The 72089-nt window shown below is 35.2% G+C and overlaps 2 protein-coding genes across 2 annotated transcripts; one reads left to right on the forward strand and one right to left on the reverse strand.

The window, feature by feature from the left end:
* The first annotated feature begins 8712 nt into the window (after positions 1 to 8712).
* LOC111899682 (protein SYM1) lies at positions 8713 to 11128 on the forward strand. The gene is made up of 7 exons (XM_023895539.3): positions 8713 to 9140; positions 9621 to 9761; positions 9926 to 10039; positions 10186 to 10359; positions 10449 to 10564; positions 10668 to 10758; positions 10894 to 11128. Exons 1-7 carry the CDS (start codon positions 8772 to 8774, stop codon positions 10897 to 10899), a joined length of 1011 nt encoding a protein of 336 aa, XP_023751307.1. The 5' UTR covers positions 8713 to 8771; the 3' UTR covers positions 10900 to 11128.
* A 6961-nt stretch (positions 11129 to 18089) lies between these two features.
* On the reverse strand, positions 18090 to 18854 carry LOC111899681 (putative cell wall protein). The gene has a single exon (XM_023895538.3). The coding sequence runs from the start codon at positions 18803 to 18805 to the stop codon at positions 18389 to 18391; it is 417 nt and encodes a 138-aa protein (XP_023751306.2). The 5' UTR covers positions 18806 to 18854; the 3' UTR covers positions 18090 to 18388.
* Positions 18855 to 72089: the final 53235 nt, after the last annotated feature.

Consider the following 72089-nt stretch of genomic DNA (forward strand, 5'->3'; position numbering starts at 1 on the left):
TTTTAATTTTAATTTAAGTATTATAATTTTTAGAGTAAATTACATTCTTGTAATGTTTTTGTACTTGTTCAGAGTGAAATGGCTATACTTTTGGTCCCCATATTGTTGTTACTTCAAATGGTGAATATTTGATTACTATTTTTTCAGATAAAGATATTTGGGTACTAAACGTGGCTACAAATGTTGAAAGAGTTATCACTGAAGAACACCCGGTTACATCTCTTTCATTATCTGGTGACAGCAAGTATTTGATTGTTAATCTTAATAGCCAAGTGATTCATATGTGGGATGTTGAAGGGTTATGGGAAAAGCTTTTGAGATATAAGGGCCATAGGCAACATAAATATGTCATTCATTCTTGCTTTGGTGGGGTCAATAGCACCTTTATTGCCAGTGGCAGCGAAAATTCACAGGTATATATAAATACCTGTGAATTTACCTAACTATCCCTAAATTTCATCAGCTCATTATCCTTAAGTTTATTCTCTGATAACTGTGAGAGAAGGTGTATATCTGAAATCGAAGTGGTTGTGATCCAATTGAGGTGCTTTCTGGTCATTCAATGACTGTAAACTGTGTGACCTGGAATCCTAGGAGACATCAAATGCTAGCATCAGCTAGTGATGATCAAACCATTCACATATAGGGACCAAATCCCTCACAAAAGATGCATCCGAAGGGGCTCATATGAGATATGTAATCATAACTTGTAATTATTATCAAGTTAGAACATCTTTTTCCTTTCTGAATGTGTTGTTGACTTATTTTGGTTCTTGTGCTCCTATATTGAATCCACACCTATTCATTATATTAGATGGATATGACAAACTAGAATCCAAAACATTCAACCTAAATTAAAATGTTCAGAATCAAATTATTAGTTAAGAATGTTGAATTAGATTATGCTTCAGTAAATTTTAATGTCATCTTTTCAGGTTCCAGCTACAAGTAGCAAAGGATCTGGACCTTCTATGTTAGAAGGGCAAAGTGGCTATGGTTCAACCATGCAAGACTCACCAAAATTCACAACTGGAGACTACCCTGCAGCTACCCAAAAGTATGGCCAGAAAGGGGAAAATATGCTCATTTTTGGTTTTTTATAATCATTAGATGGTGATAATGGAAGGTTTTTCCTAAAGTCTTTTGTTGTTTTGTTTTTTTAGTTCTTGGAATTTACAGCTGGAATTGGTTCGACTTATTGCTTCTTTCAAACCTCTTATTGTCATTACTAAGGTTACATACATAATGAGTATGATCATTAAGAGCCCTCTTCTTTCCCCATTGCCTTCTCGGGTCTGATTATAAAAAATGACCATCTTACCCTTCTATCTAGAAAAATGACCATTTTACCTTTTTGAATTCAAATTTCAAAATTTAACCATACTAGAAAGCATGCAACTTGCTGTGCGGAATGTTTTGGGAGCTGTTTTTGATGGTCAAAATGATGAGAATGGGAGTGCTTCTAATGCTCAACTTTCTTCTTGCAGAATTCTAGAAGGTTCTTTTTTTATATACTTTTTTACTATCTGTACACTCTCAGATCTTTTAGCTCCAAACCTCATTGCCAATAGCTGTCAAGGTGTGATTTTCAATTTTTTGTAATACAAAATCCAGTTTGACATACTTTATTTAAATATTTACTTATTTACCATGCCTTTTTTTTTTATATACAGGATCTTGCAATTAGTAGTTCTAGACATGCAAGATTACATATTTGCACAAGACCTTCAGTGAGTTATGATTATTTCCCTTAATAGCAATGTAGTATTAGGTTATATAGTTAGCGATGATTATTTGTATTTGACATTTTAGTGCAATGAATTATCTTTCTTATTTATTGTATTTTATTTTGTATTTTGTATGACATTAACTTTTGTGCAATGGATTGTATTTTCTGTATATGGTATTTTATTTTCTATTATGAGACATGAAATTAAAATTTAATTTGAAAATTAGTAAATCTATAAATAATTTTTTTTAAAAAAAAAATAAAAATTACGATATGCAAAAATGTGTGTCATCTTCATTTATGACATGGCCTTTCATGACAGCGGCTTTAATGATACACATTGCGTGTCATAAATGCGCGTCGTAAATGCATGTTAGACGACGCGCAAAAGCGCGTCGTCTCTCGTTATGACAGGACCTTCCTTGACGCGCATTTGTGCGTCGTCTGAGCGTTTTACGACGCGCAATGAGCGTCGTAAAAGGCCTTTTTTCTAGTAGGGCATTATGGACATCGATTATCGTTTGAGCGGTATTCATGAAAGGTCTTCCAAGGAGGATCATGGAAGACTTGGAAGGGTTCTTCTCTTCAAGGTCAATGACATAGAAGTTTGCGGGAAATAGTTGATTGACTTGCACTAATACATCTTCCAACACGCCCCTTGGAAATACACTCAACTTGTCCGCTAATTGAATTATCACTCGGGTTTCTTCCAAAGGTCCAACATTTAGAGATTGAAAAACCGAGTATGGAATCACATTGATCGAGGCTCCAAGATCTAGCATTGCACTTTCAACATGCAAATCGCCAATAGTGCAAGGAATAGCAAACATTCCCGGGTCCTTGCATTTGGGTGGTAACTTCTTTTGGGTGACTGCGGACACATTTGCATTGACTTGAATCTTTTCATTCGCCTTAAATTTCCTCTTATTAGTGCACAAATCTTTAATAAACTTGGCATAGCGCGGAATTTGCTTTATGGCATCCAATAGTGAAATGTTGATTTGAACTTTGCGGAAAGTCTCAAGAAATTATTTCTCTTCCTCTTGCTTCTTTGAGGAAGCCAACCAGGATGGGAAAGGTGGTGGTATGACCAATGGCTTGATGTTCTTGTTGGAAGAGTCGGCTTGATCATTGGTTGGCATAATCGGGTCCTTTGGAGTAGCTTCAACCTTTGGAGGCTCAATAACAATAACCTCATCTTCTTCTTCTCTTGAAACTCTTTTGGGGTTGCTTTATCCAAGGGTTTTCCCACTTCGTAAGGTTATTTCACTCACATTGGGGTTTTTCTCAGTTTGAGATGGGAGTTTTCCCCTTTGTTCCATCTTGTTGAGAGCGGTGGCCAAGTCTCCGATTTGTGCTTAAATGTTGGAGAAGGTGTTCTTGGTCTCTTGTTGAATATGGCTTTGGCTTTGAGCAAGAGAAGTAATGAGTTCTTGAAGGCTCATTTGATGGTTACCACTTGATTGGCCTTGTTGTGGAGGTTGTTGGTAATTTGGAGGGTTATAAGAAGTTTGTGGATATGGAAGTTGTCGGGGTCTCATCAAAATGTTTGGTGGATTTTGCTTTGGTGGGTATGGGTTGTTTGGGTTATTCCTCCAATTTGGGTTGAAATACTATGGGTCTTGGTTGACCTTGATATCCTCCCATTGCATTTACATCTTTCGGTTCACTTCCAAGAGTGGGACACTTATCCGTATAATGGCCCGTCATTACACAAATACCACACGCCATCAATTTTTGACCACTTCCCACCACCATTTAACTTAGCACATTAGTCAAATCCAAGAGCTTTGATTCCAAGTGTTGGGTGTTGCTAACTTCACCAACCACTTGTGGAGAATTTCTCTTCATTTCATTTCGACTCCCAAAGTTCCTTTGATTTTGAGAAATGGTTCCAAAAAGTGAGCGTATCTCTTTAGGGGTTTTGTTGAAGATGTCACCACCACTTGAGGCATCAATCATCCTTCGATCCTTTTCGTTCATACCCTCATAACATTGTTGAAGAAGTAATTATTCGGGTATATTGTGTTGAGGACAACTTATACACAAGTTGTTGAATCGATCCTAAAAATCATGAAAGGTCTCATTCTCCGCTTGACGAATCCCCAAAATGTCACTTCTTTGACTTGATATCTGGGAGGTGGGATAGAACTTGCTATTAAAGGCTTTGAGTAACTCTTCCCATATGTGAATAGATCCCAGTGGTAAGTTGAATAACCACTCTCTAGCTTTATCTTCCAAGGTGAGCGGGAAGGCGATTAGCTTGAAATAATCCAATGTCACATTTTAGGGCAACATGCTAACACATATCATATGAAATGAATTCAAATGATTTTGAGGGTCTTCTATATCCAAACCATGGAACTTGGTAAGTTGATGTATGAAACTTGACTTCAATTCAATTCCTCGGCGGTTTGCGAGATAAACAATAGCAAGAGGTGTATGAGTGACATCCGTCTCTATCATATGTCTAAGTGTCAACTCTTGAGGGGGATTGGGTGGAAAGGGGTGATTGGGATTGGGATATTGTTGCATGTAATTGGGTGGTTGTTGGTAAGGTGGATATGGGTATTGTTGGGGATTGTAGATTGGTGGTGGATAAGGTTGGTAGTTAGGGTATTGGTTGTAAGGAGGTTGTTGTTGTGGGTACATCGGGTTTTGGTACATTGGAGGGGGTTGGTAATTGGGTTGATTTGGTTAATGTACTTGTTGAACTTGGAAAGCATTGTTTTGAGGTTGGTTGTTTTGATGGAAGTGTTGGTTTTGTGGTTATGGTGGTTGATAGTTGGGTTGGTTTTGAGGAGGGGTTTGATTCCAAGGTGGCATATCAATGATAGGTTTTTGTTGTTGTTGTTCTCTTGGTTGTTAGGGTGGGGTATTGGCATCTTGATTGTTTGGGTTTGGGTTGGGATTGTGAGGTGGAGTGTGATTCATGGCTATGTAGTTTTCAAACGAAATGTCTTCAAAGAAATGACCAACAATTGGAGAACTCGGTTCGGTGTCGGTATCACTTGAAGTATGAACTTGGTCTTCTATGTTGATTAGTGGAGAAGAGGAAGAAGCTTGAACGAGTTGTTGTTGCTTTGCTTGTTTGGCTAACTTTTTCAACCTTTTTACTTCTTTTTCAATTTCCGGATTGTAGAGTAGTTCACCAGTTCTTGTAGACCTAGGCATAAACAATCAAATAACAATAACCAATTTCCCCGGCAACAGCGCCAAAACTTGGTGGGATGTCAAGTCCACCAAGCAAATTACACCCTTTGTTTGCAAATAAAACGTAGTATAATGGTAAAAAGGGGTATCGATCCTCGGGGAAATGGTTGTATTCAATCACTAATGTAATCTAAAAGAACTATTGTAAATAAACTAACTAACTATAATTAAACTAAAAGGGGGGGGGGGTGTTATGATTGCTTGAAAACTAAAAGACTTGAATAACTAAAAACTTTCAATTAAGCAAGATAGTGAGATGCTCAAATATTGGAGATAGTTGGTTAACTAAGGCAATTCAACACAATGAACATTTGTGTGTTTATCATTAGGATTCAAAACGAAGCTTATCATTCATCCCAAATTGGTTATAACAATCATGAAACATGATTTGCCAAGATTCCTCTTAGGTAGTATGGAGGTTGGGGAAGCCCACAACACACCTTCTTAATCAAGATCAAGGGTTTAATTGAAGCAATTCAACCCAAGAACTTAATTAGCCTTAATAAAGAAGGAATCCCCAATTCCTAGAGGATGTCAATGCTTACACATCCATAAAGGAGCTACGATTCATAAACTAGAGATGATTTTTACCATCATAAAGCCCTTGTTCTAAGTTAATTTAATGATTCAATGCAAAACCAAAGAAATAAACTAACAATAGCTCATTCAAGTGCCAAGATCATGATCAAAGCATTAAACAAGCATAAGATATATGATCTAGAACCATAAACATAAGATAATTGATAATCTAGCATGAATCCTTCAAAGACCCACAAACATTCAAAGGTTTTAACCAAAGTTAACCAATATAGAGAAATTAGCCACTCATGGCAACAAAATAACAATCACAAAAGTCTAATTGCATAAAGAAACTACCAATGACTTGGAAATATGAAAAGAAATGAGTTTCAAGCTCCAAAATCGCCTTCTTCAGCTCTCCAATGGTGTAAAATCGAAGTTGTGGCTGCTAGATGTGACCCCTCAAGGTTATGGTGTGCCAAATGACCAAAATGCCCAAACTGGGCAGTTGCGCGGGTACCCGTGTGACGAAAATTCCACCCGCGCAAATGTTGCTGTAATGCTATTGGTCCTTCATTCCTCCACTGCACCCTTCCACTACCAAAGATTCCCTTGGTCCCCTCCATATCCCACATGATTCAAATTAACCAATCATTTTTTAGCTTTAAATATGGATGCTCCAAGCCCAAATTAATTATTCATGATCCATCTTCACAAGCCCACTTCATCCAAGCCTTTATCTTTTTAAGCCCGAATCTCCTTTGGTGGATCCGACAAGCCCAATAATGCATCGAAAAGCCCACTAAGCCTAACTCCAGTCAAACCGCAACCGCAATGAGCTCCAAAACCCTGCAAAATTCATCATGCAAAATAAAAAGTCCCCGATGCGATCCATGATAAAGAAAATAAAGAATATACAATGCAATACTAATTAAAAGAGCTAAAAATCTAAAATAAACTAATAAAAATAAGGAAATAAAATAATCTATAAAAAAACCATTCATTCAATCATTCAAAAGATATTCAGAGTATAATGTATTCTCAAACCATCAAAGTAAAGTCATAAAATAGATAGTACAGAGAACTCTAGGAGGATGCAGTGCAATCAAGTCGAACTTTTCCCCTTAGAACTAAAAGTACCTAAAATTTTTAAACATAAAACCATAAGCACAAAGCTGAGTGAGTTCCCCAAAATACCACACAACATACTAAAACCATGGGTCTATGAAAACCTCAAGTGAATGCTATGGGCCAAATCATAGTCTTACAATCACTTCCTGTCATGGGCCAAATCATGGTTGTTCCTTGCAATGTGAGGGGCCAAATCATAGTTTTACATACAAGTGTCAGAGTCAAATCCTAGCCTTTCATACAATTGTTGTAATGTCCTAATTTGATTAAGTAGGTTCAGAATATTGTATATCTATATGTGTGTAATAATTATAATGTATAAATACTATTAAGAAATTTATGGTTAATAAGGACATTTTGGTCATTTACTATAAATTGTAAATTGAATCTTTGTTGAAAGTATAAATTATGTCTTTATGTTTAAAGATGGTGATATAAAATTTAGGAGGAGAAAGGATCAATAAGTGTGGTTTAGGAAGGTAGAGAGGGGGTAAAATAAGAAATTAGAACATAAATTCTAAAAATGCAGGAACCACGACGTGGCGAAGAAGTTCCATGCCATGGGAGGCGATAAATTTTTGACGTAAAAAGAGCAAGAAAGAGCAAATTTATAATGGACCCCAAGGGGCCTATTTATAGGCTTTGGAAAAGCCCATGACATCTTGACCAATCAGGTGTTGACACGTCGTTATGACTTAGTCATCAGTTGACACCTTTGCCTTACTTAACGGAGAGTGGATGGAATATTCCAATTCCGTTAGTATTCTGTTAGGGTTCCATCCAAGTTATGAGTCTTCATAATTCTTGAACCTTCATGATCAACATGGAAAATATGATGAACGACATGAGCATCATGTTGCTCAATTGTCTTTTTATATGTCATCAACTTTTAGAAGTGTTATTAACCAAGTTAAGTTGTTTCTTGAGTATTGGACTGTGTCTTGAACTTGAAGATGTACCACCACATGTTCATGATAGACCATGGACGAAATTCATGTTTCTTTGAGCATTTGGATGTGCCTTCATTGTACATGATGTGCCATGTGCAGTCTTGTTGAGCCATCAATGTGATCATGTTGATCCATTGACTTGAGTTGAGCCACCAAGTATTCATGTTAAGCCATAGAGTTGTGGATGAGCCACCAATGTTTCTGATGAGTCATTAATATTCCAAATGATCCATCAACGTCTTGATGCTCCACATATGATCCAGATGTGTCATCTGAGATCATGATGATCCAACTTGCCTTCTTCAAGTGCTCCATGTTCAGCAAGAGCTCCATGTCAATATCAAGTGCTCCATGTGTACAACAAGTGCTCCATGTTCACTTCAAGTGCTCCAACATCTGATTCTTCAAACACTTGTTGAATCTTCAATATCTTTCCAACCTGAAACACTCTGATAATGTTTGTTAGAGAGATATATAAAAGGACTCAACTTATTTTAAGTGACAATCACATACAAATATTTTCCAACAGAAACTTATAACCCAAAACTCCAATACATGTTTACAGGATCCTATTAAACATATATATACCGAACAAACATATCAGCATATGACTAGGAATATAATCGGTAAACATCTAAGACTTTCCTTATATAACATTCCCTTCTTGCTCAAGAAAACTAGGAAAAGTTGTGCAACACTCCAAGACTTGGACAACACTCCAAGTCCAAGCTATCAATATCCGGACCAAAACACCAAAACACGCAAACTATCCCCATTAGTGCGAGACAATTCGCCAACACTATCTTATTACACAAATCAAACTACAAAAACATCTTTTAAACAACAGTCCCGTTAATGTAACATGTGTTTTCTCACAATAATAAAATTGTGTAACGTTCCTTTAGTTTTATTCTGATTTATCATTTTTCTTATTTAAAATTCGTCACAACGGATTGAGAGAAATTTTTTTTGGCATAAACTTCGTGGGAAAAGAAGATTGCAAAGTCAAACTTATATTCTTTGTTTAAAGTCATACTTTGGTTGTACTTGTGATTTGTGTGTCGACGAGGAGAGGAAAATGTAAAGATAATTCTAATCCCACGTTGCAATGCCCAAACCCCAAAAACTTAAAGGACTACTTTTGCAATTCAGCATAAAATATAACAATAGCCAATTTCCTGATCAAGGGCAAAAACCAAAACTTCATATTGATCAAACAACCCTCAGCCATGGCTTCCATCAGCAATTACGTCTTCTCAACCTGCAAACTCTCTCCACCGAAAAGACCCATCTCAATTTCAACCCCCTTATCCTTCTCTTCATCTAAATGTTTCACTCAATCAAGAAACAGTCATGTACTGATCAAATCCATCGCAGAGGACAGGGAAGTGGTTACGGAAAAGATTAGCATCTCCGATCTCAAACAAGACGAACAAAGTGGAAATGGATTGGAAGGGGGAGACAAGGAATTTGTTGTTCGAGATGGGTCGGAAGAAATTGATAGATTTATGGGTAAAGCAGTTAATGCTTCTATTGTTCTTGGTTTTGGTACTCTTGCTGTCACTAGGCTGCTCACCATCGATCATGAGTATTGGCATGTGAGTTTTGATTTGAGCTTCACTTACTTCTAATTAGTTGTGTTGGATGCGTGCAATTTCGTGTAATTTCTCACTTCTGTATATAAATTTGGAGATAATTTGTTTGGTTAATGTCACGACAACCAATCATACCTAATTTTCTTTTTAGGCAACTTATCTTTAATTTGTAATCAATATATCTCGGACAATTTTATGTGTTCTCATTACATCATCTGGGTGTAATTTCAACCGAAAAACTACCATTGAATCCTTCTTGGTGTCCACAGTGGCATCCAATATGGTAGAATTTCTTCACTTATATGGCAGAATTACTCTGTTAAAATCCATTTTGGTGGTGTAATGATGAGTACTTATTCTTGAAACCTAAAGAATATGTATCACGATCATATAATAAACTACTTAAAGCTAGGGGTAGCTATGTAATTTAAGATTTTCTGAGTTCTAATGTATGAATTATCTTGTTTTACTCATTTGATATAGGGATGGACCCTTTATGAGATACTAAGATATGCTCCTGAGCACAATTGGATTGCTTATGAAGAAGCTCTTAAAGAAAATCCTGTTTTGGCTAAGATGATGATAAGTGGTATTGTTTACTCTATAGGCGATTGGATTGCACAAGTAACTTCTTTATTCCCAAATTTCTTGCTGAATTTAGCTTTTCAATATGTTCTTTTTTCCACTTTCAACATTTAAATGTTTTTTTTAAGCAAAGTTAAGTACATTTCCTATATTTGTAAAAAGAGCAAACTAATTTTATCTTTTTCTTTTAAATGAATTTGTAGTGTTACGAAGGGAAGCCTCTATTTGAGTTCGACAGGACTCGGTTGTTTCGATCAGGGCTTGTGGGATTCACTCTCCATGGATCTCTTTCCCATTTCTATTACCAAATATGCGAGGTAACAATACATTTTATTCAAATTAATAATAACAATATACTTTCATTCATTTGTTTATTATAGCATCCTAATTCCATTTTTCCTGAAAATTACCCAATTATTTATAACCACACTACTCGATTAAAATTTTGTTACGTTGTTTCTAGGCTCTTATCCCTTGGAAAGACTGGTGGGTAGTTCCAGCAAAAATTGCGTTTGACCAAACAGTATGGTCAGCAATTTGGAACAGCATCTATTTTGTGGTTTTGGGATTATTACGATTTGAGTCCCCCACCAATATATCAAATGAACTCAAAGCAACATTCTTCCCCATGTTAACAGTAAGCATATAATACAAACATACTTACAGTTATTTACATGTATTCTATTTCTATTATATTATTTATTTAGTTTCTTGATTTGATATAAGGCGGGATGGAAGCTATGGCCATTTGCACATTTAATAACATATGGTGTAGTTCCTATTGAGCAAAGACTTCTTTGGGTGGATAGTGTTGAGCTTGTGTGGGTAACGATACTTTCCACGTAAGTATCTCTAATTTTCTATCTCTATATTTAATTGTGCATCATTCCATTGTACATTACAACTAGATAATGCACAATTTGATATATTGACTTTTTTTTTTAGATACTCCAATGAGAAATCGGAAGCACGGATTTCAGATACACAAGGAGACATAGACACGCCTTCTTCATCAACAAACATCTCGGAGTCGGAGGTATATATATTACAATGGGTTAATTCGTTAATTATGTGTTTATGCAATAAACTGATTTTTTTTTATAGGATAATGTAACGAAGTGATTTTTATTATATGAGATATGCAAAGATAAAAGATATTTATAAATGACAGGAATAGTTATGAAGAATTTGCAAAACTCAGCAGGCGGATGGGGGGTGGATGATCAAAGAAACAATAATCATTGATTGTATGTTGTTTTTTGGAAATAATTGTTTAAAGGATGCGTGGCTAAGCTTTACATGTAATCCTTGTTGTAAAAGATAGAATCATAGAATGATTATATTTAGAATGTTTATATTGTATGAGTAAATATGATAAATATAGGATTTAATGATTATACCATTAAGTTAGACGATTTATCGACCAAAAATGGTGTGTACGATCTCTGTAAGTAAATTCTTTTGGCACGAGAGACATAATTTTTCGTATTATAGGGATAATTTTTGTACTTTGCTATATACTTATAGTATAAGTATGTCGTTGACAACATTTTATTTAAAAAATATATACGAATATACAAAAGTATGAACGGTTTAAATGCACATAGTGCAACAACTTTGTTTATTTTTTATACGAAACTAGTATTTGGGCTTGTGTTTTGCGGCGGGTTTTTATGTGTTGTTGCGTATTAGGAGCGTGTCTAAAAAAGTGAGGGTGAAAAATGGATTTTACAAAGTAGAAAAGGAAAATCGAACACGAAAGTTTAAAAAATAAATGGGCAAAAATGATATTTATTATACAAATTTTGTGGTGGAGGGGATACAATTGTACTTTAATATTTTACAAAGTTAAAACTAAAGTAGTATGAAAATAATATTTTATAAAGTTAAAACTAAAATAGTTAAAAGTGATATTTTAAAAAGTTAAGGAATAAAAAATTATTTTACAAAATAAAAGAGTTGTAAATAATGGATTATGCAAAATTAAGAGATTAAAGTTGTACGTTAATATGCCTATACATTCTTCATTACCGATAAAAGATTTGAAAATAAAAGGGTGAAAATGAAATTTTAAAAAGTTTAAGGTGGACGGGTGAAAATGATATTTACAAAGTTGAGGATGGAGGGGATGAAAGTTATATTTTAAGAAATAGAGGGATAGAAAATATCATTCTACAAAATAAAGGGTTGCAATCGACATATTATACCAAGTAGGGGTTACAAACGACAAATTATAAAAAAGTTCGAAGTGTTAAACTTAAACTTCCTCCATTTTGCGAATGTACATTGTGCATTTAAATGGATACTTTTAGCTGTATCTAACATACCAAGGATTGCTTTTTATATATATTTATAATATGTAATGAGGTTCTATTTTCTGATAAAAAATGCAATATTTTACAGGTCTGCTGAAATATGGTTGCATTTCATATACGAGTAGCATCAATTGGTAAAAATAAAAAATGGTCGCAAATTTGGTAAAAAAAAATAGAGCATTGTTTGCATAAATTAGTAAACTAGAGTCATTTTATCATAATTCAGTTCTTATTGTTATAATTGGTCAAAGAATTAAAATATAACAAAAAATAATTTGAAAATACAATCCTATAATAAAGGAAAAAAAGTATTTCCTTTTTCCTTTTACTAATAAAACAATAGTTTGTATGTCATTTGTCATTTTCTTATAATTTTTAATTTTTTTTCTTACTCTTTAAAAATAACACGTCTTTTTCTATGATTTACATTTAAATTTAAATACTTTTAAGTTTCTTAAAATTAACATTATTAATTATTAATAAAAATTTGAAATTCAAAAAGATGATATAGTTTTTGAAATTTTAATGATACTAATTGACCGATTTTTTAATTTGATTGTATTGATTACAATGTTTTAAAAACCGGTTTTTTAGTTGAACCGGTATGGTGACCGGTTATCGGTTCAACCGGTTCGACCGCCGGGTGAACCGGTTTCTATATTTTTCTATGTTTTTAACTTTTTTTTTCCTACACATACATACATATATAAATCATGAATTTGATGTTTACAAGTACAAACATTAAAAATACACAAAAAAATAAATTGTAGATCAATCAAAATACACTAAAATAACCCATAAACATAAGTTTTAGTGTTTTACATTAATCAATATACGTTAAAAACAAAAAAATAAAGTATAATACCGAAACAAAATATAGTTTTAGATGAATATGAACACATAAAAAAAACTTTATAATATTTGTCATATGTTTTTATTTAGAGAAAATTAAATACATTTGAAAAAAAATTATCAAAATTTATTATGTAAATGGTTCTTTTTCATTGTTTTTATTCGGTTTAACCGGTTCAACCGGTTTATTTTGACTGGTTCAACTGCCTTTTTTCTAAAAACTGAACGGTTCAATCCGGTTCAGAAATCAATATAAAACCGGTGATAATTAAACCGCTCCCTCCTCCGATTCCTGGTCCAACCGGTTCGACCGGCCGGTTCAAACCGGTTTTTAAAACACTGATTGATTATAACTTCAAAAAGGAGGAATTAGTCCGAATTTGTTTTATTTTGGACTTTTAAATCTTTGACTTTTGGAGTTACGAGAGTATAAGTTTACGACTATGAACACCCTTTTAGTCTCTTATAATTTATAAATAGGTGATAAATTCACAAATACTTATCAATTCTATATATTAAATCTCCGACAAAACTGCAAAAATGGTCCCTGTGGTTTCTCATTTTATATGGTTACGGTCCAAACGTTTGAAAAGTTGCAAATTTGGTCCTTTTCAACAAGTCTTGTTGTGAATTTGATCCCTCACCTGTTAAGTTCCTTAAAATGATAATTTACCCCAGGGACAATTTTCACAGTTTTGTCTTTTACTATACTATAAGGACCATTTTTGCATACATTCTTTTTTATTTTAATGAAGTATTATATATTAATAGATATTATTTTTAATATATAATATTATATATTAATAAATATCTTTTTATTGGATTATTAATTTATTTTAGTTGATTTTTTTTAAAAAATTGTTGGAGTAATTCTTTTTTATTAAATTATTATATATCAATACATATAGTTTTTAATATATAATATTTATATCATAATAAATATTATATTATTGGATTATTAATTTTTTTAGTTAATTTTTTTAATTTTTAATTAATTTTTATTGTATTATTACTTTTAATTTATTATTTTCTTCATATACTAAATGTTGTTTTATTGGATTATTACTTTATTTTAGTTAATTATTTTTTTTTAAAATTTTTTGTCGGAGTAATTATTTTTTATTGAATTATTATATATCAGTACAAATAGTTTTTAATATATAATATTTATATCATAATAAATATTATATTATAGGATTATTACATATTACGAAACATTATTTTATTGGATTATTAATTTCTTTTAGTAGATTCTTTTTATAATTTCTTTTTGTTTGAGCAATTCTTTTTTATTAGATTATTATATATCAACAAATATTATTTTTAATGTATAATATTTACATCATAATAAATAATACATTATTGGATTATTAATTTTTATAATTTGTTTTTTTGAATTATTAATTTATTGAAATATTACTTTTAATTTATTATTTTTTTTAATATAATAAATATTATCTTATTGGATTATTATTTTATTTTGAATGTATACTATTAATTGTTTTTATTTTTATTAGTTTCACCACAAAGTCGCCGAAATACGTAAAAGTATCGCTTATAATCGTCAAAAATTAGCAGGATCACCTCCAAACACCTTCATCGGGGGTTCAATAGATACCATACTCTATTCCACCAGCGTTGTTGGTAGCCACCTGCGACAACCTCTTCATAATCTACTGGGATCCTTCATATCTCACATAATGCACATCAAACCCCAATAACATTTATAAGTGGTGGTGGTGACCGAGTGATGGTGGTGGTATTTTCCCAATGGTTTCTCATTATAAGCTAGATGAAATGAAAATGTTTGGCAACGATCCTAACGATTTCGATGATGAGAGACGGCGATTTTGCGTATCCCATAACTTTGTGGTGGAACCAATAAAATTAACAAGAACTATTATTATAATCCGATAAAATAATATTTAGTAAATTAAGAAAATAATAAATTAAAAGTAATAATCCAATAAAAAGTAGTTTTAAAAAAAAAAGAAATTACAAAACTTAACTAAAAGATAATAATAATCCAATAATATAATATTTATTATGATATAAATATTATATATTAAAAACTATATGTATTGATATATAACAATTCAATAAAAAATAATTACTTCGACAATTTTTTTAAAAAAAAAGAATTAACTAAAATAAATTAATAATCCAAGAAAACAATATTTAGTATAAGAAGAAAATAATAAATTAAAAGAAATAATCCAATAAAAATAATTTAAAAAAAGAATTAAAAATATCAACTAAAAGAAATTAATAATCCAATAATATAATATTTATTATGATATAAATGTTATATATTAAAAACTATATGTATTACTATATAATAACTCAATAAAAAGAATTACTCTACCAGAATAAAATTAAAAAAAAATCAACTATAATAAATTAATAATCCAATAAAACAATATTTATTAATATATAATATTATATATTAAAAATAATATTTCTTAATATATAATACTTCAATAAAATAAAAAAGGATGTATGCAAAAATGGTCCTTATGGTATGGTAAAATGCAAAACTGTGAAAATGGTCCCTGAGAGTAAAATTGTCATTTAAAAAAAAAATAACAATCAACCAGTTAAACTTAACGGACGAAAGACCAAAACCACAATAAAATTTGTTGAAAAGGGCCAAATCTGCAACTTTTCAAACGTTTGGACCATAACCACATAAACTAAGAAACTACGGGGACGATTTTTGCAATTTTGTCTAGATATCCATTGTTGCTCCTTTATCTTTTTTTCTTCATTGCTCATTTATCTTTTTTGCCCAATGGAGTGAATAGCGATAACATGAGCTGTTAATAATGTTATTACTTTTTTGTTATACATTGTACAAAATAAATTATTTTACGGTCATAACTATTTTATACAATATGCTTTATATTTGTTTATATTTGTTTATGTAGACTCCAATAACATGTATTAGGTCATGTTCCAGTTATATTACTAAGAAATATTTACCAGAAAAATAGTTTATGCAACGATATTAAACTACGGGTGATATCTTTATGCAAACGGATTATTGAAGTAGTCATCATATCTTGAAACAATATTGGAAAATGGACTTTTATTTTAAGAATGTCTTTAAGCCTTTTTGAAAAATGAATGTCTTTCGAATTCTAAAAAAAATAATTTTGACCTTATTTTTTGCAATTACAATTAATAAGAGTTAAGTATAATCCTTATTGAAGGTTGATTTGTTTCTCAAAGAATCCGTTTATACAAATGGTAAATTTTTTGTTATCTTATTTAGAGTTAAAAGTAGATAAAGACTAAAATTGTTAATATTAGATAAAATAGTAGACTTACAAATAAACTTCAAATTTTATATATAAAGAAGTTTTTAAAAATTTATAAAAAATTTCACTAATTTTATATCTTATAACATATTTTATTTATTAATATTAAAATACATTTCAATCTTAATTTTCATTTCTAATTTATTTTATTGTAATCATGTATGTTTCTTCCGGTAATTTAATTTTCATTTTGTTATATAATAATTACATTTCCATGATTAACTGTGTTTAGTTTTTATTTTCAAACTATTCAATTTTATCTTTCATTATATAACATTATCATTTTTTTTCATTAATCTATACGTAAATAAGGTCGCCCATTTGCTCAAATCATTTTATATACTAATTAAATCAATAATTATAAAGTAACCAACAAATTATCTACCTTTTGTAAGTTAATAATTGTTTGAAAATCATTTATTAATGATTATGGCTTTAAACTATCAATAACATTTTAATTTTTTCTATGGATTATAACCTAGTAAACTTATAATAAAAAAAAAATTAGTATAAATTAATAATTTAGAGAAGTTTGAGAAAATATATCAAAAGCGTAGCGTGTGAATGTGTGACACAACGGATTAAAGACGATCATCGGGGCAGAGTCGCCGATCAGACAAACCCTAAACCGTGATTTAGAAACTTGATACATCACGACGTTAGACGCTTAATTCAATGGTAAATCACCAACCAATTGCTGAACCGAAGAATCCACATTCCAAGAAAATGAGGAAGAATGATCTGCAAACTCGATTCTTCGTGTTCGTAGATTACGTTTTCCTCATCATTTTCTTCTGTTTCCTTGGCTACATTCTCTTCAGCCTGTTCACTGTTTGGTTCGATTCTTGATTTCTGTTGGAAGTTATTGATTGATGCAATGTGTTCCCAAAGAATACATGTTTCTGTTGTTTCCTGAAATCCATAGAATTCTTATGAACTTGGAAGTTTGGATCCCTCTACTTGAATGTGAAGATGTAATTCTCTGATGATTTTGTCTTTTAAGCGACGTGAATTGAAATTTACTAGCAGAGCAGAGGTTAGTAGCTTAACTTGTCATTTTATTTATCAATGTGATGATCACAGCATTTATAGGTCCTAGGGTTTTTCAAATGGTGATGTTGAGTTAACTCGTTAGATAATTGTTTTAATGACACAAATTGCTTGTATATAAGTGGTGTTCTTTTAACTTCATACAGTGTTCACCCAAAGAACAATGGACGAAATACTGAAAAATACAACTTTCCACAACTTACTTTTTCACTATTTTTTTTGTAGTGATTAAACCGTTATACTTTTTTGATCCTTTAAACAACTATTTTGCATGTTTTACCCTGTTTTGAAAGGTTGAAATTTAAAGCTCCATACTACAATTGGATAGATTTTCAAAATACAATGTCTTACAAAAACCATCAGACCAAAAATGTTGAAATAGAAATAAATGAAAGCAAAATTTTATAATACACAATTAAATGAAAGTTCGGTGGTATTTCTTGTATTTAACCCACCAAATAAAGGTATCAAAATAGAATGCAAGTGCATGATGAAAATTAAATAGAAATAACAGAAGGCATGATTGCATGAAGCTACCAGTAACAAGTGGATAGCATCATTGATAAAGAAACACATAATACCCATAAATTGTAGCTGGTTTTAAGAAATTAATGCGTTTTGATCTGAAAACGACAGCTTAATTTATGCTATGAATGTAGTTAGTTGTCAGCTTTTATTTCAAACTCCAGTGCCTTGATAAGAAAAAAAATTAAAACACAGATGTTGAATACAAAGGAATGAACGTCCGTACGATGCTATAATACACATATAAATTAAATCACGTTGAGATTTCCTACATTGTTTACAACTTAAAACTTTAGGCGAATTCCTTTAACAATTTTGTTTCATGGGTCCAGTTTATATCATTCGAATGCTAAGAAGACATTAATACATAAGTTTTGGTCTTATTTGCTATTTATTGACCAAAACATTTCATTTTACAACCTTAATTATTAAATACATAACATAAATTAGAAACACTAAAAAAATCAAAAACAAGAATCTTCATCCGTGATGCCCATTCGCCCCTACACGTGACAACATTATCAAATCAGTTCCACCTTCAGTCTAATACATGTCAAACACAGCACAAACTGTCATGTCATGTATTACTGCATGAAACGGGATCTCAAGGACTATCCGGGGCAGGATTTGGGCCCTCATCCTCGGGAGTGGGAACCAATGTGTCATCGCCACCTGGCAAGTAGCTACCGCCTGCACTGCCACTGCTACCGAGGTCACCGTAACCAGGGATGTTGCCACCACCACTAGGGACAGTGACTCCCGTGATTCCATTATTACCTCCCGTAATCGGATTGTAGGTGAAAGGGTTGAACCCTTCCTTTGACTTTGGTTTAATACCTCGTCCAATACCCGGAATTAGGTATCCACGATCATAATTGAAGAAAGTCTCGGGGTGTTTCACATCCTCCTCTTCGGGTGTTTTAAGGTTCTTGTCGGGGAAGTCTCGAATTGCTATCACTATTGCGATCACGAAGTTGAAAACGAGAATGATGACAAAAAGCGATTGAATGATGTTAGCCATTTCTAGCCAAGTGAGGTATGTGAAAGTGTTAGTGAGGAATGAAAGTGGCATGATAATGTGTGCTCATATATATACTATGTTATGGGGCCCCCTTCCCCTCTTATTCCCATGCACACATCATATAAAATCTTTTAAGTTTTGAATATATCTTTGACCTCATCTCACTCATTTTTTAAACTTATATGGTAATATGTAAAAAGATAGTAGTGAGTCTTTACATTAATGATGGTTATATATCCATCCTACTTATGATATACATTAATTGAGTGGGTCTTTACATTAATGATCTTGGGTTTATATATGTGAAATAATGTATAAAAAAAGTAGAGAAGAAATAATTTGGTAATAGTAACGCAACGGTTTGCGCGGCCAATTAAGTTTGCATGCAAGATTATTTTTATTATTAAAATAATGTTTTAAATAATTCGATTTACAAGGATTTTTTGTGTGTGTGTGTGTGTAGCGTGGCTGTGTTCTCATAAGTCGTGATAATTTTGTTCTCGATATATCATACGTTATAAGTGGATTAAAGATGATTGAAAATTTGCATGTGGAAGTGAGATAGCAGGAAAACTCTAACAAATAGGTGAAGTGAGTTAATTTCATCCACATGGCTATGAATATGAAAAAAAAAAAAAATACTATAACTCAAGAGTCAAGACTTTTTATCCGTGAAAGTCTAGCAACACAAACACCTCTTATGCATATGTATTTATGTTGCAAAAGCGAACCTGATTGGCTTCGGTTCATTGCACTTGTGTGTGTCCTGCTATATATGTTACAAAACTTTCGTGTAAGACACATATCTTCTCATATCTTCAATTTTAACGGTCCTCCTCGTGATGCAACCAATGTATTTTTCAGGCTATTGAAGGTCTAGGTGATCTTGAAGAGTCACTACTACTATTATATCCTTGAAAACAAACACCAAATAGAAAAATAGAAGACAAATTTGTTTTAAGAGCATTGTGTTCGATGAACATAGACCTCAACAACAATTTACGATTTGTTCTTTTATGTTTTTCTAACAATAGTCATTTGAATTTTTTTAAATCTTTTAATTTAGCGATGTTTTCCATGGGTAATATGGAGCGCCACACATATCTAATTTGCCGCTAAACAAATATATAGGAAATTCGCAGGAAATATATCACTAAATATTTGTGGGAAACTCCATAGCTAAAACACATTGGGGTGAACTTACTGCTTAGATGTTTTCAAAACAGTTATCCGTTTGGTACTTGGCTACTCAAAATTTAACGTGGACATGATAACCGATACACTATAGGTTCATCTTTTCAGGTCTTCTCATACTAGGAAATGTCTTATCAATTTTCTAACACCACACCAGATATCTAATATCTGAAGTATCTCATGTGGAAAATCTATCACCATAAATCTATGGTTACTCCTATGGCTATTTAGTAGATTTCAAAATTCATGGTAAAATTTTTGTTATCGGACTATGAATTATGATCGAATTTTTTGTCACTAAACTTGAAAAAAACCATCGATAAATTTGTGCAAAAAGATAAAGGAAAATGACTAAGGAGGGTAACCAACTGTTGATGATTCTGTTCACATTTGGTTAATTTTTTTTTTGTATGCAATATACCATCTAACTTGTTGTTTGTGTTCACCATATCCTTTTGATAGCCGGTCAAAAGGGATATGGTGAACACAAACAATAAGTTAGATGATATATTGCATACAAAAAAAAAGGAAAGTGATTAAATATGAACAAAATCGACAGTTGGTTACCTTCCTGAATCATTTTTCCTTTTGGTTATTCTTGTTAGATATGAAGGACAACGTGTCACACTATACAATCAAACCTTTAATCTAAGATAAAGTCACATTTGCTTCCGAGTATCAAAAGATGCTCAACAAAGAGTATGTTTCACAAAAGTTTAAATTAATCGCTATTCATACATTTGGCTTTTTGTTTGATTTTAATTTTACCATGGATAAATAAATATAAACTATTATCTATGTGAAATATTGTATCTCTTATGATAGGATTAAATTAATTTTGTTGTTAGCATAGTGTTGAAAATAGTTCAAAGCATGTACGGTGGAGCTTGAACTATCATCTAGTTGGAAGTTGTTGCCTACCTTCATGAGGTAGTGGATTGATTATTCTAGAAAACGATTTTTTCTGAATATGTCATATCATATCATATGTCTCTGAAACTTAAACATGCCTTAAAAGGCTATATATTTTGGTTTTGAATCAAATATATCTAAATGGAGTATTCTTTTAAAGAGCATGCAAGATGACGCAATGAAGTTGATGGATGTTAGCAATGAAATACAATAGCCTTTGGTAGAAGCTACCATGTGCCTGATATGATGTAGAAGATCTCATGGGTGGTAAGTCTAATTATTATCACCGTTAACAATTAGCGAAAGTGTATCTTCATATCTTCAACCTGACAATGTACCCGATTTTAATGAAGAGCTTAACTTGCCTTCAGCTCTCACTGGGCATGCAATACCATCCCCCATTGTTAAGGTTAATATTCCAAAACTTTATTTTTTTAAGTACACAAATTAATTAAAAGGGCATTTTTATCATTTTATCTAATGTTTTATAGGCATGGGCGGCTCAACCATTTTTGGGGCTCAAAGCGAGCCAAAAATTTGGGGCCCTTTGGTCTTTGCTATACTCGGAAGATGAATATGTCGCAAAAATCAAAATCGATAGAAGAATGCAATGTCATTTTAGTTTCATGAATGCAATGATCATTGATTTATTCTTACGCTTCATTTATTTTGTGGTTGCCGGATTTGATTTTTTAATGGACTAAAATTTTGGACTTTGAAGAATATGAGGCCCCTTAGAACTGGAGGCCCTAAGCCCTTGCTTAAAAAAGCTTAACATAGAGCCGACCCTGTTTATAGGCTAAGGATGAATTTGGTTTGCCTCGAGTCCCTTGCACCTGACTCTGCATGGCTACTTTGCATTATTCTTGTACGTGCATTTTACTACACATCTTGCATAACTTTTAAACTATTGGTTGCATTTTTTTTTTTGAAAAATGATTCAAGAGGAGGGTAACCAAATGTTAATTTTGTTCATATTTGGTCATTATTTTATACGTAATATATCATGTAACTTATTGTTTGTGTTAATCATAACCCGTTTAACCGACTATCATAAGTGGTAGCCGATCAAAATGATAATGATGAACACAAACAACAAGTTAGATAATATACTACATAAAAAAGACAAAAAAATGACCAAATATAAACAAAAATCAACAATGATTACCCTCTTGAATCATTTTCCAAAAAATAACCACAACATATTTGGTTTGGGTATGTGGAAAATTCGTCCATAAAACTCATTAACCACCGATTTACCCGTGGTAATAGACTAATGTTTGTGTTGGTAGAGAACTACGAGGGTAACAATATAATTTTCAACCAGTTTGATTTTTTTAGGAGAGAGGGTTAATGATAACGTCCTAAAATATTGATTTTAGGATTTAAATTTGATTTCAATCATAGGCTCTCATTTGGTGTTATTGATTGTGCGTTTACTAGTTTTTAACAGGACACGTGCACCTTTTATTGTTTAGAAAAAATAAACAAAGATTTGGTGAAATTAATGGTACAACGATATGGGCGGCCAATTAAATTTACATGATATGAAATTATACTTTGATGCTTAAAATTTAAAATATAAAAATCATCAACTAAGATAGATTACAAAAATGGACACGAACAGGCAAATAAAAAGCGTTTAAAAATTAAATATATTTGAAATAATCATCACAATTAAAATATAAGGATTTTATAATATGAAGTATTAATTAATCATAATTATTACTATAATTAAATGTAAATTCATTAATAATATCCATATTTTCCACTTGCAAGCGAGCATCCCATTCAACATTCATCCGGTCAGTGGCTGAAGAAAGAACTACAAATATTTTTCCGTTCGATTTTCCTCGATCAATCATAACTCCTCCATAAAGCCATTTTATTTTGCTCGTCCTTCCATTATACGTGATTTATTAGCTTAGTGTTATTTTTTTTGTCCTTTGTCTCTTCTTATTTGTATGGACGAGGCCAATAATTTCAATACAGTCTTTGTTATTTCGGGAGGGTATGAGGATGTGGATGTCACGTTCTTCCTTTCTCTTTGTAGCAATTGCAAAGCTTATCGGGAAACTTTTCATTTTCTTTGTTGAATTCATATGAAAATAGTGCATCTGAAGAGATTGTGTACGCGTTAAGTCGGATGTTTTGGTCTTTTTGATAGAGGAGCGGGATTCTCACACATTACTTTGAAGATTAACCATTTCGTGTGTAATGTTAAAATATCACATATTGCCTTGTGTGGAAAAAATTTCATTATAAAGAGTTTGTGATACTAACTTTCTGTTGACTTTAAAATATCAAGTTTCGATCTTCTGCACGCACCACTATTTAACTTTTGGTTGTAGATGTAATTGAAATTGTTAACTTTCGTCTGATACTCTTTTTTCTAAGAACCTAAAATTTAGAGTAACTTAACTTTTAGTCAAATATTAACCAAAAGGGCAATTTGGTCAATTATGAAAAAATGTGAGAATATGAAGTGGTAACTTCATGAAAATGGTCAAATAAAAGTTTAAGTCAATAATATGAGATTAGATGAGCAAGTTTAAGAGAAAGAATGCATGAGAAGATGCCGTTTGGCCAAAAGGGTCAAATGGGTATTTTTATGTGTAACATCCCGTAAAAAGTTATAAAATTTTCATTTTAAAAATCATTAATTTCATACATCAGATGGCTCAAAGTTAACCATGATAAAAAATATAAAAATCATTAAAGTAAAAATAATTATAAGTAGGACCAAATCCATTATCCTAAGATCATTTAAACCATGTAGCATGTGACTTAGCGTATTCACTCAATAGCTAGTTCACACGTGAAAGAATCATACAACAATCAATCAAGTACTCTACAAGAAATAAGACATCAAATATCATACAATTCTATCATGCAATTCATGAAGATCCTTATCCTATTACTAGCATGTTGTTCTAACATATCATAACATAATCTTAATTAACTATGTGGTAATTTGGGGTCTACTCACTGGCTCTGGCTGATCGTACACATCGTATCCTCTTTGATTATTTTGAAAACCATTTGAAAATTGTTTTAAAAATTATTTCCTTAGTTTGAGGCTGGATTCACACAAGTGTTCCTCCAATTCACACAAACCAAGGATTTGATACCAACTTGTAACATCTATAAAATTCATGAAAAATTCAAACTTTTAAAACCAATCTACAAATCATCATTGTATATAAAATAGTTTTCAAAACATGTTTAATATCATAGTTTTCACAAAATCATAAAACAAAACACGAGGAGGTACACGATCACGCCTTCGCCTTCCCGCTATCATCTAATGTATATGAAACATAACCTAAAATTATAAGCCCAAAGCTCAGTGAGTTCCCCCAAAGTACCAACACACAAACAAATAATACATATACAATAACATCATACTATGGGTCCAATAAACCATCAAGTTAGAATACCCCTGACCCCTCAACCATCAGGTTGGAATGCCAACATACTATGGGTCCAATCAACCATCGGGTTGGAATACCCCAGGCCCCTGAACCATCGGGTTGGAGTGTCAAGATACTATGGGTCTAATCATCCTCGAGATGGAATACCCTCTGGCCTATTCAACCATCAGGTTGGTATGCTCCATCCTATTGTCTTATAGACAAAGTAATGAAGCCTCAACCACCGACCAAACATGTGCATATATGACAAATAATCATATAACAGTCTACGGCCAGTCAAACAGATCTACAGATCACTAAGCATAACATTATCCTATATATTGGGATACCGATCTAATAAAACATTTTAGTACAATAGCATGCATAACAGAATATTAATTCAATGGGCCGACATTGGTGCCTTTGACTCGCAAGTATAGTGAGGAAAACTCACCTCACAAACTGAGCAGAACTGATGAGGCTCGACTCAGAATCTCAGCTCTTTAAACGATACCTATTTCCATCAAACGATTGATTCCATTAAAATCCCAAAATACCCTCAAGGTCAAACTTGGTCAAAGTTAACTGGTCAAACCCACTAAGTCAACCCAGTCAAGTCAACTCAACAAGGCTGGCCCATGCGAGTACATGGGGTGTACTTCGGAGGTAGGCTTTGCGTATGTGAAGCCTCGTAGAAGACCACCATCGGGGTAGTTAACCTAGTATGCGGGGCGTATTCCCTCTTACGCGGAGCGTAACCTCATAACCCTAAAAACTTCATTACGTGCTTAATAGCTTAAGCACTCAAGCCCATACTTCAGATATACGGTCCAAATGCATTCTAGAGTCATAAAGTTTCCAACTTTATGACTTTACAAGTCAACAAAGTGCTTAATACATGGTCTTAATACATTAAGACATTCTACAAGATGTATGAAACAATTCTAGCAATTGGGACCTCATTTTTATGGCTTAGGACCCCTCCTAGGGTCTGGAAGGACAGCTCAAAAGGACAATAACCAACCATGCACAATATGGGACCTTTGGGAGAAAAAAAGCAACATAAAACACCCAAAAATAGGATCTAACAACCAAGACATCAAGGTATAGACTTTATACCTTCTAGAGCTTCTTAAGAAGGCAAAGATCCTAGATCCACAAGCTTGCTTCCACTCCAAGGCTCCTTGATGTAACTTCTTCTTCCTTTAACACACCAAAAACACACTCTTGAGCTCAAAACACACACTAAGGGGGCTAGGGTTTGCAAAAACATCTCAAAGGATGTGGAGGATGAAAAGGTGGGGAGAAATGAGCCATAATGTTGCTTAAATACCCCTCAAACCCTAAAAATTAGGGTTTCCTCCGGACATTAGTACGCCCCGCATACATAAGTGTACGCCCTGCGTACTAGGGTGCGCCTTATTACGCTCAGCGTACACACATGTACGCTTTGCGTACTCCTCCTTCCCAAATTATGAAATTGCCAATATGGCTTCAAAGCATAGTTCTTGGACTTAGGACAAATTTGACATGAAATAGAGTTATAGGGATGAATTTAGAAGTACCTGGACATCGGGATGTTACAAATTCCAAGCTTCAGGTTCACCAAGACTAAAAGAAGAACATGAACCAATCTTTCTAACCAAGGAGTTAAAAGGATCCAATATTTGTAACCTTCGATTTATGAGAGTCACAAAGACAAGAATCAAAGGTTTCAGACATTGTGATCAATGATAGAAGCGATGAGGAGTACTATCTTATTGAAGAGGTCTTTGGATTTCAGATGGGAATCGATGTAGCAGTGACACTGCCTATAGAAATTAGACGTGCTACGTTACCTAGCTTCACTTCATCCCATTGCAACATAAATAGGCTATCCAAGAAGGAAGATGCAGAGCCAACTTCAACTAGCTCTACTTAGAAGATGTTGCACCGAAGGAATTATATGTTGATCCTTTCCAAAGGAACATATCAGTTTAGATCATTATCGAGATGAATACAGAAGATCTTGAGACTTAGAAGGTGAAAGAGAAAAACACACATAGGGTAACGCCTGGGTTTCGGGGCTAAGCATTTTTAGACAATGTAATAGTCTAGGTCAACTATTGTAACTATTTTTGAAGTAATAAAGATGAAATATTTGTATTCTATGTGAATTATGTGTATTTGTGTGCTTATTACTTAATTCTAAGGATATAATTAATGAAGGATAAAAAAGAGTGTCAAAATTAAAGTGTGAGATAAGCCTGATATCTTTACATAAAGTTGTAGTGGTCGAAACAAGGATTTAGGGGATATAAAGAACGCCGAAATCCGAGTTATAACGAAGAAGTTATGACCCGTCGAAGTTTCGCGACGGAACCGGCACGATACCGGGAAGCGTAAATAGTGAATTTACGATAGAGCGAGATTTAGCCTTAGTGACCTAAAAGAAATTCATAGAATATGTTAAACCAAGAAAATACATAAAAAGAACGCCCAAATATGATTTCGTATGAAGAAGTTATGATTTTTCTAAGATTCGGCTTAGCAGTGCACAGCCCGAAACTCGAATTTTAGTTCGAGCGGTTTGTGGCTTACGCGACCTAAATGAGAGTTGAAGATCTCATTAATAGGAACTCAACAGTAAAAAGATAGACGAAAACGGAGTCCGTATGAAGGAGTTACGAATTCTTCGCGGTCATTTAACAGTCTAAACGCCTCCTACTGTTAAATTTGATATCGGTCGAGAATTAGCTGACGGAGTCTAAATGAAAGTTGTAGATCTTGATTTTACCTACGCGTTTAAAAAAAGAACATCAAAAAAGGAGCTCATATGTGAGATTTATGATTTTTCTAAGTTTGAAGGCTGATACGCGATATAGGGTGACGTGGCACCACCAGAAGGCTACCACATGCCCCAATTCGGCGAGTAGGTCCTCCTACTCGGCGAGTCCATCAGTCAGCACCCCTATAAATAGAGGTGTCGGGTTCCCTCACTTCCTCACACCTTCAAACCCTTCTTTCTCTCTCTAGTTTCTCTCTTTAAAGCCCCAACCCCCCCCCCCCCCCCCCTAAAGTCTAGGTAAATCCCCTAGCACCCGAAGGAAGCCCAGAGGCTCCCAAAGACTCGAGAAAAGAGCCTTTCAGCTCAGAAACTCTGCTCCGGCGGAGCCCGGTTTCCAAGGAAACCCGCCGTAAGTGAGTTGTACCTAACCTATCTTTAGTATACCTTATGTCTTAATATAGTAACATTATTAGGAACTTAAAATAATTATTTGGGCTATTATTATGAGTTATATAGAGTGTTGTTTAATGCTTATATAATAATAATAATAGCTAGACTATTAATTAGTCACGGTTAAGGTTAGACTAAACCCTAGTGGTATTGATACTAGGTTTTATCGATGGATAATTGTTTTGAGATAACGAAGCGCTGCTCGAAGGAAGAATCACCACCTTTTTCAGGTGAGTGCATAATTACTTTCAGCTTACATATAGATATGAAGTATTTATATAAATTACGTGCTATGTGTGCTTATTATCTATATACTTGCTATCTATGTTGGATGAACAATTTTATACACGTTTTAAATGATTTAAAATGTATATGTATTTTATATCTACAAAATGTGTTAGGTAGAACATGGGTAGATGTAATAGTTGCTGTGTGATAAAATAAAATAAAGAGAGGCCTTGTTATAGATGTTATTGATGATCCAGTCATCTAGCGGAGTATAGATGACGACCACAGACTATTCTAGACAGTCCAGTCGAACACTAGCAGACTCGCAACCTGTAGGTGTTTATTTGAACTGTGTGCTCACCAGGTGTACTCCATCCCCCACATGGTTGCCTTAAGGACATTTATTGCTGAGGAATCCCCTTAGCAGTAGTGTCCATCCCGATGATAGTCCTTAGACTAGGTCCCTTGTGTTAGATGTTTTAGGGACGTAAAGTGAGGATAACGGGAACGGGTAATCGGGTTTGTTTGGTTTGATAAAGTTAATAAACTTATTTATTGTGGGTTGAAAACCCTATGCGCGCACCAGGCTCCCAAGCCTGACCCACTAAGTTTCTTGTATTACAGGTAGTGGCGCATGAGCATAGATGTGATGTCTTGGGATGAGAGATTAAGAAATTTTAGGCCTGTAAATACGAAATAATGTAGTAAGGCCTATGTTGTATTGTTTATGCTTATGATCTATATCGAACATGACATCCCGAGTCTTTTTAATGAAATACATTTCTACGGAAATGCTTTTGATAAATCTTTATCATATTTTGTTTTGGGACAAATTCCGCAACACTTTTATTTAAAATGTTACTCTGATTTTTAAACAAAGCATAAACAAAATCGGTCTTTTCTGGCCGTGAAAATGGGGATGTCACAGTTGGTATCAGAGCATTAGTTTAAGCGAACTAGGAATTTGTAGGATTTCTAGACTTAAACTTAGAATGCTAAGCGATGATTATGAGGTGTGATCACTAGCTTATTTTAGGAATTATGCCTAAAATACTTTTATGTGCTAAATGCTTTGTGCCTGACATGTTATTATTTGTTCGGGTCTATGGTCTGTTGCCGATCGGATCTGGAAACCTTATGTGTTTAGGATTCTAAACGTACGACTACGATATTAGAACTAGCATGTAAAAGTTTCGGAGAGATAAGGATGATTTGAACATCAGTCCTAAATAAAGATCTAAATTCACCTTATTCGGTGTATAGATCAAGATGGCAAGGACCCGTAGCGGAAACGTGAATGCAAATGGGAACAGAAACCATCCCCCAGTGATTGAGCAAATACCGATTGTGGTAGCCGCTGATAAGCCAGTAACGATGGCCGGAGTGCAAGTAATGATCCAGGCGATGTTGGATCGTCAAATGGAGGAAACCAAACGTTTGCTCCAACAAAATCAAGAGGAAGCGACCATACAAATCGAACAGCCCGAGTTGAACGAAGGACAGACTGAGGAGGGGAACTACAGTGGAACCGTTGGTCAGGTCAACCCACCAATAGTTCGACAAAACAACCAAGATGACAGAGTCGAGAGGAATGGATGCAAGTACAAGGATTTTCTGAGTTGCAAGCCATTGACTTTTACTGGAAAGGAAGATCCGATCGGGGCCATGGATTGGATCTCGGAGATGGAGTTAGCTTTCATGATGTGCGGTTGCAGTGGAAAACTACAGACCGCGTTTGCAGTGCGTCAGTTTCGAGGAGGCGCTGTACGTTGGTGGAATACCTTGGGGAAGACTCTGAGCCCCAATGAGCCCCTGCAACTGGCATGGACAAAATTTATGGTGCAATTCAAACGAAAGTACTGCTTAGCTCAAAACCTGATCAAGTTAGAGAACCAGTTCCTAACCTTGAAGAAAGGAATCATATCAATCGATGAATACATGAACAACTTCACAGAAAATATGGAGTTTTCCTTGCGTCTTGTTCCGGATGAGCTGACGAAAATCGATAAGTACGCTAAGGGACTTCCATGGGAGTACGTGGTGCCAGTGCGTCAGGCACATACTCTAGAGGCAGCTATCTGGACTGCCAAGTCTGTGGAGGATATGATTAAGGGAAGAGCTGCCAGCAAGGTTGAGGTTGGCGAGAAGAGGAAATTTGAAGGGTCTGCTAAACCCAACAAAAAGAAGAGCAAGTTCGGTTTAAAGAAGTTCGGGGGAGGAGGAAATGAATTGAAATGGTGCGAGAAGTGCAGGAAGAAGCACTCGGGAAAATGTAGCGAGGAAGTAACCTGCTACAAGTGTGGGAAAACGGGGCACTATGCCAATGAGTGCACCATCAACAAGAGGGTGTGCTACGAGTGCCATGAAGAAGGGCATAATGGTAAGGATTGCCCAAAGAAGAAAGATGCGGGAAGGCCCAACATTCCACCGAAGCCGAAGGTGAGAGCCTTCCAGATGACGCTCGAGGCTGCAAAGGAGGCGGCGGACGTCGCTTCAGGTACCTTTCTTGTAAATGGTTTGCCTGCCAATATACTACTTGATTCCGGAGCCAACTACTCCTTTGTGTCGTGTAAATTTGGTGGGAAACTAGCATTACCTGTAGAAAAACTTTATAATGCCCTGATTGTAGAAGTTGCTAGTGGTAAGTTCGTACCTGTTAGTAATCGTATTAAGAACGTAGTCATCGACCTAAACGGAAATGAATTCCACGAAGAGCTATTACCCATAGAGTTAAACGGTTTTGACATCGTTTTGGGTATGGATTGGCTTAGCGCCAAAGATGCCGAGATATTATGCCGAAAGAAGATAGTTATGATAAATCCCTTTGGAAAGGAGTCATTTATGGTGTACGGGGACAAACGTAGAGTGAATTCTGGAATCATCTCCCTGATGAAAGGCAGAAAATGTTTATCCAAAGGATGTGCATCATATTTGGCATTTGTGATTGATGCTAAGAAGGAAAAGAAGGAGGTGCAGAATATACCGGTCGTATGTGATTATCCAGAAGTCTTTCCCGAAGATCTTCCCGGATTACCACCTGATAGGCAAGTGGAGTTTCAGATAGACTTGTTACCAGGTACAACACCGATAGCAAAGGCATCTTACCGATTAGCACCGACAGAGATGAAGGAGCTTATGACGCAACTTCAGGAGCTGTTGGACAACGGTTTCATTCGACCTAGTTCATCACCCTGGGGAGCTCCGGTGTTATTCGTGAAGAAGAAGGACGGAACATGAGAATGTGTATAGACTACCAAGAGCTGAACAAGGCAACAGTGAAGAACACGTATCCATTGCCAAGGATTGACGACCTATTCGATCAGCTACAAGGTTCGAGCTACTTCTCAAAGATCGATCTTAGGTCAGGATATCATCAGTTGAAAGTAAGAGATTAGGATATTGAGAAGACTGCATTCAGAACGAGATATGGACACTACGAGTTCTTGGTTATGTCGTTTGGACTAACCAATACACTAGCAGCATTCATGGATTTGATGAATAGGGTTTGTAAACCATTCCTCGATAAATCCGTGATAGTGTTCATCGACGACATTCTGATCTACTTGAAAAGCCAATAGGAGCATGGCAAGCATCTACGGGAAGTGTTGGAAGTGTTAAAGAAGGAGAAGCTTTACGGTAAGTTCTCCAAGTGTGATTTTTGGATCCAAGAAGTCCAATTCTTGGGTCATGTGGTTAACCAAGAAGGGATAATGGTTGACCCAACAAAAATCGAAGCGGTAATGAAGTGGGAACGTCCAAAGAGTCTGACGGAGATCCGAAGCTTTCTAGGATTAGCCGGATATTACCAATGATTTATCCAAGACTTTTCTTCGATAACTGCTCCATTGACAGCTTTGACTCACAAAGGAGCTACATATACGTGGAGTGAGAAATACGATGAGGCATTCGAAAAGCTAAAGAAGAAGTTATGTGAAGCACCGATAATTTCTCTACCCGATGGAGTTGAAGACTTCGCGGCTTACAGTGACGCATCTGGAGTCGGGTTGGGTTGTGTTCTGACCCAAAGAGAAAAGGTGATAGCATACGCATCTCGACAATTGAAAGAGCACGAAAAGAACTACCCCACTCATGATCTAGAGTTGGCAGCGGTAGTATTTGCCTTAAATATATGGAGGCATTACCTCTATGGCACGAAGTGCAAGCTTTTCCCTGATCATAAGAGTCTCCAGTATCTCTTTAATCATAAAGAATTGAACATGAGGCAACGGCGCTGGCTAGAGTTACTCAAGGACTACGACTTTGAGATACTTTACCACCCCGGTAAAGCAAATGTTGTCGCTGATGCTCTCAGTCGGAAAGTCAACCTTGAAAGGAAAAAGTCAAGAGTGTTGAGAATTGAAGTCATCTCGACGATTGTGGAAAGTATCAGGAAAGCTCAAGAAGAAGCTTTAGAGAAAAATGACCGAAAGGAAGAACATTTGGGCAAAACGTTAGTGTTCGGTACAAACAGTCGAGGACTGAAGGTCTTCCAAGATCGGATTTGGGTACCTAAGACGGGAGGAATAAGAGATCTTTTGATGGAAGAAGCACACAAGACCATGTACTCGATTCATCCCGGTAGCACTAAAATGTATGGGGACCTAAAACCCTACTATTGGTGGCCGACGATGAAACTCAATGTTGCGAAGTATGTGGCCGAGTGTGTGACATGTGCAAGAGTTAAGGCACACCATCAGAAACTGTATAGGAGTTTAGAACCTTTTCCTGTACCCATGGGTAAATGGGAAGACATCACCATTGATTTTATGACTAAACTGCCCAGGACGAAGAATGGTCACGACATGATTTGGGTAGTCGTGGATCGTTTCACTAAGAGTGCACACTTCATAGCGGCCAACGAGAAGTGGTTTATGGATAAACTCGCAAATGCTTCAGTGAAAGAGATAGTAAGACTTCATGGTGTTCCTCTTACAATTGTATCAGATCGTGATAGTCGTTTCACGTCAAGGTTCTGGAGAAGTCTACAGGAGGAATTGGGTATAAAGTTGTGTTTGAGTATAGCTTACCATCCGCAGACTGATGGTCAGAGCGAAAGAACGATTCAGACACTGGAAGATATGCTGAGAGCATGTACCCTCGAGTTCCAGGGGAATTGGGATGAACACTTACCTCTGGTAGAATTCTCCTACAACAACAGTTTCCACTCGAGCATCAAGATGGCACCTTATCAAGCCTTGTATGGACAAAAGTGTCGTACGCCGTCTTGTTGGCTTGAAGCCGAAGTGAAGCAGTTTATGGGCCCCGAGATAGTCCATGAGACTGCTGAGAAGTTGAAAGTGATTAGGGAAAGGATTTTAGCAGCTTAGGATCGTCAAAAGAGCTATGCTGACAAGAAAAGACGACCAATGACTTTTGAAGTTGGGGATTCCGTTTTGCTTAAGGTCTCACCGTGGAAGGGACTTATACGATTCGAGAAACGAGGAAAGCTGAGTCCAAGGTTTATTGGACCGTTTAAAGTTCTTCAAAAGATTGGGAACCAAGCTTACAAGCTAGAATTGCCCGAAGAACTCGATGGTATTCATAACACCTTCCATGTGTGTTATCTGAGGAAAGTCACAGGAGAAGTTCCCAACATCATCCCGATCTCGGAGTTAAGAATGGATGAGAATAAAAGGCTAATCGAAGAGCCTGAGGCAGTTGTTGACCGTAAGACTAAGAAGTTACGATGCAAGATGGTCGAATTAGTGCTAGTCTGATGGAAACATTCGAATGGGCTGAATCTCACTTGGGAAACAAAGGATGACATGAGGAGTCGCTATCCACATGTGTTTGCTGATGCATGATTCCGGGACGGAATCATCCTAAGGGGGAGAGAATTGTAACGTCCGGGTTTCGGGGCTAAGCATTTTTAGACAATGTAATAGTCTAGGTCAACTATTGTAACTCTTTTTGAGGTAATAAAGAGGAAATATTTGTATTCTATGTGACCTATGTGTATTTGTGTGCTTATTACTTAATTATAAAGATATAATTAATAAAGGATAAAAATAAGCGTCAAAATTAAAGTGTGAGATAAGCCCTATATCTTTACATAAAGTTGTATTGGTCGAAACAAGGATTCCGATGATATAAAGAACGCCGAAATCCGAGTTATAACGAAGAAGTTATGACCCGTCGAAGTTTCACGACGGAACCGACACGATACCGGGGAACGTAAATAGTGAATTTACGATAGAGTGAGATTTATCCTTAGAGACCTAAATGAAAGTTGTAGAATATGTTAAACCGAGAAAATCCATAAAAAGAACGGCCTAAATCTGACTTCGTATGAAGAAGTTATGATTTTTCTAAGATTCGGCTTAGCAGTGCACGACCCAAAACTCGAATTTTAGTTCGAGCGGTTTTTGGCTTATGCGACCCTAATGAGAGTTGAAGATCTCATTAACAGGAACTCAACGGTAAAAAGATAGACGAAAACAGAGTCCGTATGAAGGAGTTACGAATTCTTCGCGGTCATTTAACAGTCTAAACGCCTCCTACTGTTAAATTTGAGTCAACTCAACAAGGCTGGCCCATGCGAGTACACGGGGTGTACTTCGGAGATACGCTTAACATATTGGAATCCTCGTAGAAGATAACCATCAGGGTAGTTGACCGAGTATGTGGGGTAGGGCTGGCAAATCGTGCTATCGTTTCGTGTTTGTGCCTGACATGACACGACACGACAAAGTTTTATGTAACACGAACATGACACGACACGATGTCGTTGTAACATCCCAAGTTCGGAAGGAAGAAGTTGGAGGGTGAAAAGTGTAAATTTAGGAAAGGGACTCGACGAGTAGGCCTGCTTACTCGCCGATTCGAAGCGGGATTCTGTCGCGGTTTAAGTGGCCAACTCGCCGCGTCGGCGGCTTAGACTCGACGAGTTGGTGCTGAAGAAAGAAAACCCTAATCCCGAGGGTTGCACCCTATTTAAAGGACTTTATGTCCTTCTCCTAGCCTCCTAATCCCCCTGAGAGTTCCATAAACCCTAATTTTCGTGTGAGACTTCATTGTTGAGGAGATTGGAGCTTGGAAGAGGAATTTGGTTGAAGGAGCTTGAGAAATTAGAGGCTAACATCAAGGGGCTTGGGTAGATCCGAGATCTACTTCAATTGGAGCATATATTGGAGGTAATAATCTGTTGCTTGGGCTCTTTTGTATCTAGATCTATTATCATTTGAGATTTGGGGCGTTTTTGGTATGATTGAGAGCTAATTTCGAGTTAGAGGCTTAGATTTGAGGTTGCTACTCCAGATCTAGACTTATGATGGCCTAGAATGTCATAAAGTTCCAGTCATTGAGTTGTTGGTAAAGCCCCTTTGTCTAAAACGCAAGCCCTAGTGTGTTTTGGGCCTATATCTCCTTGGTTTCACGTAAAATTTGCAACTTTATGTGAGGGTTAGATTGTAGAAGGGTGGATCTATGGATTGGAGCCCCTGCATGGATCGAAAAGCCTCTGAATGGATTGAGAACTGGAGAAACTCGGTGAGTCACATGGGTGTACTCGACGAGTTGTATGAACATGTCCAAGGACTCGGCGAGTCGGAAGAACAACTCCACGAGTCTGTTGAAGATTGCCTTGGACTCGGCGAGTCTGTTCTTGGACTCGGCGAGTCAGGTCCCAGAACCCCAACCTCTTTTGGTTAAAGCCTTAGATTAAGTAAGTCAGTCGGCGACTCAGTGAGTCGGTCAGGATGGGACTCAGAGATCGTTGGACTCTGCGAGTCTTGGGGCGACTCGGTGAGTTAAGTTGTGTTATGAGAGTTTTCTGGGAATGGGAACTTGACGGGTTGACTCGGTGAGTAGAATCAACCAGGAAGGTTGACTTTGACTGAGGACTTTGACTTTGACCAAGAGTTGACCAGTTTGACTTCCAAGGTTATTTTGGTAATTCTGGTATTTATGGAATTGGTTCTTTGGTAGTGTTCGGTGGTGAAGTTCGTGTCGGTGGTCAGAGCAGCTTGGTCTTATCTCTTCAGTCAGCAATTGCAGGTGAGTTATCCTCACTATATCGACAGGGTCTACAACACCAAGGCTGAACCTTTATCGGATGGAAATCCGGGTATTGTTTGTTATGTTATTGCTTTGCTAGATCTGCATCCTGGTATTTAGGATGGTGTTATGTTAGTGACCTGGTTAAGGTCGGTACTCGGTATTTAAGGTAATGTTATGTTATTGACGTGGTTAAGGTCGGTACCCGGTATATGGGGTGATGTTATGCTAGTGACCGGTTAGGTCGGAATCCTGGTTAGGATGTTGATATGCTATGTGATCTGTTAGATTGTTTGTCTGGTTAAGGATTTGTTATGTGATTAATTGTTTTATGTGCACATGGTTGTTTGACGGGGGGTTGGGTTGAGGCGGGTCTTGCTTTGTGCTGTAGCCAACATACCCAGGGCGGACCGGATATTCCGAAGGCCTAGCTAGCGGTCCGGATAGGCTGAAGGCCCCAAGAGGGCGGACTAGACGTGCCGACGCTCGGAGAGTGGACTAGGCCGACTGAAGGCCCGGTGTGGGCGGATCTGTCATACTGTAGACTCAGAGAGTGGACTAGGTGGATTGAAGGCCCGGTGCGGGCGGACCAGTGACACAGTAGACCTGATGTGCATGGTTGTTCTATTTGTGATATGTTATGAGTATGTTTATGTGTGGTTGGTATTTTGGGGGTAACTCACTAAGCTTTCGGGCTTACAATTCAGTGTATTGTTTCAAGTACTTCAGGAGATCGTGGCAAGGCGAAGGCGTGATCGTACCGCTCCTCATGTTTTACAATTTATGTGATATGGTTCTGGGATGTACTCTGATGTTTAAACTATTTTGAAAACAAGATGTTTGAACTTAATGGTTGTTGAATGAGATAAAATGTTTTAATTTGGCTCAAATTTTATGGTCGTTACAGTCGTGTTTTTTTTAACTAACACGAAAACGAACGAATTAAAAAATGACAAACATGACACGACACGAAAAATATATCATATACTAAAAACTAGTTTATTTAATGAATACTTTATCAAATATAACACGACAAACACGAAAAACACGATAAAGAAATGCTAAATCGTGTCAATTTCTTGTCAAATTTTGAACACGAACACGACACGACATCGTGTTTTTTACATTTAACACGAACACGACACGAACACGAATTCAAATTTCAATTTCTTCCCAATTTCGTTTCGTGTCGTGTATTTTTGTCGTGTCATGTCATACATTGTCACCCCTAATGCGGGGCGTACTCCCTCTTACACGGGGCGTAACCTCGAAACCCCAAAAACATCATTAAGTGCTTAATGGCTTTTGCACTCAAGCACATACTTTATATCTACGGTCCAAATGCACCCTAGAGTCATAAAGTTTTCAACTTTATGACTTTACAAGTGCAGAAAGTGCTTTATACATGGTCTTAATCCATTAGGACCTTCTACAAGATGTATGAAACAATTCTAGCAATTAGGACCTTATTTTTATGGCTTAGGACCCCTCCTAGGGTCTCGAAGGACAGCTCAAAACGACAATAACCAACCATGCACAATATGGGACCTTTGGGAGAAAAAAAAGCAACATAAAACACCCAAAAATGGGATCTAACAACTAAGACATCAAGGTATAGACTTTATACCTTCTGGAGCTTCTCAAGAAGGCAAGGATCCCAAATCCACAAGCTTGCTTCCACTCCAAGGCTCCTTGATGTAACTTCTTCTTCCTTTAACACACCAAAAACACACTCTTGAGCTCAAAACACACACTAAGGGGGCTAGGGTTTGCAAACATCTCAAAGGATGTGGAGGCTGAAAATATGGGGAGAAATGAGCCATAATGTTGCTTAAATACCCCTCAAACCCTAAAAATTAGGGTTTCCTCCTAACATTAGTACGCCCCGCATACAAAGTGTATTCCCTGCGTACTAGGGCGCGCCCTATTACGCTTAGCGTATGCACATGTACGCTTGGCGTACTCCTCCTACCCGAATTACGAAATTGCCACTAGGGCTTGAAAGCATAGTTCTTGGAATTAGGGGAGAATTTGACATGAAATAGAGTTATAGGGATGGATTTAGAAGTACCTAAACATAGGGATGTTAGAAATTCCAAGCTTCATGTTCACCAAGAATAAAAAAAGAACATGAACCAATCTTTCTAACCAAGGAGTTAAAAGGATCCAATATTTGTAACCTTCGATTTATGAGAGTCAAAAAGACAAGAATCAAAGGTTTCAAACATTGTGATCAGTGATAGAAGCGATGAGGAGAACTATCTTATTGAAGAGGTCTTTGGATCTCAGATGGGAATCGATGTAGCATTGTCTAACACAAGTCAAATTAAAGCATATAAATGTTAGTATCTCTGAGTGCAGTAAGCGCAATTTTGTTCTAAGTGTCAGTAACCTTTCCTTCGTTGTAATCAAAGATAATTTTGTGACCATCGTTACAAAGTTAATTGATAGAGATAAGACTGTTTTTTGGGCCGTTGACATAAAACACATTCTTCAGCTTGAATGCTCTACACTCAAATGTTCCAACGCCCATGACAACTTCTTCACAATATCACTAAAACTATAATTGGACCATTTTCTCCACAAACTCTATAAAAAGGGACTTGAGATCGGTCATGTGTCTAGAGCACGCACCGTCAAGGAACCAAGTATGTTCTAGATCCTGACTTGAGTCTTGGACAACTTGAGAAGTATCAGCATCACACTTGTTGAAATCAGCATCAGGGGAATCGTTGATAAGATCCATGAGACCCTTAACATTTAGCCCCTCATCTTCTAATCTTTCCTCTTCTTCCACCCATTCTTCACGATCCTCCTATTTTGAAATGAAGGCTTTTGGTAGTGAGATGTTCTCCTTCTTCATGTGGGCTAACAAATTCTTGTAGAAGACTTCATAATCTCTGGACTTTGAACTTCTTTCTTCTCTTTACAGTCCCTAGCAAAATGGTCAGGGCTCCCATAGTAAACCAGCTACCCGAATTTATTTTCTATGAGTTAAATCTTCTTGTTGAACTGCCTCCCTTGGTCTAAGCTCTTCGCACTACATTTGATATGGTTTCTTCGTATCGTTTAATGATAAGTGCAACACTAGCAACAAGTTCATCAATAATTTCTTCATTACTTGTTTCGCCCTAATTAGAGTCATCGGAGTCGCTGATGAGATTCATTGCTTCTTTCTGGGAGACCAAGGCCACAAACTTCTCTTTGTTTGAGTCCTTCATTATATCTTTAAAAAGAGCTTTGGTTTTTTTTCGTAGTTTCGTAGATTTCTAAACAATAAGTTAAGCTCTATGAGATTAATCTTCTCACTATTCTTAAGGACATCAGTGTGATGTTCCTAGATTTTTGCAAGAGAGTCCAAGAACTTTAAAACTAACTGATAAGAATGCTTGATGACTCCCAAACTGGGCATATCATCCACTAAAAAATTAAACATGTTAAAGGTTTGAGTTAGAGATTCACCTTGTTGAGCAAAGAAGTGCTCATATCTCCGATTAAGGTTCTTGATGGTTGTAGCTTGAACCTCCATAGTGCCTTCCTAAGCCAATGACAACGTTCTATTCTCTCTTGAGCCAATTTATATTTTTGAACTAAATGATACACATGGCAAGGGAGAGAATTTTCTATGGCTGCCCTGGCTTTCACATCAAGGATGATAAGTCTCCAGTTGTAATAATCATAATTGGCCTTTAGCTTTTGCTTCAAGGGACAAATTAGAACATTTTTAACTATAGGTTGATACATAGGAATATGAGGACCTTTATCAACAATGTTAAGCATCTCATAATCCATGTATCAACCTATTATTAACAATCATTGCCTTGTTTTTGATTTTTCGATTTTTTTTAAAGACAACAAGTAACCTGAAATGAAATAAAACATCAAATAAAGTTAAAGGATATGAGATGATTTGGTGTATCACACTATTGTGTTGATGCAATAGTAGATTACTTACACTGTTTTTTGTAGTCTCATTAGCGTATGGTTTTATACGTTGAATCATTAACTACATTTATTAGAAGAGAAAAGGGTGAGAGTGGAATGATGCGTGTAATATATTCTAGTACAAAATATACCCATCGACATAGATTTTTCAAGTTCTCATCAGTGCCTGACATTTGACACTGAATCGTACAGCTTTTAAGAAGAATTTAGGGACAAGATTGGGTTGGTGCGTGTGATAAACTATGGTACATAGTTTAACCATCGACATAGATTTTAGAACTTTTATCAGTGTGGTATTACACAGTGAATTGTCAAGTTCTATATTAGAAGACTTGTAGAGAGGAGTAGTTAAAATATTTAAACTTATCCATCATCAATTCATAATGGTACCATGTCATACCTCAGATTAGGAGGTCAAGGACATGATAAATAACCCTTTGTCATTTAAGGGCCAGGCAAATACCTCTTACACTGATGACATTGCAATCAAGGTAAGCCACTGATTAATGCTCGATGTTTCAACAGAACATGAGACTTGATGCATATGAAAAGCATGCTTCCATGGACAAGGTTAGGTAAGAAATGATTAACCAAGAAAATAAACACCCAAGACTTACAATAATTTTATGATCAGGACTAGGAAATCTCACTTTTAAATTTTATACAATGAAAGAAAATCAACGTGAGTGGGTGAATCAATGTCATCTCAACATATGGTCTAGCTGATGAGATACTTAGAGAGATTTTAGGCATATAGATCAACATGCTTCTAGGGACAACGATTTGTCAAAAGTTACATACTTGGCTTATGAAATGCCACCATCAAATCATGAAAGGTACAATGATCCTTAGTAAGATTGACCATACTTGATAGAGCTTATCTAATAGCCTGCTCCAGAAATCAACCAACTTCAAATAACATTCTGACCAACTATGAATTTTGCAGCTTAGTTGCCTTACTCACTGTTAATTGCTCCCCATATGCTTGTGGTTTATTTCTTCCAGTAGTACACTTTGTCAACACAGTGTATGATTATAAAGCATGACATTTCTGTTAAATTCCATTGAAGTGGTGCAATGAATTTGCAAATATTGAACCAAATGTGTATTGACACATTAGGTAGACTGTCACAAAGACCCACTTAAAAATTTCTTTTCTAAGCAAAATAAATATCACGTGATCAAACATCCATACTATCTCTTATTCAATCTGTAAATCAGTGCTTGAAACCAAAGAACCTTCTACACATAATAGAAATATGACAGTTAGGACTTTAGGGGTTAAATAAGTTCTGATGTTCATAGATAATTTGAACACCATACACAACATTAAAAAAATTGAATTTAAATGATTGACTCCATTTCGCTATTTGAGTGCATTCTCCTCCTTATATTTCTATCAAGTTGATAGAAGATATACACTTGAAACTCTTTGCTAATAAGACCTACAAAACACTTGTTTTTCTAGGTTAAGGAGAGGACATGAAAACAGATCATATATAGCACAATGGAAATATATAAACTTCATGTTGTTGCTTTATAAATGATATCAGTAGCATTTGATTTCTTCTATGAGAACTTCAATATTCAAATCTTCTTTGATAGAGAAATGATACTCACTCCATACCAACGACTATTTTTCCCATTATTTAAATCACAACAAACAAAGGCAACAAACATTACTCTTCTGACACATTATCCTTGTGAAACTTCACAATAAGACATTTTAGACAAAACAGAGATAATGAAACTTGAATCAGTTTACCAAAATTCCCTCATTTAATATGTTGAATTGTACATTCCTATTCATGCTTTCTCTTTCCTGAAATTTCATAGAAATCAAGAAGACTGCAACGCTTTTACTGAACAAATCTTGAAGAATAATATTATAATCTGTCACACAAATATTTTCTTTTCAAAATCTTTAGATGAATTGTCACATTTGCTGTCAAGGCTTTAACAAAACTTGCACAAATCGTTTAACACGAGAACTAAACCATATACACAACCTTTCACACTTTTCCTCAGTGAGAGAGAAAACTAATATGGACATTCAAAAGTTCAGAATCTCTCACATCCTCAAAAATTAACAAAAACTCTAGGAACCCATATGAGAATGGATTTTGGAAAATACCTCACTTCTCCAAAGAGTCTATGATCAGATATAGAGCAACCAACTTGAGGTTTTAGAACACTCCTCTTCTTTCCAGGAGACTTTTGATTCCAATGAATCTTTCCAACTTTATTTGTTGGCTTCATTCCAGATTCAGGAGATTAATCATAATTGCTTTATTTTTAGATTAAATTATTTTTTTTATATTAATTTCAAATTTTAAAATTTAAACCTAGTATTTTAGAAAATTTTAAAATATACCTTATGTTATATATGATTAAAATTTTAATATATTATATGTATAAAATAAGTCAGAAAAATCAATACTAGGCCTCATTCACGAAGCCATACTATAAGGGAGTATAAGGAAGCGGCTTGTAAAATGACCAGCATTGGGTGTCCACTCTCATCCACCGCTCCTTTTTATGGTGGAGGGTTGTTAGCTAAATGGATTTGATAGCACATAATCTTATTAATACGTATAATGATATAAAATAACTAAACTATTTTATAAAAAATCTCACTCTAGTTACATTGGGTAAAATGTGAAAAGTATGTTAATCCATGAAAACACACATTATACTTTAATATGTCATTAACGGAGCACATGTGGTTCACTGACAAACTAATAAGGACTTTAAATAGAAATGATGGGCATCTCGAAAATTATCATTCTTAATGGAGTGCATGTGGTTAACTGGAATGTTAATTAGAGATGATAAATGACATCGAGGTTGTCAAGCGTTTTTGCATGGTTATTCACATCTTGTTTGTGATCCTCAGCATCCCAGACACAAATAGAGTATGACTCAAAATGACCTTCATGATAGAGTATGATTCAAAGAGACCTAAGTATGAATCAAAAAGACTTGAGTCTAACCATTTCAACATATGATGAGAGGTCATTAGAATATGATGCATCGGTCTGTTATGATAGTTAAATACCTTATCTTATATTAAGTAGCAGGAGCAAGAGCCCTAATAGCGATTGAAGATAAGGAGTAGGATTGAGCACCTTCAATAGTCAAGAAATCTATGAGTTGGAAACTCAATAGAAAAAGATATAAGAGTTAGGCTTATTGCATAGGATGAAAAGGTAACATACAAAGTCATTATACAAGCCCCATTTTGTTGATGATTCTGGGACGTTATCATCCTAAGAGGGAGATAATTGAAACGCCCGCAAATTTGGGCTACACATAATAAGTAATAATTATTAAAATCAAATCCTTGATTAGGATGATCCATAGTCGTGCACTTTTCAGACTATATAATACAAGTTTCGTATTAAGGAAAAATAGGAAAAATCAATGACAAAACATATATATATATATATATATATATATATATATATATATATATATATATATATATATATATATTATACTCATTGCTTAAATTAATCCTTAGGATAGATCCCTTGAGATAGATCCTATCAAATAAGATAGAGAAAGAGAGAGTGTGAGAGAGAGAAAGAAAGAGATTAACGGGAATGAGTGATCGGGTTAACTATGTGGTGTGAATTATATATATATATATATATATATATATATATATATATATATATATATATATATATATATATATATATATATATAAGAGATAAATTATATTATTGGGGGTTAAAAACTCTATGTACGCACCAGGATTCCCAATCTGACCCACTCAGCTTCTTTATATCACAGGTAGTGATACAAAGGTACATGCAGAATGAGATATTCAAGGAGATATAGATTGTTTGTATATTAAGACATTGTAAGTCTCCGTTTATGCTTATGTTTTATTTAATTTATGACATCTAGAGATTAAAAATATAAACAAAATACATTTCTTTTAAAATGATTTGATAATATTATTATCATGTTTTTGGAACAATTTCTGCATAATTAGTCTCTATAATGCCCGCGTTTCTACCTAGCAATATTATGATGATGTAATAGTTAAGGTCAACAATTGTAACTTATTTTGAAGTAATGAAGAAGAATTATTTGAGTATTATGTGATTTACGTGTAAATTATATGCAATATACGTGCTTATAACGTTATAATAAAATAAGAATAAAATACGCGTCTATAATAAAATAATACTTAGACCCAATATCGTTCAACAAAGTTGAAGTAGTCGTAACAAGGATTCTGGAGATATAAGGAATGCTGAAATCCGACATATAACGAAGAAGTTATGACTCGTCGAAGTTTCTCGATTAAACCGGCACGACACCGCGTATCGTAAAAAGTAAAATTTTGACAAATTACTTTTTAACCTTAGAGATCTAAACGAAAGTCAAAGCAGACGTAACATCGAGAGCGCACATATAGAGAACGTCAAAATCTGACTTTATTTGAGGAAGTTATGATTTTTCTAAGATTCAGCAGAGTAGTGTACAACTCAGAAATCAAATTTTAGATCGGTCAAATTTTAACTAAAAGGAACTAAACAAGAATTGATGATCAAATATGTGACAACCTGAAATTTCTATCTTATACACATATTCAAATCAATCAAGGTCGGACTCGTTTTTGCTACCTTCTAGCATTGTTTAGAGTCAATTTGAGAGTTCTAAGCCTAGTATAACCAATGTATAAGGCTAGGCATGAGTGTATTTGAGTTCAACACCTTTCAATTGAGCCAAACACCCCTTCATGAGGTGTGTGCGGCCGCACACATGGGTGTACGTCCGTACACCCATCCCAACCGTACACTCTCATGTATAAATGAGAGTCTTAGCCTTCATTTACTTGTTTTCACACTCCTAAGCCAAGAAATCAACTTCTCTCTCAAGTATCATCCGATTTTTCTTCTAGATCTTCAAGTTATAAGTGTTTTTTTCTTTGATTTGATGATTCATTACACTATCTAGTAAGAATCTATCATTTCATCCATGAAATTACTCCTTTTGTTTAGATCTTCAAGTGTTCTCCAAGAACACCAAGAACACCTACTAAGTTTTGGACCTTAAACACCCCTAAAGGCTTCTATATCGTAGTACTCCTTCTTATGCTTTTTACTTACTGGATATACTCCTTAGAAATCTTCCAAACCATGATCATCAAGGAGTGTACGGCCGTACACACCCTATGTGGTCGTACACCCCTTATTTAGTGCTTAATGGCCTCAAAACTCATGTTTTATGCTAGCACTTGATCAAGAACACTTAGGAGATGAAAAATAGGACCTTGGAATATACTTTTGACCATTTTAACATGAATATCAAGGGTGTACGGCCATACACTCCTTGTGTGGCCGTACACACCCTTTTTATGGTCCAAAATGGCATTAAACTCCCATTAAGGCTAAGTATTGGTCAAGACACACTTCCTAGATGCTTAATAGGACTTTAAATCACTTAATGGCATGTTTCACCATGAGTGTGCGGCCGTAGACCCACTTGGGCCGTACACTCTGGCCATACACACACATGAAACACACCATTCTAGCTGTACACACCTATGTGTGGCCATACACCCATTATATGCAACCTTTGGCACTTCTAGCACTTCAATCTAAGTGTTTCCTAAGCCTTAGAGTGTTTTCCTTTCATTATTAGTTGTATAAACACTAATAATATACATATATGTGTCATTATATGCTTAATAGGATCCGTGTGTGCTCAAGTCTTCACTTGACACTTAGCATCCTACAAACCTATCTTTCATTCGTGTCACTCACTGCAGGTGAATTCATACCCCTTAACTTATCTTTTAAACGATTTTAAATGCTTTTATGGGGGATACAAGTTGAAACATTGTAGTTATTATATCAATCACATGTGATTAATAACTATCAAACATATGGATTTACTATACTTTAAACTGTGTTATCAAGCAAACTAATTCAAATCATTTTACAAACTTTGTATATGCAAAACTCTTTATTAACCCCTTTTAAATTTATATATACTCTCAAAATCATGTCTATATAGATATAGTTATATAAGTAGGATTGAAAGGACTTAGGACTTATAACCCGCCTTACTTCCTATTGTTGGGTTTTGAGCAATCTAACACTTCCTAAGTGTGCATGCAACCCTAATAAACCTTGGATCTATGTTTGTCTAAATACATGCAAAATAATAATTTTCCAAGGTTCATAACCTATCTAACATGGCATGGGGTACTTTTAAACATAAAAGAATTAGATGAGATTACATACCTTTTGATGATGAGTTCAATTCCTAAGGAGTTTGAGGGCCAAGCACCAATAGTGTGAATGCCTCAAATGGAATCACAAATCACCACAAACTCTTGGAAAACTTTGAGAGAGTGTATACACACTTATAACATCGGCCACACACAAGCACACATACTTTCTAGTTACACTAGTCACACTAGTGGCTATTTCATGCAACATAAGCATGCTTATATAGTGTACATGATTAGGGTGAAACCCTAATAACCCATGACATTTCCTTTTCCAAGGATCCATGGGTTAAAAGCTCCATGGATCATCCATGTGATGGGTTTTGGTCATAAGACATCCTATGTGCTCATACAAACCCTAAAGCTCGGATATAGGTTTCTCTATTGTACATACTTTGAATCCAAGACTTTGAACCCTAATACTAGCATATGGAAATCAGAATTCACATGTAAATAGGTTTAAGAACATACGTTGATTGTTATATAGCAATAACAATCCAATTCCTCCTTGAATTGACCTTGGAAAGCAGAGAGTCACAAGTGTCACTCCTCTAATGGCTTACAAACTCCATAAGCAAGTGGAGAAGGTATAAAGAGAGAGGAGGGAGGTTAGAATTCGTCCTTAGGACCTCTTGGGAAGGGTTGGCCGAATTCCTAAGCCCTAGGGGGTTTATATAGGTGTAAAGATTAGGGTTTTAGTCCTTATCCTTATCTAGTTGCTTATCCACCAAGCAACCATAAGATAAGTCCTAGAAATCCTTATCCTAGTCAAATTCTAAGAGATTTACACCTCAAATTCGTTCACCATATATATAAGATAATCCTTACCTTATTTTGTAACTATCGCATAATTACAATTCAGCCCCTCTAGTTTAATTAATTACACTTGATCACAAAATTAATTCTTAATTAATTATTGACCAATATTAATTAAACAAATATGATTTCTCCTTTAATATATTATTCTTATAACATATTAATAAATCATAATAACCTCTCTCTCTATTTATTTCTCCAATCAAGTTGCTTTGGTGAAGGCAAACCAAAAGGACCATGCACCATCGGGTCAAGTACATACCAAAATAGTTATGGACTTAGACACTAATCCAACAGTCTCCCACTTGGATAAGTCTAACAACTATTCTGCGTATGACTTCGGATCCCGATCTGCAATCGTAGCTTTCCAAAGCCGCTGTCAACTCTGATCATATCAAATACGCGTGTCCTTAGATAAGGGATCATATATTCCTCCATTCTAGATATCATATGAGATATGATTTCAAATCATTCTCTTTGTACTACTTCTCGATTTCTGATTTATGACGACAAACTAATTGAACAAATCAAATTAGCCCTAGCCCGGCCGAGCATTTACGTTTGTCATCACTAAACCATCGAGGGGCCCAAAGATATCGCTTTTATCCTACTTTGGATAAAAGGAACGGATAAACTTTGATACAATGCTTGCTTGTACTCACGCACCGAATCACACACAACAATATGTTTTATAACACCAAGTTACTAGTGCGTTTACATATTTTCAATGTGCAACCGATTTGCAAGATACAACTCACACATCTCGGTCTCAAGAATATAAGATGTTATCGTCTCACCAATCACTCGTGATATAATCCATGGAGTGATCCAAGTGAGCGTGGGTTTAATCCAATGCTTAAATCACATTCATAAGCACTCATGAACGTTGCAGCAAACATTTTCTTATGTCTAATACTCTTTTAGACAATCCACACACCAATTCACGACAGTCTTCATTCATACCTACTTCCAACATATGAACGACTATGGCCCGTTTGAATAATTCGATTATTCTTAATAAACTCAATTATTATGGAAGTCAAAACATGCAAATGTGAAACACAAGAATAATACTAATCCCATATGGCCTCAACCCTTTGAGCATAAATAAAACACCTTTTATTTATCACCACATTGATTACTCATTATTTGTCGTTTCGGGTAATCAACTTCTTACTTGAATTACAACACTTGTCCCATGTTCCTAGCATGCACACAATGTTTACCTATGGTTCTTACTTTGTGAAATAGATCACATTGAACACATTTCCAATCATTCTCATTTCACAACTCCAAATCCTTTTCATAAGTTAAAGAATATCAAATTCTTGCTACTTATAGAATATGCTAGATTCTAATATTCTATGCAACTTATCCTTTCGTAACGTCACTGCACCAAAGTCACAAAGACTATTGCCAATGATATTACAAAGTCCTCTATCGGAGATTGTTACAAGACAATTCCATAGACGTGATGTCTCTCACTCAAAGTACTTTCTTTGAACATCCTTTTGCATAGAAGTTTCTAATCTAATCATAGATTTCTCAATATTCAATTCCCAATATGGACACACTTCCATATGTTCCATATGACGACTCATTCTTAATAGAATCTTATCTATTCGTAATGATGTCGATATAGTCCATCCAATATGGAAACATTTCCATATTTTCCAATACTATACTTCCAACTACTCACAAGCGACCAATCTTCGTCAAACTTGGATTGTCCTTTGATAGTTGTTTAATTATTTTAGTCTAAACCGATTCTAGTCCTTTTTCCCTCTAAATGCGCTAGAAATTTGGAAAATTTTAGAATGGTCAAACATTAAAGCATTTGCAATCGATCCTATACCCGAAGCGTATGGGACACGACGCATAATGTTTTATTTGCTATGTTCTCAAAATTCGAATTGTGAAAAGGGATGCCGTAATCATAATCGAAATTTTAAGAACACACTTTGTACCTTTGACTAAATTTTATTAACATTTCTCAACCTAAATCTTTAGATTTGAAATGAAGCATAATATTCTCTCCCTTAATTATAGCAAAACAACTCTTCAACTATTGCGACTTTGCAAAGTATGACTCTTGTTTTCTATAATTAATAATCATACAATCATAACTTTTATGCTCCCACTATCTTGATGATTATTATAAAACATAACACTTATGCTCCCACTAGCTTCGACATGTATTCATAAACATCTTAACTTTCAAAAAAACAATGCTTATTGAGTTTCTTAAGTTCATGTTTCTAATACTTAGTGCTTTGATAATCTTTTATCAACGTTTCTTGACATTATACACATTTGCCTTCGATAGTTCATATGTGTGTCTAAACAATTAAGACTAATTGCCAAACCTCACAATTCTAATTATGGAAAGGGATGTCGTAACCATAATTGAATTCGAGAATGCAATTTTACAATCACTATCTTCTTAAAATCTGTCTTAGTGAAAGCATTTCCTCACAATCATTTTCATGAAGGAGGAAATCTTATGACACTTAGATTTAAACAGTGTATTTGTTCCTATCCATGTAAATTTGTCAAAACCAAGGTTTACGACAAATTCAAACTCTTATGGATCGAACTTTCTTGATCTCGATTTCTTGCCTTTATGGTAGCACAACTGCCCACCATGTCTTCTAAGTAGTTAAGCGGCTCACCTTTTCTTATCAATGTACCTTTCATTGATTAAGGTGCTTTGCCTTTTATGCGTTCTCATGCATAATCAACTCGATTGGATTGGCACAGAATCAAAATAATGTCAACACGATAGGTTGTAAACCTCAACTCGTGTGCTAGTGATGATCGATAAGGTTTATTTGATTTGTTCTTGAAACCTTTCAAGACAATTAAGACTCCCACTAACTCCTTGACATATAAGATTCTCTTGTCAAAAACCATTTCTTGACAAACAAATATTCAAGAGTTAGTGTAGCTTTTATCAAAAGACTTCATAAATTGGTCCTAGTTGGTCTTTGTCTTATCCAAGACATCACAACTTTCCACATTTAATGAAAGTTACAAACCTTCTTAATACCTTTCACTCATTGTCACAATCTTAACTTTAAGACTTGTTATTGGAATGAAGTATGATTGACTTATTGATTTAACCATTTCTTCAATTCTTGATTCCTCTTCTTAGACATACAATTGTACTAAGACTCACTTAGAGGATCAATTGAGATATGGTTCTTAATCATTAAGACCTATCATAAAGCATAAAAGGTACTCTCCCATCTTCTTAGAATGGAGAAACTTTTATCTTTCTGCCTACTTGATTCTTCTTATTCGTTCTGCTATTGATCTAAACCCTTTAATCAATTCAAAATTACACTTAATCTTGTAAGTATAATTATATTTACTAAACCTTTAGTAAATCATGACGAATATCATTGTTACTCTTATGGTGGTCTTGATCAACACGCAACATTGTGTGCTCGATCTCTTAGTCCTTCACTTGACACTTTGTCAATGAATTAGTCTAATTTCCAAATACGAAATTTCTCATTCATCGTGCATCCATGTTGCATGATTCCAAGTTTCTGTCCAATTGAAACTTGGGCGATGAGAAACTCTCCCTATTTGGTAAATTCTCGACTTTCCATAATAAGAATCAAATCCATTTGTTGTAGAAAAATGCAAACACCAATTTTCATAACGATTTCATTGCAAGGAAATAAACAAATAAATAAGTCAAACGAAAATTTATTTTATTTATAAAAGCAGCGGAAAAAATTTGTCCTTACAATGCAAAATCCATTGAAAACTATGTACAAAAGAAAATTTCTAACAACTCTATCATAACTTTCTAAGCTCAAAATCTAATCTTCAAGTCCATGCGATCGAGATCCATCTCTTGTGATTAGATTCATCTTGCTCTCTTATCAAGCTTCCTTTCTTTTCACCGACCCTACAAAACACTCAAATGTAATCTTATTACATCATGTATTAAGAATCAATGAGTAGGAACTTAATGGAGTTAGATAGTGGATTTTTACCTAAAGCGCAGTCATACCTTTGACTCTCCCATCTCTTAGATCTCTTAGGTAATTAGGGCAACTTCGTCTCCAATGCCCCTTCTCTTGGCAATAAAGCAAATTGACTCTTTTGGAACAACACATGGAACTACTTCAGACATCGCCTTTCTCTTATGATCAAACTTTTCGATCATTGCATGTCTTTCATTGCCATTGTCTATATCCATAGAGGTCTTAAAGGCAGATTCACCAATCAACTTTGCTTTTCTATTGCGCCAAACCATTGCTGATTCGGCAGCAATAAGCATATAGGTGAGATCTATAAGGGTCACGTTGTAGTTCGTCATATAGTACTCTCTTACGAACTCACTATATGAGTTGGGAAGTGACTAAAGAACCCAATCAACAGCCATCTCTTCACTAACAACGGATCCCATCATTCTTAGTCTATCAATGCGCGACTTCATCCCTAGGACGTGTGCACACACCGACTTTCCTTCTTTATGTTTACTTGCCAATAGGGCTTGAGTGATATTGAACCTTTCAATTTTACAATCTTGTGGGTTAGGGAGAATAATTGGAGGAGGAGGAGGAAGTGAAGCATGATTTCTTGATCCTCGATTGAATCGTGGAATATCATCTTCATGTGGAATGCTTGTTCCACGGGATTTGGGAAGACCATAGTTGTCGAACTTTGACATCTATAATACGGGAGAAAACGAATTCAAGTTAGTTGATTGATTGAGTCCTTAGTAAATAACCCAAATGAGATACTAAGGCTAGGACCCAACACAATATTCTACAACTCGGGAGAGGGATGCCGTAACCCTAATTCGAGAATATTTGAAGGTAAGTGAATGATGATTCACTAATTTCCACCACGAAAAACGAAAAAGAAATTTAAGTTTTAAATCTATGAAAACTCCTAGATCCTTTGAGATTCATTGAACTTTCAATGGCATGTTAAATCTCGATATGCCCCTCTAGTTTGTGACTGGGATGCCGAGGATCACAAAGCGGGTGTGAATAACCATGCAAACTTACATGGTGCCCTCACATGTTACAGTCACCTATTCGATGTGCCGGTAAACCACACACGCTCCACCGAACTATGACAAACATTGAGTCACCCTTTGCTACCTTTGCTTAGACCCATTTAGTGTGCCGGTTAACCACACACGCTCCACTAACGTCTTTGCAAGGGCACAAAGTGTAATTTCATGGAATTGCATCAATTCACTTTTGCCTAAGTAACTAAGATTGGGAATTATATGAAAACATTTAGTTACTTTTATACTTCATTATACTTATAAAGGAAGGTTTCGTCCTATCCTACCCGTTCGGCTAACGACCCTCCACTGGTCAAGAGTGCGGTGGGTAAGAGTGGATACCCATTCAATCGCCATTTTATAGGCAATTTCCTTAAACACCCCTTATAGACTAGCTTCGTGAATGAGGCCTACTAACGGTAAGACTGACTTTTACTCATACATATATATAATGTTAGACTTTTAATCTTATATATAGTATAGGGTGTATTTTACACTTTTAAAATATTAGGTGGTTCAATTTAACAATTATACTTTTAATTCACTTAAATTGTAAACCTAAACTTTTTATGGATTTATTAAATCTCTTTTAATTATACACCTTAATTAATTAATAAAACCATAATGGTGTGATTTGAACTTTTTCAAAACTTCTTAGAGTTTTAGAATTTAACATTCCTAATTAAACTTTTTAATCAACTTTTAAATTCCAAAACTTGAGGGCAAGTTTTGAAACATTTCAACACATTAGGGTTTAGAATTTAAATATGCATCAAAATTAAACTATTTAATCAAAATTTAAATTCCAAAACTTGAGGGCAAGTTTTGAAACCTTTTTCAAAACATTAGGGTTTCAACTATTTAAATTTCAAAACAACAAAACTTTTGGGGTTCAAATTTAAACTATAAAACCTAAAGGGCCAAATATGAAACTTTTCACAACAACAAGGATCAAATAACAAATAATTCAAATTAACATTTAATCACATAATTATCCATATTTGATGATTTCTTGCAAAATAATTTATCAATTTACTTAAAATAATTAATCAATTATCTTATAAGGAAACAATTATCCTATTAATTGATAAATATCTTCAATTAGATTAAAATTATAGTCAAATATATCATATAATCGGATTAATATTAATCTAACATGATAAGGTAATTATCCCAATGTAAAAACAGCAAGAAATCCCGAGATAAGCACTGTCTGACGCACCGACTCGCCGAGTCACCCTCTGGAACTCGCCGAGTAAGGCTGACTCACCGAGTCCAAGAGTGACTCGCCAAGTCAGGTCGAACAGTGAGGCCAAAACACGATTTTCAGTTACATTAAGCATCAATACAATAGAAACCAATCATGTCTCTGATACCACTGATGGGTTTTGGTCATAAGACATCCTATGTGCTCATACAAACCCTAAAGCTCGGATCTAGGTTTCTCTATTGTACATACTTTGAATCCAAGACTTTGAACCCTAATACTAGCATATGGAAATCAGAATTCACATGTAAATAGGTTTAAGAACATACCTTGATTGTTATATAGCAATAACAATCCAATTCCTCATTGAATTGACCTTGGAAAGCAGAGAGTCACAAGTGTCACTCCTCTAATGGCTTACAAACACCATAAGCAAGTGGAGAAGGTATAAAGAGAGAGGAGGGAGGTTAGAATTCGTCCTTAGGACCTCTTGGGAAGGGTTGGCCGAATTCCTAAGCCCTAGGGGGTTTATATAGGTGTAAAGATTAGGGTTTTAGTCCTTATCCTTATCTAGTTGCTTATCCACCAAGCAACCATAAGATAAGTCCTAGAAATCCTTATCCTAGTCAAATTCTAAGAGATTTACACCTCAAATTCGTTCACCATATATATAAGATAATCCTTACCTTATTTTGTAACTATCACATAATTACAATTCAGCCCCTCTAGTTTAATTAATTACACTTGATCACAAAATTAATTCTTAATTAATTATTGACCAATATTAATTAAACAAATATGATTTCTCCTTTAATATATTATTCTTATAACATATTAATAAATCATAATAACCTCTCTCTCTATTTATTTCTCCAATCAAGTTGCTTTGGTGAAGGCAACCCAAAAGGACCATGCACCATCGGGTCAAGTACATACCAAAATAGTTATGGACTTAGACACTAATCCAACGGACTTCCATATAAGCATAGCCCATTAACAAATGAGTGTTAGCCCACACCATACAAAACAATAGCCCACAATTTAATTAGTCTTCCTTTTAATCTCTAAATTAATTCATAATTAATTTAAGACTAAGACTAATTAATAACATGACTTCATATTAATATATTATAACTTATAATATATTAATAATCATATGTGTATAACTCTCATAAAATTATCCATAAATAGTTTGGATGAAATGCAACCCAAATAGACCATGCCGGGTCGGGTCAAGTATATACTAAATAAGTTATGGACTTAGACACCTTATCCAACATACTCCCACTTGGATAAGTCTAATAACTATATTTGCGTATGTTACTTCAGGAACCAACCAGCAATCGTAGCTCTCGAAAACTCTGTTGAACTATGAAGCGCCATTTTAGATAAGTGATCGTATAATCCTCTGTTCTCATGATATCAGCCGGACAAATACATGGAACAATGTCATACTTATTGTCCAGCAGTTTGTTTCCCGATTTTCGATTTGTTTGACAAAGAACTTAATAGAACACATCAATTTAGTTCTGACCGGCCGGTACATAGGTCACAACAAAATCATCGAGGGGCCCAGATATCGCTTCTATTTCTAGAAGGAACAGATAAACTTTGACTCATATGCTTGTTCTACTACTTGTTGAATTGTACACAAAGGCACGTTTTATAACATCAAGTTACTGATGCGTTTACGTGCAATCAATGCACAACCAACTCATAGGTAACAACTCATATCTCTAGGTTTGAAGATTTATATGATATTACCGTCTCACGATCACTCGAAATAAATTCCATGAAGTGATACAAGTGAGTGTGGGTTTATTCCAATACTCATAACTTATGAGCACTCATGAATGTTGTAGCAACCATTGCTATGACTAAACCCATTTAGCCATCTACAAACTCGATTCATGACAGTCTTGATTCATACCTACTTCCAACATATGAACGACTGTGGAGTGTTTAAATAACTTAGTCATTCGGAAAGAATAACCTAGCTATTTAGGAAGTCAAAACATGCAAAGTGAAACACAATAATAATCGAATCCAATATGGTCTCAGAACCCTTTTGAATATAAATAGAACCACCTTTTATTTATCACCATATTGATTACACATTATTCATTGTACAATGTTTCAAACAATCAACTTAAGACTTGAATAAAAACAACAGTCGTCCCATGCTCCTAGCATGTACACTTTGTTTTTCTAAACAATAGTTATGCCATACTCCAAGTATGCACACTATGTTTGTCTATGAGCCTTACATTGTGATGTAGATCAATTGAACATGATTCCATTGATACTCATTTCACAATCCCAAATCCTTATTGTAAATGTGAGAATCCCCGATTCCTATCATTTACCAAAAAATCTGTTAGATTTTAAACTTTTATGCAATGTTCCTCTTGTAATGATTATGCACAAAGTCACCAAAACCTTGTCACCAGTCATTACAGAGTATTCCAAAGAAGGTCAACTTCTATGGAACGAAAGTCTCATATTCAAAGTACATTGCTTTGAACATCCTTCTTGCATTAAGGTTTTCTAATCTTACATAGATTGAATAACTTCCACCTATGGAGACTTTTCCATAGTCCCATTTTGACTATCACTTCCGAACAAGAGTTACTTCTTTTCAGAATATGTCAATATGGTCCTTTCCGACAACTTACATCATACTTCCAACTGTCCCTAAGCAACCAATCTTTGGCGAACCTCAGATTTGTCCTCGACAATTGCTTAATCACTTTAGTCATATCCAGTTCTAGACTTTTCCCTTCTCAATGCCTTAAGCATTTGGAAAATTTAGAAAAGATGAATATTATAGCACATGCAATCGATCCTATATCCGAAGCATATGGGGACACGATTCATGATGTTTGACATAAAGACATGATACTAGACAAGTCTTTTGCTACAATATATTTTTTTTTATTTGCCATGTTTTCAAAATTTAACTATGAAGAGGGATGCCGTAATCATAATCAAATTTTGAAAACGCAATATATATAGAATTTCTTCAAGTTGAACCATTCCAACATAAAACTCATATATATGTCCTTGAGTAAAGATGATTAAAATCTCAATCTAAGCTTTAGAATTGAAATGAAGTATAATTTCCTCTCCCTTAATTATAGCAAAACAACTTTTCAACCCCTGCAACTTCACGAATTGAAACTTTGTTTTCTATAATTAACATTGCTAACTTGCAACACTAAACGTAATAATCATGCTCCCACTAACATGATGATTATCAGCATAACACTTATGCTCCCACTAGCTCTGACATATTTCCAGAAATCTGCTGGACTTTTGAAATTTAGATTCATACAAGATAGCTCACATGTGTGTCTAAACAATTTTCAGGACTATGAAAAGGGATGTCGTAATCATAGTCTCAATTGCTTAGGCATTTGCCATTTCTCACAAGTCCATGTTAGTGTGCCGTTTAACCACACGCGCTCCACTAACGACTTTTGAAAATGCAAATAACACAATTGATATCTACGTAAAATCTACTTAGTGAAAGTGTTTCCTCACCATCATTTTCATAAATCGGAGAGAAACCTTATGACACTTAGATTTTATAGTGTATGAGTTCCTATCGATGTGAATTTGTCAAAACCATAATCACAAGATAAGATTAGTGACAAATTCAGCCTTACATGGATTAAACTTGTTCAATCTTAGTTTCTTTTCACCTTGGTAGCACAAGGCCCACCAATGCTTCCAAGTTGAACTCTGATAACTCACATGCAAATTCAACTTATTTGAAGTAGGTACAGAAATAAGAATTATGTCAACACGATAGGTTGCAAACCTTAAGTCGTGTGCTAGTGATAAATTACAGGTTTTACTCTTGATTAAATCTTGAAACTCTTTCAGAATTTTTAAGGCTCCCACTGTCCCCTTGACATATAAGTTTCCCCAGTCAAGAACCATTCCTTGATAAAACAAATATTCAAGGGATAGTGCGGATTCTTATCAAGACTAACACTTCATACAATTGGTCTTAGTTGGTCTTTGTCTCATCCAAGACATCACAACTTACCAATCTCAAATGTACAAGAGTAGAAAACATTTTAGTCTTACATTTGACTAGTGTTAATAAATCTTCTTTTATGTCACTCAAGGTTACAATCTTGGAGTATGACTCTAAGAATTGTCTTGGAACGAAGTATGACTCATCTTCTTGATTTTAACCAATCCAACAATTCATGACCTCTCTTCTTAGCCATAACAATGCACTAAGACGTCCTTAGAGTATGAATTTGTGATATGGTTTCATAATCATTAAGATGATCATGAAATATGATACTAAAGTACTCTCCCATCCTTTCAGATTTGAGAAACTTTTATTTTTCTGCCTAATTTGATTCTTCTCATTTGTTTTGTCATACATTGTAACCTTTCCAATGTTACAAAATTATACTTAACCTCATAAGTATAATCATATTTACTAATCTTTAGTAAATCATGACAAATCAATCTTTGTGGTGGACCTTGACCAGCGCACACCCAGTGTACCTAATTCCTTAGTCCTTCAATTGACTCACATATACATGTGATCAAAGAATTAGTCTTAATTTTCAAAGATGAAAATTCTCATTCATCATACAATACAACTTGTATGATTTCAAGTTTCTGTCCAATTGAAACTTGGGTGATGAAAAACTTTCTTCATTCGGTAAATTCAGACACTACCACAAATGAAAGAATCAAATCCACTTTCCAATATTGCTATTACTGGAAACATATAAGCAACAATTTTCCACAGATGTCATTGTAAGGACATTTTTAAAATAAATAAAATTAAAACCCTTTTTGTCTTTTATTTTAAAACTTTGCGGAAAAACTTATCCTTACAATCCACATGAAAACCTTGTTGTTATCTATTCATAAGCAATATATTATAACTCTTAAGCAACAGCTCAAAATTCTGATTGCCGAACCATGTGATCGAAAACCCACCTTTGCAATCAGAATCAACATATACTTACTTTAAGCTTCCTATCTTTTCTTTGATTCTTAAAAACATCAGCATGTGACCCATTCACATTATGTAATAAGAATCTCCAAATAGGAACTTAATAGAGTTAGACAGTGGACTTTACCTGAAGTAGAGTCAAACCTCTTGACTTGATCAACCTTATGACCTTTCAGGTGAATAGGCAGCTTCGCAACCAATGCCCCTTCCTTTGGCAACAAAACACATGGACCCTTTGGTAATGACACATGAGACTATCTCAGAATTTGCCTTTCTCTTTACTATTTGGTCAACCGAGTTGACTATAGCCGATCCCTTTCCATTGGGAAGAGAAATCCTTTTCTAGATATCCAATGCTACCATTGTCAATGTCCATGTAGACTTGGGAAGTTGTTCTTTTAATCAAATTTGCTTTACTGGTGTTCCAAATCATTGCTGATTCCACAACACCAAGCAAATAGATAACATCATTAAGGGTCATGTCAAAGTCTGCCTCATAGTAGTCCCAAAGAGACTCACTATGTTACTAAGAAAGTGATTGAACATCCAACTTTCACGAGACTTTGACAACCAACTCTCCCGTCTTGTCAATATGTGACTTTATCTCCAAGATGTGAGCACACATAGACTATGCTTTCCAATAGGGATTGAGTGACTTTAAACTTTTCAAGAACTTGTGGGTGAGGGAGAATAATTGGAGGAGGTGGAGAAAGTGAAGCATGATGTTGAGGGACACCATCTTCAAGAGATTTGGGAAGACCATAGTTGTCTGAACCAGACATCTATAATGGGAGAAAATCAAGTTAGTTGATTCAAAGTCCTTAATATAACACCCAATATGAAATATTAAGGCTAGGACCCAATACAATATTTTATAATTTGGAAGAGGGATGCCGTAATCCAAGCTATAAAATATTTGAAGGTAGGCGAATGACGATTCACCAATTTCCATCATAAAAAACGAAATAATTTATTAGGTTTTAATTGGATTTGAAATTCCTAGATCTTTTGAGATTCATTGAACTTTTCAATGGCATGTTTCAATCTCGAGTGTGCCCTCTCAAATTTTGTGACTGGGATGCCGAGGATCACAAAACAAGGTGTGAATAACCATACCAATTCACTTGGTACCCTTAATATTATCACCTAATCAATGTGCCGGTTAACCACACACGCTCCATTGACCTATGACAAACATTAAGTCACCCTTCGTGATCCTTACTAGTCCAAGTTATTGTGCCGGTTAACCACACACGCTCCACCAACGACTTGGTAAGGTACAAAGTGTGAATTCCATGGGCTAGCACCAAATTCACATTTTTCCTAAAGTAACTAAGATTGGGAATTAAATAAAACATTTAGTTACTTTATAATAATCATTATACTTTTAATGAGAATTTAAAGTCATTGTCCTACCCGTTCGGCTAACGACCCTCCACCAGTCAAGCAAGCGGTGGGTGAGAGTGGACACCCATTAAGTCGCCATTTTATAGGCAACAACCTTATACCCACCTTATAGACCGGCTTCGTGAATGAGGCCTACTAACGGTAAAACGACTTGTTCTTATATATATATATATATATATATATATATATATATATATATATATATATATATATATATATATATATAATAATTAACCATTAATGTTATAAATACTATAAGTGTTGAATTTTAACTTTTAAAATTCTAAGTGTTGGAATTAAAGTTTATTAAAGTGTGTGAAACTTTTCCAAATTCCAAAACTTGAGGGCAAGTTTTGAAATTATTCAAAACTAATTAATTTCATGATTTATGTGTTTAAAGTAGTTTTAATCCAAAAACTCTTCAAGTTCCATAACTTGAGGACAAGTTATGGAAGACTTTAAACTAATAAAAGAATTACTTTTCTTTATTTTATAACTTATGGAATTAATTAAGGTTACACTTTATTTATATATTTATTAATGAAGTGACTCTTGAACCTCCATAACTTAAGGACAAGACTCTTCATCTTTTGTAACCATCCAAAACTTTTCATTTCATAACTTATCAATTAAAGGTTCATAAAAATGAAGACTCTTCATTTTCATGTAACTTATGTGTTTTAAGTGTGTGTTAAATAAAAGTGACCTTTGGATATCCATAACTTGAGGACAAATTATGGACTCCATTAAAACACATAAATGATCAAGAATTAATTCTAAACAATTCAGCAAATAATTCCTATCATCTTCTAAATTCATAAGAACATGAGCATGATCATCAAAATTTCAAGAATTATATGAACACATAAAATCATGGAATTTTGATTATAACTTTGAAATTGGTCCACCATCATCATTACCACATCAAAAACAGGTTTTATGAGTCTAAAACAGTTTAAGGTAATGATTCTATACCAATTCCAGCACCAAAACTCGAAGATATGCTGTCTGGGGGTCCAACTCGACGAGTGCATGAACCAACTCGCCGAGTTGGATGAGTTTTGCCTTGGACTCGTCGAGTCCGTTCATGGACTTGGCGAGTCAGCTGTGCAGACAGCATAAAATCTTCGATTTTCAGCAATTTGCATCAAGTATTCAAACAAGCAAGCCTAGGCTCTGATACCACTGTTGGGTTTTGAGCAATCTAACACTTCCTAAGTGTGCATGCAACCCTAATAAACCTTGGATCTATGTTTGTCTAAATACATGCAAAATAATAATTTTCCAAGGTTCATAACCTATCTAACATGGCATGGGGTACTTTTAAACATAAAAGAATTAGATGAGATTACATACCTTTTGATGACGAGTTCAATTCCTAAGGAGTTTGAGGGCCAAGCACCAATAGTGTGAATGCCTCAAATGGAATCACAAATCACCACAAACTCTTGGAAAACTTTGAGAGAGTGTATACACACTTATAACATCGGCCACACACAAGCACACATACTTTCTAGTTACACTAGTCACACTAGTGACTATTTCATGCAACATAAGCATGCTTATATAGTGTACATGATTAGGGTGAAACCCTAATAACCCATGACATTTCCTTTTCCAAGGATCCATGGGTTAAAAGCTCCATGGATCATCCATGGACTTCCATATAAGCCTAGCCCATTAACAAATGAGTGTTAGCCCACACCATACAAAACAATAGCCCACAATTTAATTAGTCTTCCTTTTAATCTCTAAATTAATTCATAATTAATTTAAGACTAAGACTAATTAATAACATGACTTCATATTAATATATTATAACTTATAATATATTAATAATCATATGTGTATAACTCTCATAAAATTATCCATAAATAGTTTAGATGAAATGCAACCCAAATGGACCATGCCGGGTCGGGTCAAGTATATACCAAATAAGTTATGGACTTAGACACCTTATCCAACACCTATTCCTTGTTTGATTGTGGACTTAGGGTATTCGGTTGTTTGTCCGACGGTCGTTTGAATCTTATTTATATATTATGTGTATGTATATGGATATTAAAGTTCTGCTTTCAATTCAATACCTTTGGTTAGCAAAGGTGTACAAACATATTCATCCATACAAACAACATTACTAGTAAACTATAATGGGTATAGTTTAGGAAGTCACTACATACTATTACTAGAACAATGAAACATACAAGAGTCAGTTCATTCATGAGTCAATACAAATATACTATTATGAGAATAAGAGAGAATATACTATTATGAGAAACACAGAGAACATATACTACACTATACAAAGAGAACATACAATACACTAGTACAGAGAGAACATACAATACACTAGTACAGAGAGAACATACCATACACTAGAACATTCTATACAAACTCTAGAACACTATAACATTAATGTGAGACGCTACTTCATGGCATGGAAATCTACTGTTGTGTCACGTTTTGCAAACAGAGTCTCCTGGAGGGAGAGTGTGAGTTGGTGTATAGATCTATACGGGATTGACTATCCTACACCTTGCTGCTAGCTACAGTGGAACCTACAGTTCCACGGGTGAATAATGTCATACCATTTCGATGCCTTAGAGCGTCGTGTTATACTAGTCTATCAAGTATGGTTACAATCATATCACATTTTACCTTAATTAACAAACTGGTTTAAGGTAGTTAGTACATTGGTAGTTACTTACATACAATACTACTATACATTGTCATTTTCCCATTGCATTCACATTGTGATCTTCTCACATAATCAGTAATGTAAACTATATTTTGGTAATAATAGTCATACTTGGGAAAGATACACTTTTACAAACAACTCAACACACAGAACATTTGGGCCTTGGTAGAAGGTTACTTTTAGTATAAAATTTAGGATTTTCTAGGAGATACAAACAATTACTACAAACATTTATGTAAAACTTGTACATCAAACATTTACAAACACTTTCATACAAGAAACGACACTAAAATACTTATGAACTCACCAGCTTTAATGTTGATCTACGCTTTTAAAATAACTTGTATTCTCAGGTCACCAGTAGACAAGTACCGATGACCAGGTTTTGAGAAGATGGAGCACGTTCAAGAATCATCTCTTATTTTGATTCATATTTTTGGTGTCTTATAAACTATACAAAACACACTTGTATTAAAATTATATTATTAATGCAATGGATGATGTTGTTGCTTGTTTACTATTATGCATTGTTGTGATATTGTACATGGCGTCCTCTACCCCTGAACGTTTCTGTCGTTCAAGTTTTGGGGTATGACAAAATAGGAGTTAAATGATAAAATGATAGTCGAAAACGGAGCTCGTATGCGAAAGATATGGACGAAACTTGGTCTGTACTCTTCGCGGGCGACGAATTTGATACAGAGTTGTACATCTGAGATAGAATGAGAATTAGCCGATGGAGTCTAAATGAAAGTTGTAGCACTCATAAATATGAATAAATGGATATAAAGAACATTGATAATAGAGCTCATATGTTAAAGATATGGACCAAACTTAGTCCCTACTCTTCGAGCGCGATGAACTCGATACAAATTTTTAAATCTGAGATAGAATGAGAATTAGCCAACGGAGTCTTTATCAAAGTTGTAGTACTCGGAAATATCTAAGCGTGGATATAAAGAATGTAGAAAGCAAAGCTCATACGCGGAAGATAAAGAAAAAACTTAGAGCCTGCTCTATGATCAAACCCCTATAAATAGAGGATGAATTCTTCATATTTCCTTACTCGATTCCTCTAAATATCATTTCAATTATGCTTTTGAGAAAATCTGTTTATAATTTTGAAATTGTTGACTATAATATTCACTCCTTCTTGAATGGAATATTATATTTTGAGGCTAGACCAATAAATGAAATTTATGAATTGAACCTGGATGATACCTCAAATAATAATTCCCTTTATGAATTTATAAATCGCATTGTCGCATTGGTCACATTAACAAGAAATGACACTAATTCACTTGATATATGTGAGTCTTGTTTATGTGGTAAGATGAAAAAAAAAATCATCTTTCTCTAGTTCGAGTGAAAGGGAAAGTGTTTTATTAGGCATCATACACACCGATGAATGTGGTCCTTTCAAAACATTTTTAAGATATGGTGAAAGATATTACATCACCTTCATTAATGACTTCAGTCATTTTGGTTATGTGTATTTGATGAAACATAAACATGAATCATTAAAATTCAAATTGTTTCAAAGTGAAGTTGAGAATCAACTTGACAAGACAATCAAAATCCTTCGTTTAGATAGATGTGGGGAGTACTTGAGCCAAGAGTTCCAAGATCATCTTAGGGGTTGTGGGATTATCTCACAACTTACTCTATCCAGAATACCACAGCTTAATGGTGTGTTTGATAGGAGAAATGGAACCTTACTTGATATGGTATAATCCATGATGAACAAGAGTACTCTTCCTTTATCACTTTGGAGCTATGCCTTATTCACCACAACATGTATCTTGAATATAACACCAATTAAGAAGGTAGACAAGACACCTTATGAGATGTGGTTTAGAAAAGCTCAATCCTTATCTTATATGGAAGTTTGGGGTTTTGAAGCCTATGTTAGACAAGATACTTCAAGCAAAATTGAGTCTAGGTCTATCAAATGCGTCTTTATAGGATATTCTAAAGATTGTATAGGATATTACTTCTATATCCCTAATAAGAATAAGATTTTCATGTCATGAAAGGTTGAATTCTTAGAAAGAAAGTTTCTAATGTGTGAGGTAAGTGGGAGGCCTGTGTAACTTGAAAAACATCAAGAACAACAACCTGATGCAACTCTAGTTAGAAATAGTACTAAACAAGAGGTTGTTGAAGATGAAGAGATCATTACCCTTCAACCTACTAAAACACAAGGTGATCGTAGAGCCGGTAGAATTCTTCAGGAACCTGACAGATATGGATTTCTCATTGATGAATGCTTCATAATGATCAATGTTGATGAGCCCATCAGCTACCGAAATGCACTTGAAGATCCTAAGTTTGAAAAATGGCTAGAAACCATGAACGTGAAGATGAAATCCATGAGAGAAAACCAAGTATGGGATTTAGTTAAACTTCCTCCCCTATTGTAAGACTGTAGCGAGTAAGTGGGTCTTCAAGAAGAAGACTGGAATGGGTGGCAATTTACCAAAATTCATAGCAAGACTTTTTGCTAAAGGATTCACTCAAACCTAAGGAATTGATTATGGTGAAACGTTGTCACCATTTTCTATGGTTAAATCTATTAGGATACTAATTTCTATAGCAGCATATTATGACTATGAGATATGGAAAATAGATGTCAAAAGTCATAACTGCTTTTCTAAATGGACACTTGGAAAAAGATGTCTATATGGTTCAACCCAAAGGTTTTTTCGATCAAAAGCAGCCTAATAAAGTGTGTAGGATCAAGAGATGCATTTATACGTTAAATCAAGCATCTTGAAATTTGGATCATCGCTTCAATGAAAAAATCACAAAGTATGGTTTTGTTAGAAATGAAGATGCACCTTGTGTTTACATGAAAACTAAAGGGACCTCGGTGACCTTTCTGGTCCAATATGTGGATGGAATACTTATCATGGGAAATCATATTCTGAATTTACAAGGTGTAAAATCTTGGCTTCAAAAGTGTTTCTCAATGAAGGATCTTGGTGAGGTGCAATACATTCTTGGTATAAAGATCAATAGAGATAGATTGAAATGATTAAAATGTTTAAGACAAAGTAAATATATTGAGAAAGTCTTGAAACAGTTCAAGATGAAAACCCCCAAGAGAGGATATATATCAATGACACATGGCACAATACTAAATTCATCCCAATGTCCTAGCACAAAGGTTGAACTAGACAAGATGAAAGATGTTCCATATGCTTCGGAAGTTGGATCCATCATGTATGCTATGACTTGTACTAGACTTGATATTGCTTGCGCTATGAGCATGACAAGCAAGTACCAATAAAATATAGGAGAGAGTCTTTGGATAGTTGTGAAGAACATCCTTAAGTACTTGCGTAGAACTAAGGACATGTTCTCGTTTATAGAGATATATAAGAAAGCTTTAGTGCAAAGTGTTATACTGATGCTTCATTCACGATAGATCAAGATGATTGTAAGTCAAAATCAGGATATGTGATCATTATTAATGGGGTTTCAGTGTCTTGGAAAAATCCCAAGCAGATTGTTGTAGTGCAATCCACTACAGAGTCAGAATACATTGTTGCTTCAAAAGTTGCACACAAAGCTGCTTGGATGAAGAAATTCATTGGAGATCTAGACATTTTTCCTTCCATTCGTGATCCCCTACAAATATTTTGTGACAATAAGTGTGTTATTTCTTTGGCCAAAGAACCCAGGTAACACAAGAAGACCATAAACATTAACAAGAGATTCAACTACATTCGACATGAAGTTGATGATGGTGAAATAAATATTCACAAAGTACACACAGTCAAAATTTTGTGGACCCTTTCACGAAGCCTCTTCCTCAAGCCAAGTTTAAAGGTCATGGTCGAGGGATCAGACTTCGCTATTCTAGTGACTGTATTTGATCTTTGTTTTAGTATTGCTTATTAGAACTATGTAAGACATCAACTAATATTATGATTTTGATATATATGGAATACGATCTTTCTTATTAATAATTTGTTTAAGTTCCATACTAACATGTTTAATCCTTGTGTAAATTTATTCACTCTAATTAAAATCCATACTCGGTTATTATTGTGGGAAGAATAATGAAGTAAGACTAATATGAATTAGAGTGGTTGACAAAACGTTGTAACTAGTTTCATAGGTACTTGATAGAGAACAAGTATTTGATTTTCCCGTTCAAGATCCCTTCATGGATCATTGTCATGAACGATACTTGATAAACATAACATCTTTGTATCCTTAATACCTGAGATACATATTTGGGACTTGAGTATGGGGAATGTTATGCTTTGATGTAGTTAAATGTTGTTCTTTAATCAGGCGGCTATAAAGGCTATTATTGGGTATGATATGAACTGTGCGAGAGGCGTATGTAGTCAAGTTAAGATTTTTACCTCTTATTCGTTTAGATTTAGACATCTAAGGCATTATCTAATGTTGAACACTTAAATGAGATTGATTGTGATCCACATCTCATGTTCAAAATGATGTATGTAACAAAGGGATAATTGATTACTTACTCAATACATCAATTGTAGCTTTGAGTTTACTAGGAATTAGATGTTGATGAATGGAACTTTGTTGTGTGTTATTGGGGTAGTGAAATGTTGCTAGACGCTCACCACAGTCTAATATCAGTTCATAATGAAACTTATGCAAGTAGGGGATTGAAAGATCTTTTATGCTCAATGATCATTATGAAATGATAATTGCTAATAACATATGATCCTATAGGGTCACACCATATAAAAAGTAAACACAAATTGATTATTTATTAAGTAATATGATTATTAATAAATAAATCATCACTTGAAATAAATTAGGAAATTATTACTACATGAAATAATAATTATAAAAAGGGTTTTACTAGCAACATCTAATCATGTAGTGATTTAAATGTTACTCGTATTTATTTGGACTTTTGCATAGCATTTTAGATGTTATGTACAAGTTTATTTAAATGGGAGGTGGACTTCCACTAACTCTTGAAGGACATGGGATGGCTAGTTTGTTGCTTCTTTGAAGCTCTTGCACATCACTCTTTACTTGCAATTATTGTTCTTAATTAATGAAATCATGAGCATCATGAGCTTTCATTTAGACATGGACGTATATAAGCGGAGAAAGAACTAGAACTAGCACACTTCTTCTTCTTCTTTCTTGAATTGTCGAGAGAAAAAAGGGCTTTCCCTCCCCTCACGCTTTGCAAGTTTGTTGCTATGTTGTTTCTTGAGTTTCATCTCCTTGAAGGCTAAGTCTGAAAGTCTTAAGATAAAACTCTAATCAAGTGAAGAACTAGCATTCATTAGTGGCTTGGAGACTTGTTTAGGTGGATACATATAGAGAGCTCCTAGCTTGGATCTTTTCCTTTTTCCATCAACTACCAAGCCTCCTCTTGAGGACTCAAAGACATCAAAGGTTATTATTATTTAAACTCTTATATGGTTGTTGTTTTTCTTTCCAATTCTAACAAGATGATCTTTAGTGTGAATAAACAAGTTATGTTGTTCAAATTTGAAGTCTTCCGTTTGCTAAAATTTTGAGTTTTTAAAACTATTCTTAAAATAAAAACCCAACAGGTTTAACATAGTTGCAACTTTACAAAGAATGAACGGTCTATTGATTTGCACGTATAATTTCATAGTTTGAGATTAAATATATCAATCGTAATTGTATTATGATTGTTAGGGAATACAGACGATACTTGTCAAGAATCAGAAAACATTTGATGTCATTTGCCAACTTCTGATGACCCTTGTTTGGAAGTAATGTGGATAATAAGCAAACCTAAAAGCACACAAAGACACAATATTTATGTGGTTCGGTCAAGGTGACCTACGTCCACGGGCAGGGGGGGAGTATTCTTTATTTTAGAGTTCTCAAACAGAGGTTACTAGTACAATTCACCAGAGAATCATCCTACTCACTAAGGATACTAGTTACAAGACACAAGAGACTTCAAATGACTCTGCATGCATCCTTATTTATACTTGAGGGATCAGACCTAAAACTCTAATGGGTCAAGCCTATTGGTCCAATCATATTTCTCCATGCAACATCTTCTAGAACATTCTTCCATGTCATATAACCCATGAGCATCAGCAACACACATGATGGACCACCTTGACCATAGTGGAGCAACATGATGCACAGGCGGATCATTGTGATCACTAATGGCCCGACATCCATCATGGTGACACAACATGGTGTAATCCTTGAGTAATACCAACTTCTGAGCATCCTTGAATGATCTTAAGAATCATAGAAGACTTCATAGGATACTTGGCTCATCAAGGACCAAGATGATCCATCTTGCACCATCATACCGCAACATGAATATGGATGGCGCAAGTGGCTTCAAGCGTGGACCAAGAACATCAAGATTGGAGTAACAACACCACCTTGGCACAACAACATACTCCATGGCTCAACATGAGTACCCCATAGCGCAAGAGGGATGCCTCATGGTGCAAGAGGGATCCTCATGTCACAAGAGGGAGTATCTTGGCACAAGAAGGAATGCAATTGGTGCAACAACATCCTTCTTGGCTCAACCCTTTATCAGAAGGCACAAAAAGGTCCCCTTGTTGCTCTATATCACTCCCGAGTGCTTCAAACCTCTTCCAGGTGCACCAAACCCCCTTCTATATGATCCATTCCTTTGGCACTTGATTTGTTCCTTTGTCATATGATCCATTCCTTTCTCAGATGATCCGTTCCTTTGTCACATGCTCCATGACTTGATCCAAATGGTCCGTGAACATGATCCAAATGCTCGAGTCACATTTAACAATCTCCACCCTGATTTGAGCATCCTCTGAACTCCACTTTCCTTTCCGTAGCCATGTCCTTTGGCAGCTTTTCTTCTCCTTCCATTATCGTTGCACAACCTTGTTGAACCAGAAGAGCCTTCATCTTCACCTTCCACAAAGTGAAATCATTTGAACCATTGAACTTCTCCAAATCGAACTTGTGAGATGCCATCTTCAATCAACAGAACACCAACCGCACCTCTGATATCACTTGTTAAGGAATGCAAATGATACTTGTCAAGACTCAGAACAAATCTGATGCCACTTGCCAAGTTTCGATGACCTTTATTTGGAAGTAATACAGATAACAAGCAAAACTAAAAGCACACAAAGACACATTATTTAAGTGGTTCGGTCAAGGTGACCTATGTCCATGGGCGGGAGGGAAGTATTCTTTATTTCAAAGTTTTCAAACAGAGGTTACAAGTACAATTCACTAGAGATTCTTCCTACTCACTAAGGATACAAGATATAAGACACAAGATACTTCAAATGACTCTGCATGCATCCCTATTTATACTTGAGGGATCAGAACTAAAACCCTAATGGGCCAAGCCCATTGGCCCATAGGCCCATGAATGGTGATGACCAATCATATTTCATCATGCAACATCTTCTAGAACATTCTTCCATGTCATACAACTCATGAGCATCAGCAACACACATGATGAACCACCTTGACCATAGTGGAGCAACTTGATGCACATGTGGAGCATCATGATCACTAAGACCGGAGGGTATGGGTGGGGAGTTTCCCTCACTTTTTGTGGACCACACCGCCCTTTCCCTCACCTAAAACCCAAGGAATGGGTGAGAAGTTTCCCTCACTATTTTTTTTAATACAATTAATTGATTTTTATGATTTATAATTTTTAAATTAAAAATAACCAAAAAATTTAATTAAAAAGAAATTGCATTTTATTAATTAAAATAAAATTACAATAAACCTAAAATTTAAAAAAGTATAAAATTAAAAAAAAAAATAAACAAACAAATCAACAACGACCTATGGAAAATATTTTTTTTTCATAATTTTTTCCCTCTTCTTCATCACAAGCTCGAGAGCCGGACCCGAGAGATGGTCGGTGTTTTCCATCAAGAACTTCATATCCTCCATTTTTTGTCTCTCCACCCGCTCCTTCTTCCTTGCTTCTTCTTTTTCTTTGTCGAACGTCAAATGTTCGGAGAAATTAAGATTATATCGATCAAATGACGTTGTTATTTTCCGCATTTCGTCAAGGTCCATGTTGAAATCCGATGTACCTGAAGAAGTCCTTGTTCCCTTCCTCTTTTCTTTGTCCCTATCCATCGGTCGGCCAATTTCTTCTAGCTCGAGTTTGTCCTCCTGATTTAAATCTAGATCGATCCGAGCATCGGAGGAAGTTGTGTAACCACTAGAGCCCGTTTTCGTTGGGTTTTTAGGTTGTTGTACAACCCGTTTATTTTTGAAACCCCGTTTGCTATTTCTCGAAACTTCGAATTCAGTTGGTGTTTCGTATGGTAGTCGTCAACTTTTCCTAGCTCCTCCCGAAACCGTTCTAAAATGTGAAACCAAAAATGCTCTCCTGATGGTGCATTTCCATGAATCGAATCCTCAGAAATATCAACCCAAACTTTTACCAAAACTAGCTCTTCTTGTAGAAGCCATGTTGTCAACTTTTGTCTTCCCGGTTGTACGACACCCTCGTGTGCTTGTTTTTTCCCTTTACGTCGTTGTGGGGGTGGTGTGGGTTGAGTTTCGGGAACCATATCTTCTTCTTCCGAGTCATCCAACTCAACGACAAGTTGGCATTGTTGTTGGGTTTGGGTTTGAGATTGATTTGGCGAATGTTGATCGGGAAAAACAACAATGTTTGAAAACATTTGCGGAGTAACATTTGGAACTTGAACCGGGTAATATTGTCTAACATTTTAGCATTGAAATTGTAGTGGAGATTGAATGAGAGCATCGAGTTGAGGACGATAAACTATTTGTGATGATGAATCGATAGCAAAAATGTTTCAAGTAGGGTGCTGAAACTCGAATCCTGAGTTTTTTTCCTTCGATCGGAGGTTGGGGTTTGACTGTCGGGATTCTTTTTTTTTTTAAAGAAAATAGAGGGAGTAGAGGGTTTGTTTGAATGTTGATTGAAGGTAAATAGTTGAGTATTTATAGATGTTTTCAAGGGTAAAAAAACAAAAACAAAATTGAATTTTAATGCATATAGACGTTTGTTAAAAAAAATACCGTTAAAAAACGGATACTTCAAAAAAATTCCCCCAGTAATCGACGGAGAGAGAACGCGACAAAGGATTCCCTCTCCCGTTCCCGCACCACCCTTCCCCGCACCGACGGTCCGATGTTCCGTCATACAGGACGCTTCCCGTTCCCCTTTCCCGCTATGATACCGTCCGGCCTAATGGCCCAACATCCATCATGGCGGCACAACATGGTGTGACCATTGAGCAATACCAACTCTTGAGCATCCTTGAATGATCTTGAGCGTTATAAAGGACTTCATAGCATACTTGGCTCAATAAGGACCAAGAGGATCCATCTTGCGCCATCATGGCGCAACAAGAATATGTATGGCACAAGTGGCTTCAAGTGTGGCACAAGAACATCAAGATTGGAGCAACAACGCCACCTTTGCACAACAGGAACATGCATGGCGCAACAAGGTCATGCTTGGCGCAACAACATACTCCATGGCACAACAGGATTACCCCATGGCGCAAGAGGGATACCCCATGAGATAAGAGGGATCCTCATGGAGCAAGAGGGAGTAGCTTGGCGCAAGAAGGAATGCCCTTGGCACAACATCATCCTTCTTGGCCCAATCCTTTATCAGATGGCGCAACAAGGTCCCCTTGTTGTTCCATATCACTTCTAAGTGCTCCAAACCTCTTCCAGGTGCTCCAAACTCCCTTCTGTATGATCAGTTCCTTTGGTACTTGATTCGTTCCTTTGTCAAACAATCCATTCCTTTGTCAAATGATCCATTTATTTGTCATATGCTCCATGAACCTGATCCAAATGCTCCATGAACATGATCTAAATGTTCGAGTCAAATTTAACAATCATTTTATTAGTTATGACAGTGAACAACAAACTGGGTCTGTTATTTTGCATTTTAATTTTTTGCTATTTATTTGTTTAATTGTTGTTAAAATGTTTTTTGAAGTTTCCATGCA

This window comes from Lactuca sativa, chromosome 4, assembly GCF_002870075.4.
Source record: "Lactuca sativa cultivar Salinas chromosome 4, Lsat_Salinas_v11, whole genome shotgun sequence".
Lineage (NCBI taxonomy): Eukaryota > Viridiplantae > Streptophyta > Magnoliopsida > Asterales > Asteraceae > Lactuca > Lactuca sativa.

What these genes read in the sequence shown, in the direction of transcription:
- LOC111899682 (XM_023895539.3), top strand. Translation starts at nt 8,772, where the DNA reads ATGGCTTCCATCAGCAATTACGTCTTCTCAACCTGCAAACTCTCTCCA. An exon ending in TAGGCGATTGGATTGCACAA is followed by an intron (nt 9,762 to 9,925) that starts GTAACTTCTTTA and finishes ATGAATTTGTAG; the next exon opens with TGTTACGAAGGGAAGCCTCT. An exon ending in CATTCTTCCCCATGTTAACA is followed by an intron (nt 10,360 to 10,448) that starts GTAAGCATATAA and finishes ATTTGATATAAG; the next exon opens with GCGGGATGGAAGCTATGGCC.
- LOC111899681 (XM_023895538.3), bottom strand. Translation starts at nt 18,805, where the DNA reads ATGGCTAACATCATTCAATCGCTTTTTGTCATCATTCTCGTTTTCAAC.